The following is a 72,089-nucleotide window of genomic DNA, read 5'->3' as shown; positions in this document are numbered from 1 at the left end:
TAGTAAAACAACAGAACAGCATACGAAAACATTTGTTTCAAAATTTATTAAAGTCATTATGTAAAAAAATCCAGCAAATTTGAAGAAAAATATTTACAAAAATACACACCACATTCTACTGTATGCAAGAGAAATGTCTGAAAGCCTAGATATCTAGCAACTTTAGGCACCTCTAAAACTTACATAACATGGTCTCATATAGCACACATTCAACAAAAAGGCATTGCTAGTGTTCCATTAGTAACTGTGATAGAATGATACTCATGTGGCCCAGCTAGTTCTCAAATTAAAAGATTTTTACAGTTCCCCAAATGCAACACATATTAGGCTTGTCTCAATATTTGAAGTAATCTTACTAAACTATAGGGATGTATAAAAATGAGTCCATATGGATAATCTTCCATTTTATGCTTTTCCCATTTTCTTCCTCATGTTTCATATTACAGCAGTTACGAGTTTAATTCTCTATGGATTTCATTCATTTCCTTTACCTGAAAAATAAAAAGTTGATTTATTTTCCAATTCAATGTTCTCAGAATACTTTTGAAATCATTTAATCCCTCCAACAGAATGTAAACCAGAGCTGGTTCCATGTTTTAGAAGTTCCTTTTTAACTTTTTTATTGATGTTACAATGTAAAATATAAATAAAAGAAAAACTTACAATTAAAATATACAGCATTAAACATACAATTAATGTTAAGTCACAAAGACACTGTGCACCCCATCACCAGGGCCATGTTGGGGACTCTTTCAAAAATTCTTTCAAGAAGTTTCCCCCTTCCAAAATTCCAGTGACTCTCTTTTTCTTAATATACCCTTTTTCACTTTAAGATTACAAGTTAATTTATTGTTAATAGCTATATTCCAGACTTCCCTATACCAACCACACAATCGATAATCATATTTTACTTTCCAGTTCTAAGCTATAATTAATCACAGAGCTGTTGTTAAATTTATTATTCTAATGCCATTGCTTCTTATCAAATATTGAAAGTAATGCAATCTCAGGGTATATTTCAATATTTAAACTTAGTATTTTACTACTCTCTTTAAAACCTCTTTCCAAAATGCTATTATATATTCACATTCCTACCACTTATGAAATATGTACCCACTCCACATCACCAACATAAATTGGAATATTTACTATCTATACAATTCAGCTTCACTGGGATTAAGCACCATTTCCATACTAATTTATAAAAATGTTCCTTTATTCTTACTGACATTCATTTTAGTATCCTCTTAGCCCAGATATTTTCCCAGTCTTCATTAATATTGTGTTGTAAGCCGCCCCGAGGCTTCGGCAAGGGGTGGCATAGAAATGTTAATAATAATAATAATAATAATAATAATAATAATAATAATAATATAATTTTTCCTCAAAACTGATTCCCATGTTGCTTTAAGTGGATTATACTGATCCTGATCCTCTGACAATATCTTACAGATTTTACTTACTATCCCTTTCATCTGCATATTATCTTGTTTTTCCTTTTCCACAACAATACCTTCAAATTTAGTATAATCTCTACATCCACGTCTTTTCTTTAACCAATCTCTAGTCCAACATTCTAATTGGATCACATTAAACCAAGTTATTTTTCCTTTCCTAATATTGCTCTTATCTGTCAGTGTTTATTAATTTTCTCTAACCAATCTTTTAACAATTTGTTTATTCTTTAGTATTTTCCCCAAAGTTTGATGGAAACCCGTCTAATTCAGTAACTGAGTGTAATGGTGAGATTGATGGCATTAATTTTTCCTTATACTTATTCCAAATTTGTGATGTGTTTTTAAGGAAAGGATTTTCTACCTTTTTAATAATATTTTTGTTATCATAGTTGAAAAATCTGTCAAGTATCCTTCTAGTTGAAAAGATTATAATTTTAATCATATGGCTTATCGGGTTGTGATACAATATCTGGTAGATGTCTCACTTGAATTGCTACATACTACAACTCTATACTGGGAATAGCTAGTCCCACTATCTTTTGTGATCTAAAAAAATCTTTTTTAATTTATTTTTGCTTTTTATCCCTGTTACAAAACTTAACATATCTTGCCATTCTGTTAATCCTTTATTTGTTATTTTAATCAGTAACATCATAAACAAAAAAATCTTAGGCAAGATTTTCATTTTAAAGATCACTATTTTATCAAATGAAGATAATCCACTCTTCCTAAATGCATTCATTTTCTTTTCTTTCATATTTCAATTTATCAAAATTATTTTTAAGCATTGTAATCTTTTAGTAATGTTTATACCTATATACTTAATAACTCTACATATCTTTACTTTTACTCCTAATCTTTACCTTTTCTTGTCACAATTAAACATCATCTGATTTATCCCAATTTCTTTAAACCTGCTAGCTCTTCAAATTCTTCCAAATGATTTCTAACCTGATCCATAACTTTAAATGGATCCTTTATTGTTAACAAAGTATTATCAACAAATAAAATAATTTTAATTTCATTCTCCAAAGTTATACCTTGTATTGTGTTATCATCCCTTATTCTATCTGCTAAAAATTCTATAACTAAAGCAAACAATACTGGGAAAAGGGAGGATCCTTGTCTAGTTCCCTGGCCCTGGGATAAGTTTTGGAAGTTCCTTCACAAAATGCTCATGACAGGGTCCCTTCTCTCAGTGATTCTATCTCCTCAACTGCAATGGTTTCAGCTGCTACTGCTCTTCTTTTTCCTTAGTAATACCACCTGCTTGCTTGTCAAGCAGAGAGCCCAATGTGTCCAAAAGTCCAAAAAAATTGGGAAACCCTGGCCAAAACACTTAACCCCCCCTTTAAAAAACACCAAACACTTACCTCAGCTTTTTCATATTTACCCCTTTTGCTTCTAGTAAAAACCTGCAACAAGAAAGAATAGCCCATTAGACCAAATCTCTTCAGCATTAAGACAATTCCAAGTCCAGGACTAATATAACATCCATGAATGTACAGAGATTAATTGGCACTAGTGCCATTCACTGAGATTACTTAACATCTCCTGTTAAAAAGCTCCTCAGAGCTCATGGAAGAGCACAGATGACTAAGAGGAGCTTAGCCCCTTAATTCCTTATTTAAATCACCATGAGCTGAATCACTTTGAAAAGGGCCACAACTCAGTGGTAAAACAAATACTTGGCATGGAAAGGGTCCTCGGTCCCATTTTTGGCATTTCCAGGGAGACCTGGGAAAGATCATTGTCTGGAACCCTGAAGAGCTACTGCCAGTCAGTGTAGGCAATACTCAATTTGATCAGCTGCTTTCATATAAGGAAGTTTTCTATTATCCTATTGAATTTTAGCCAAGGTCTAAAAACTGGTCTGGAATGAGCGCATGAGTTCCTTAGCAAATATCACCCACACTGATGGTTGCCTCTAGTACAGAAAATAAAAAATTACATTTCTGTAGTGCCCAACTGCAAAGTTTCTTCAAGAAATGCAGCATCTGAGGTTGCTATGTAAACATTCATCAAGATAGCTGCCTCTTCTTATTACAGCCTATAACAAGCCTGAACATTGGATATTTGTTTCCTATATCTTTACATTATTCAAGACTGAAGAGCTCTTTCTACAGAAAATATTGTCAAATAAAGGTGCCAGACATTGCATCAGACACCCTCAAGTGTCTCAGCTTTTTCATGCAGTATTGTAATTTTAAACGCTGGCTGCCCTAGGAGGTTTGTTACTGGAAGGATTGAGATGATCTTCTATAAGTAATGGGATTAGTCTCCTATAATGTCCTCTGTAACATGAAAAACTTACCAATACAAGAATACCAGCAACTATTGCCAGTATTACAACCACAATCACAGCAATAACACCAGCAGTCAAACGTTTCATTGAGAACTCTGGTGCTTTCTCATCAACATAGTAGATTAAAGTATCTCGAAGCTGAAGAGGTTCTCCTTGAATCATAATATTCAAGCTGCTATCCAAAATCAGAGAGTCCTCTTTGACCTAAAAGAGAAGATGTGCTAGTTACTCAATTGCTCTTTGTCTTAATTCGTCCAAGTAATACATGCCTTTGGCATCTAGCTTTCAAGTTACATGAGCTGTTTCTTTATATCTCACTCTGGATGACTGACTTACATCTTTTTCTAAGTAGTAGGCCACATCAGCTATGTCTACATCCTCAGAAGATTTCTCTGAAGCATTTTGTTTCAGATCAATAAGAATTGAAGGTTTTTCATACTAGAAAAATAAAACAGATTAATACAATTATTACTTCACATTCAGTTGCCTTTATTTTTCATATTTCTAGACATGTAAAAATCATGTTCCTTTCAATAGTCTACAGTTTAGAGAAAGCAATTTATAGGCTCCAGGAACCTGCACTACAAGTAATAAATATAGGCTAAGTTTGCATGGTACAACAAGCTGCCCTGGCAATATGCCTTAGTGAACTGGTTGTTTTGTAAAGCGCCCATTATAAATCTAACAAACGACTGGTCTCAGTGTGAGCACTTTGCTGCCTGCTTCCTTCCCCCTCATTTGTTCCTTCGGCCAGGAAAACCACAAAACGAACAGCTGTTCTCTCTCCGATAGCCACGGCAAGCTAAAATCAGTTCATGATCATGGCTGTTGGGAGACTCTCCTTGTAGCAGGCAGCCCCCTGCTAGGTTACCCCAGCCAAAGCTAGACACTGACCTCCTTGTACTTCAGATCACAACTGCTGTCCATTCCTACTTGTCAAGAGAACACATAGCAAGCAAACCCCAGACGTCCCTGCTAGCAACTTGAAAAGCCTACACCTGAGCCACCGGCAAGGATGGCTGTTCTGTGGCTTCCTGGCTAGCAGGGCTCATCCACAATGCTATGTCACCTGGGTTCAAATAACATGACAATCCAACATGAGTTCTTAGGGTTGTTTTCACACAATTACCTATGTAATAACCATTGTAATGTGTTGTATTATCTGAGCCGGATCAGAGATTCAAGTATCAGAATTATTAGGCAGGATTATTAGCCACTAAATGCAGGGCATTGCAATGCAATTCAGTGGAAGAGAATACAAAAATATTGAAATAGCCAGGTATGGAATTAACATCAGATTGTATGCAGGGCTTAGGGTTAGACTAGATTAGATTGGAAAAGGGAGCATTTTCTGTTGTAATTCCAGAAAGTTGGAATGTTCTTCCCTTGGAGATTTGAATGGCTGCAACTTGAACCTTTACTTGCAAAAATATATATATTTTCTCTTCTGCCTTCAGTACTTTGTTTACTAGACTGCTGGTTTTACTTTCAGCAAGGCTTAAAAAGAATAACTTTTGTATTTCCTTAAACTGGTACCAAATATTTTAATAACTAAATCTTGATATGGTAAAATTAAATATTTATAGTAAAGTTAAATATCTAAAGTTAAAATAAGATCCATCTTGAGGTTCAAGGTGGGTCAAACCCCTGGCAAAGCTAAAGGTCACTGAACAGTCTAAAGAGTATAATTTAAATACTAGCATAACATTGCTTGTAAGAAAATTCAAAGAGACTGCGCAATCTTGCTATCAGAACTTTGAAAAACACCTGTCCATACCATAACATGTATGTGCTTTGGATTCAGGTGGTAACGTTGAGAGAGTGCCATCTTGACAGCCCTGCAAATTAAAGACCAGAATGAGAAACTGAATACTGAAACATGTTAGTATTTTAATACATGACTTTATACTGAAAACCATGCCATCTCCAGGCACTAAGTGTTATAGTTTTATATGATCCAAAGGACATGCACAGTCCTCAATTACCTTTCCTGGTTCCCTTTGATAACAGCTCCCTCCTCTATCTTCTATTTTCACCTCTAATTCTATTTCTTCTTTTTCCCCATACTTAGCACTAGCAGCAGCAACCAGGGCTAAACCAATTTAGGCCAACCCTCCCATCCAGCTATTTTCTGTCAGCAATATCAACTCAGCATGCAAATGTTTAGGCAAAGTATAAAAGTAGTCTGGAAGGAACACTGGCTTTGGAGGATGGTGGCTGCGAGTGCACGTGTAGCAGAAAGAAAAATGTTTTGTGTACATTCTGAAAAATATTCTGTCACTAGCAGGTGCATATTTTACAGTCTGAAAGATTTCCAAAATACACATGGATCGTCAAGATTACCAATACATACCCCTCAACAGAGTCTTTGATTGAAGCAGCAGTCTCAGAATGTTTTGTTTCAATAATGATCCAGCTGAAAAATAAAGTATTACCCTCAAAAACATAGTCTGATAATTCTACATTTTAATCACAAGCTTCTAAAAAGTTTTAGGCTGCCTTACAAAACAGTATCTTCTCTAGCCAATTTACAAACATAATCATAAATAGGATGGCCAATCAGTGTATTTATACAAAGTTTGTGTTTCTCTGTAAAGTTTCAGTTGAAACTCTATTTCATAATTCATTGAACTTTTACACCTGCAGATTCACAACTACTCCTCATAACAGCCTGATTCAAACAGAGATTTGGTTGTACATTCAGTTTCAAATGAGGACACTTGCCTTGTCCGTACCACTTCATTGCAAGTGATATTTTTATCACCCTTTTCAGTTCTTCGTACTCCAGCGCTGTTGACACACCAGCAAGTGCTAGTCCCATTGCACTGCTTAGCTTTGAAGTTACCTTTATCGTCACACTCTGGGTCATAAATGCCATCATTATCTAAATGTGCATTTGCTGGCTTGTCCCGTCTACCAGATCTTGTGCCAAACACTTCTGCTTTCATCAGCAAGCATTTTGATGTCACTAAAACAAAATAGTAGAAAACCATATTTAAAGTTAGTAGGCTATTTCTGTTTCAAATGTCTAACAAGTTGTGTTTGAAGACAACAATATATTTCCCTCTCATGTTTGAAATTCTGAATCAAGCTATTCAGGCTTTCTTGTGTTCTTGTACTCACATGTTTCACAGTTCACTGTAACATTGGATCCAAAAACTTTGCACGTACACAAGCTACCATCGGAAACGCAGTCAAATGTCCGTTTGTTCTTCTTACACACACATGGAACTGTAACATTTAAAACCATCAGTTAGGAAAAATCCCTTAGGATCATGCTACAGGGCAGCAAGCTTTACTTTGGAGTGAGGAATAAATTTCCCAGTAGCTCTCTGATCATTCATGATGACAGAAAAGCAGTTATTCACAAGACATTTAGTTCACTGAAAATTATTTTTTCTAGTAGGGTTAGCATAACTCAAATATAGTTTGGAATTTTGACTTCATAAAGGCCAGTTCCAAAATAGTTTTTTTATCTGTGCAATAGTTTTGAAATTATTCTTTGCGATGCAAGTATGTTATCAAAATGAGTTCATAACCCCCTTGAGCTAGATCTAAGAGGAGCAAGGATCCTACTTATATTACTATTCTTTAATAATGATTGGTTAACTGAATATTAGAAGACTATCTTGGGTTTCTTGTAAGAGGAAAAGGTGGAATAGCACTGTATCCATAAATACATTGCAAAAGGTCATACCTATTTTGACTACAATATGTGATCTGAGTGTATCAGAGGCAAGTTGCCCCTTAAGATTATTTCAAAAGATGTAATTTATGAACACAGAGAATTATTCATATCATATGCAATAACTAAACTGAAAGTATGATACAATCATCTCCTGGAACCCAGTCATATATCTAAAGGCCATTTTCATACATACACTTATTAAAACAGTAAAACATTAATACAAATATTACGTTTTTCACTTGGCGTGGTAATTCCTTTTCAAAGTCCGAAGAATCAAAATTTTCACATATTGAATGGATGGAGACACTAATCAGGACTGTTACTTACTGCCATATACTTCATCCAGATAGCTGTGTTCATATAGGGGGAGGGAAGGAAGCTGGGGTGTCATTTGGATATGACATTAAATTTTGGCTCCAGCCTTCTTTTCCCCTCCTACGCATTCTATTTTCTCCTTTCCAAGATAAATTTCCAGCTTCAGAGAGGCATCTGGCATGATTTTTTTTTCATGCTGGCTATGGACAGGGGGAGCAAGAGCTCTGTGTTTGGAGTCCCGGCTCTGAGGTTGCAGAACTTTGGAGGTGTGGCTTCAAATTCCATGGCCTATCCAGACAATGTTGAAAGACCATAGGACTGAGCCTTAAGGCAATCTTAGCCAATTGTCCATTTCCACCAGACATGCATATTGATCAGTAGAACTTTTAGCAATTTAAAAGCCTTTAATACTGAATTACATTCTCTCTCTCCAGCAAGAAAAATTCCGGTCGACCTTAGTCTGAGATGCCCCAAACACTACAGGTGATAGAAGCAGCTGAATGACTTGTAAGATGTGCCACCGCTGCTTGATTTTTAAACTAGGATTTAGACATTTGTGAGATATACCTGGAACATGCTCAAAAACACTCCTATTTTACCAAAGGCTGTAATAGTTCAGTCCTTGACCATTTTCATACATGATGTTTATGATCGGCACTTCCTTTTGTCATGGATCTGATTTGCTCCAAGGCGTGCGCACACACAGTTAAGAAGTAGCTACACCTTTCAGCTGTAGAAAGAAGCCCAACACATCGCTCCTCAAATGAACACTAGTCCTACCAGGCAATGGCATTTAGGACAATGTGGGCCTCTGGGGCAAGCTCCAGTTTCTACACAAAACATAGTTTTTACCTCCACTTTTGCAGGTAAGGCTACAAGGAGTCCAAAGATCACTAACTGCTCACTCCAAGACTCTTCACACTTGGAAAGAGACCTCAGTCTTCATGATGGGAAAGCTGCATAGCAGCAGCTGTTCTCTTAGACTAGAAGTGAGCAACCTACAGCCCTTGAACCACAGGAGTCCCTAGGATTACCTTCAAACCTCCTCTGCAAGAAAACAATTCAGACCTTTGGCAAAAGCAGTTGATCCCTTCCTTTATGCTGGGCAAGGAGAGAAAAGGGAGTGCCACTGCCCAGTTTTGACTCTGATCCTGACCTCAGCAGGCTTGGCCCTGAATTCCATTCTAAACATATTGGCATTCAGGGAAGGGGACTATCCACAGAAAAACCCCTCTACTCCTCTGTTTTGGTCCATTTCAACATTTTAGGGCTGAAGTAATTCCTTCCCCCAGAAACCCATTCCATGAGACAGCAGAGGTAGTCAACTTGAGAATTCACCTATTCACATGGGCTGGTTCAATTGTTATAATATAACTAGCAGGTAAAAGTGAATAAAAGATGGGCTGGTAATCAGGGCCATTACAGTGATAGGCAGTGCCAAAGGCAAAAGTGACGGAGCAAATATACCCGCATGGTTTAGCTTAAACCTCTTACTACCTGTAACCAAACCTTTAAAAACAACATTTTCACCATTTTGAATGAGGGTGGAAGATGGGAAATCACAGAAAGATTGTTAGTTGGAGGGAAGGCATTGAGGTCATCTGGGGAACCACAAAAAGGGGGCTGTGACCTCCAGAAAGGCTGATCTGACCCACACACCTGCAGTTCAACCCCCCCCCCCATCTAAAGCCACTTCTTTGTGATGTCACTGACTGAACTACCAACATTTTTTGAAAAAAGCTGGGAAAATATGCCCTTCTTTGAGGGGAAAGGCTCTCTGGAAATAAGAGTGTGCATGGCAATACTTGGAGAGTAAAGAAAATAATTTTTCTGAAGAAAATTCCTCTGTTGCGAAGATCAGTGGTCAGGAAAAAAGCAGACCGTCATGCTTCCCGATTCCGTATTTACATAGTTGCTAATGGTTCCAAGCCACCTCCTGAGCAAGAAGAATGTGTTCTTGCTGGGGGAGGGGGGAGAGCCTATAAACCGAGCCTGATTTTCACTGTAACTTTGTGGGATGCCCAAGTTCTTTAAACCTCATAAGAAGCGATGACTCTTGTCACACAGCATCTTAGGGCAGCTCACCTAAGGCTGAGGAACGTGTTTGTATATTGGTACAAGCAGGCGCTCTTACAATGCCATTCTAGACAGGTCTACTCAGAAATCATGCTGAGCTCAGTAGGACTTACTCCCAGGTAAGCGTGTACCTGGGAGGAAAGGGGGGAGGGTTATGCAACAGGTTTGCACCCTCAGCAAAAATAAACGTTGGGATGATCGACCTAAATGTTACGCTTTGAGGGGAAGATTGGTTCTAGTTTGGGAAGGTCTCGTTGTTCTTCAGATGAGGAGAAAGGGGCTATGTAAACCCGCTGGGCGGGTGACTGCCCGCTTCCCCTTCCGCCCTTCCTTCGAGAGGGACCCAACAGGGCGTCGCCTTCTCCGGGCTTCACGCTACGGCAAGCAGCCGGGAGCCTCGACGGGCAGCCCGTTCCCACGCTACCCCAATCCAGCTCCCTCGTCGCAGGCAAGCACACCCTGGAAACCCGCATCCTGGTTATGATCTCCGGGGAAAGCTTGGAGCCAGCCCGGTCCTCCTCCAGCGCTCAGAGCCCGCCCCGCGCCATTTTGTGACGACCAGGCATCGCTCGCCTCCTCCCAAGGGGTACTTGGCGGGCCAGGTGCCATTAAGTCCCCGCACCAGGTGAGGGAAGTTTCTCCCTCCAGGCGCGCACGTACCGTTTTGGCAGCTTACAGCCGCGACGACCACCAGCAGCAAGAGGATTCCGCGGGGCAGAGCCATCGCCAGGTGCGCGAGCGAGCAACAGGTAGACGGACAGGTAGGTGAAAAGGAAGAAGAGGTGCGTGCCGAGCGCCGCTTTCTCTCCAGCCTGCGCTGCGCCCTTTCTCCTTCTCCTCCCAGGAGCTGCTCGACAGGTTCCGCAGGTAGCTCAGCCCCTCTCGGCCGGCCGCGCCCGCCTTCTCAGGTTACACCAGGGCCCCTTCCCCCTTCCTCCCTCGCGGCGCACCTGCGTCGCTCCTGCGGCGGCGGCGGCGGCTTCCTCACGCGGAGCGCGAATGAGCGAGCCGCCCTCGCCCCCGAGCGCTTATAGCACGCAGCGCCACCTAAGCGAAACCGGGAGTGGCCGGGCGGGGCCGAGGGGGCAAGCTGGGCTCACCTGCGGGCGCCGCCGGCCGTATATGGGCATCCCGGAAGCCGCCTTTCAGGGATGGGTACTGAGGTAACGTCCGGGGACAGTGGTCAGGTTTTTGTGTCAATGCTTCGCTAACAGAGACTTGTACGTAGGCTAGGAAGAAACGCGCGCTCTACTTAGCCACAGCTGGCTGGGGAGGGAAAGCGCTGGTGTCCGTTTTTAGCACTTCAGCTTGCCATACCTGAGGCCATTTTTATTGGTTTGGAAGTTTGCACAGGTAACTCATGTATGACAAATGTCGTTATTAGCTCAACAGATGTCATCTTTATAAGCAGACGAATGCTGAGGCTTAGAATTAACTTTTTTTTCTTCTTTTTGGTGACTTGGCTTATTATTATAAAGAGACACTGCTGTATCCCACACCCTTCTTATTGGCCTTCAACAAGAAGCAGGTGGTCTACGTACCTTTAAAATAAAAAACAAAAGCTAAAACAGAAATACATATTATAAAAGAGAACTACTAAAACAACCCCAGTAATTTAGCAAGAAAGAGCATAAAAGGCTTGATAAAATGAGAATGTTTGGCTGGCCACTTTCAAGGCACTCTTCAGCCTGCACAGTTGACAATATAAAGCAGTAATTAAATCAGTACAAAATGGCCAATTGTGCTCTCCCTGCAGGATTTGGGGTTGCCAGTCCAGGATCCATTCAGTGGAAGAGCCCTCAAATGCAGCAGGATTGGCTTGCTACATTTTAGGAGAAATAATACACAATGCCATTGAAGCAGTAGCCTCCTGTAAGACAATGACATCTGTAGACTATGAATACATAACTGTGCCACAGGAAATCATGCACAAACAAGGCAACAATATACTGAAAAAGGTTAATGGGGATTGTGTATATAGTTCCTTAATAACCTTTAGGCCATTCCTGAGGTATTCAAGTCAGGAATGGATTTTTCCTTCCTTTCAGTGCATCCTCCTTTGCAAAGCAGAACTCTTATTTGAGCTATTCATATTGGTATTTTCATTCTAGTCTTCAGTATCTTACTTTATCATATGGGGACAACATGGGACATACACATTTATTTATTTATTTAGAAAATTTCTAGGCCTCCCCATTCGTCGAAGCCTCGGGGCGGCTTATAAATAAATAAAATACATAAATAACAATATAAAATACACGTAACTGTATAAAATAAGTCGCCCTGGCCAAAAAAAATTTAAAATAAAAATAACATTAACAATTAAAATGACGCTTGAATAAAAAGGTCTTCGCCTGGCGCCAAAAAGCAAATAACGACAGCGCCAGCCGGACCTCTCTGGGGAGCATATTCCATAGATTGGGCGCCACCGCAGAGAAAGCCCTCCTCTGAGTACCTATCCTCCTAATTTCCTTCACGGAAGGTTCCCAGAGAAGGGCCTCTCCCGCTGATCTCAGGGGATGGGCGGGCATATATGGATGTAAGCGCTCCTTCAGGTAGCCAGGACCAAAGCCGTTTAGGGCTTTATAAGTGATCACCAACACCTTGAATTGGGCCTGGACTTCAATGGGAAGCCAGTGAAGCCGATGGAGGACTGGAGTCATGTGAGCATAACGCCCAGTCCCCGTCAACAGCCTGGCAGCTCTATTCTGAACCAATTGAAGTAGCCGGACCATCTTCAAGGGCAGCCCCACGTAGAGCGCGTTGCAGAAGTCAAGTCGGGAAGTCTTGACTTCCCGACTTGACTCCTGTTGTGTAGGAGGATAAAAATGGTTCTTTGTTCCTTATTTGTTGGACAGTGGTGCATGTAGAAAGGGTATATTCAGGAAATATTAAGCAATGCACAATAATATTTTAAAAAGTTGAAGTTGTGAAAGTTTTTGCATACCTTGGCTCAGTCATCAATTCAAATGGAGACAGCAACTAAGAAATTAGAAGGGTGAGCCTTAGACGGGCAACAGTGAAAGAACTAGAAAGATCTTCACATATTACTGGAGACCAAGGCCAAGATCATCCACACTGTTGTATTCCTGATCACTGTGCATAGGTGGGAAAGATGCTAGTAGTTGGACAGTATATAATAGCTTTAAATAAATAAAGCTGGTGAGTGAAGAAAGCCGACTGAGAAAATTGATGCATCCAAAACATGGTGCTGAAGGAGAGCTTTGCAAATACCGCGGATTGAAAGAAGGACAAACAAATAGGTTCTAAATTAACTTAAGATATAACTTTCCCTGATAGCAAAAATGAAACTGAAGCTATCAATTTTGGGCCATCATGAGAAGGCGAGACCATTGGCAAGACTATTGGAGAAAACAACAGTAAAGCAGGAAAAGAAGGGGAAAACCAATGATGAGATGGATTGAATCCATAAAGGAAGCCACAGCCTTGAGTTTACAGGATCTGAGCAGCAAGCCTAAAAGGACAGGGCATTTTGGAGAACAATCATGCATAAGGTCACCATAAGTCAGAGGTGGCTTGAGAACACACAACCACCCCCACAATATGAAAAAGGAAAATGAACAAACACAACAGCCTCATAGCATCTTCAATGCAGACTTAGAAAGCGATCATAGTGTCCCTGGGAGGCATCCCAAGAGTCATAGATATCCATGTCATAAGGGCCATAGACACCACCTCCTCATGGCCACCACAGAAAGAACTCTTGCACCTGCTTTTCAAGGTAGCAAAAAGTGACCTTAGCATCTAGAAAGTGGGACAGGAAACTGCATGGGGAGAGGAGAGACTGGAATCCAAAGTATCCTGAGGCCTCTCTATTATGCATTACTGCCCACTACAAGTGAGTAAACTACATGAGCTCAAGGGTGCATCTTGCTGAGATTTAAAAAAAAAACATTTTTGGGTGAACAAGAGATGGAATTGCCACCATCCTCTTGGCTGCAGTCTAGCCAGACATAGGATTTTCAGACGCCTCCATGCTTTGAGTCTTCCTTCTAACAGGCTGCAATCCCATAGGACTGTGCCCTTATTGTGATTAGGGTATTTCCAATGATAAAACTTATACCACAATAAAATTGGCAGCTTTTATAATGCCATAAGATTAATGTTTGTGGGCTTTGGCTATAACAAATTCATGCAGTTACTGTATTCATTATGCAAGGACAGGAATTTCAGATTTGATCACCTTTGCATTTCAGAATAAAAGCTTTGAAGACTTTCAGATCAGTTCCATGACAGCTGGAGGCTGTTCCTTATAAATTGCTGTACACTGATGCAGGACAGAAACATGCAGAATGGCCATAGTTAAGTGAAAGAACACATGGTTTATGTGAGTAAAGCCTCAGGTACTGTCCTAGGTCTCTGCAGTTAAAAGGACCCAGGTGGGTAGCAGCATTACTAGAAAATACTCACCTGCTCTCTCTAGACTGCCAGTACCAGTTAAGAGTTGGTGGTAGTGAGGCTGTGGGATTAGTAGTCTGATTCAGAATAAGGCAGCTATGTTCATATATAATTCATTTGTGTGCAGTGGATAAATTAGAACTGTCATGAAAAGATTGATATACTCATTACCAGCTTCCAAATTATAAACAAAACAGAAATGGACACATTCTCCTAACATAAAGCAGAAAGACTGGGGAGGAACAATCAAGTCTCCCCCAGTGCACACCCCTCATACTTTATGGCAACCTTCCCCCAATCTGACTCTTTCTAGATGCTGTGGATCAGTTTCCATCAACCCTAGACAATATGGCCAATGGTCAGGAAAGCTGTCAGTTGCAAACCAAAACATCCAGCGAGCACTGGGTTGGAGAAGATTGTCTTAGGGATAAAGGCTTGGTGTATTTACTATAGGAAATACTGATGTGGCAGTGTGCATACACCCGCACCACAGAGCTAAGCACAGATCTGAAACTTATAAACACATCTTCTTGCCCAAATCTTTGCTTCCCAAGAAGTTATTATACAACTCTCTTGCTTTTCAGATAAATAATCTCTTACATTTGTTTGGTGTGTGTATTGCTCATAGCAGATACACAGTACATAAAATGAAATATAGACTGTCTTCCCTAGCTTGCAGACTAAAAAGATCAGACATATAAAGAAAATCAGAGTGGATGGAAAAGGCAGAAGACGAAGATCAGTTAGACATTGCTAGAATGAAGCAATGTGTTATAAACAGACATTTATAGTGAATTGGGACTAGGTTGAACATCTTTCATAGTTTTCTTGATCAGCTGGAACTGGTGCCCTTTGTCCCTCTGGCCAATTGGAAATTTCTAATAAAGGGAAGTACATATACTCTACCTAGTCCACAAATGAACCAAAATAATAAATAGTAGGACTAAATGCTAATAATAGTATTTCATGGAACAAAAGTATTTCTCAGGCCCATGCAACCTCATGGAAAAAGAATATATTCCCACAGAACACAATATCCCAATTCCATGTAAGAGAACACACCTTCTCATTCATATTAATTAATCCAAAATAGCTACCTCCCACAGATTCAGCACTGACAAACAGAGAATTGCTACTCCACCTGTAAGTATAAAATGAAACCATGGAAAAAAACCTCATAGTTGCCTTCAGGTAGCCACCCACATTATCCACTGACAAATTGACTGGGAGTCAAATTACCCATGGCATTAATTGTGTAGGGAGTAGGTGAGGCTGTCTTTTCCTTTGTTTTCTTATACTGGAGTGTGCATGGTTCTGATTTATAGTGGAATCACTCTATACCTGGAAGGGATGATTAAACGTCCCCTGCACAGACTTTTCCCCTCCTGAAATCCCACTCCCTGCCCACGGGGATGTTTTTAAAAAGAACAGAAATCTTCACTGGCATCAATTGGGCCATCCTTTTCTTAACCACTCGGATGAGAGGAATTTCATGGGTGGGGAAAATAAGTAATCATCCCTTCCTGGTGCATGTGGTCCCAGACCAAAACAGTGCCATATCTACTGACTCTTAAGTTTATCCTTAGCTATGTGCTATGCAGTTAAAAGTTACAATACATTTTCACACTAAGAAGGAAATAAAGATATACACAAGCAAGCAACTTGTCTCATCCTTTTTTTCCCTTCCCACTTTTTATCTGTTTGTTTCCTTACCTTTTTCCCTTATATTGTTTCTTGTGTGTGAACATGCAAGTATAAGTTTAAAGAGTTGGAGTGGGTACGAGGAGTTCTATCATGTGTATCAAAAATTAAAACAGAAATCCCAACAAACCAGTATACTTTTTAATGTACTAAGGGACAAATGTTTTACCACTCTTTAATCCAGCTGTGTCTAAATAGTAATGAATCTACATTAAATTAGCTTGTTTATATGTTCCATATCTGCAAAAGTTCATTTTTACAAATTTTCACATTAGGTTAAATCCAACCTTATATGAATGATTACCCTTCTCCAGCACACAGTATTTTGTGAAGGGTCTCCTGACCTTCTGGAGTAGAGCTGTTTGGAAATTTAATCCACTACTTGTGTCGATCATGCTAGCAGAAGACACTCCTGGATACGCTCAATCTTCTCCTCACTATTTGTACTATAAACTATAAACAAGCGAAGAAAGTAGGTAAGCAGATGCTAGAAACCAGGAAGAGCAGCAGCCTCTGAGTTCAGCAGGCTATTTTCATGCAATGCCTGAGGGCATTCTGTACAGGAAAAGAGAGGAGGAGTAAAGACAAGAAAGATCATGAGGAAGATAAAAGGGGGGGGGGGTGGTAAAGAAGTTGAAAAGAGAGGCAAAGGGCGGAGGGTGGATTCCTGAAGTTAAAGGCAATTCAGTGTCGTCACCAATAGAAAAAGCACATGATTCTCTCTTAGAGGAAACTGTTCCTCACTTCCCTGCTCGTAAAAAAACTCTTACTTTTTAATAATACATTTCTCTGGGATGTTGGTAATCCCCTTTTTTGAATATGATAAGAGTCCTGTTGTACTAGACATCTGCTAGCACAATAGGACTTCCTCTCTCTTCCCCTCTGCGGCCTACTGCATCACCTGAACATAGGCTCTGAATGAATTCCAAGCCCTCCAGAGCAGATTTTAAGGGGGGAAGGGCAGTAATGTCAACGAGCCTTATCTCAAAAACATACAAAGGCCAAAATCACATTCGTTCGTTCGTTCGTTCATTCATTTATTTATATTATTTCTTTATAACATACATATATCATTCCCTTAGCACATTGCTCTTGGAACCGTTTACAAATATGCAATTAAATGCTTTCATTAGTCAGGAATCTATTCCAGCCTTAGTTAATTCTCATTATCACCATTCACAAGTTTTATTTTTCTCACTTTAAATGTCATCACCAGGGTGGATTTGATTTAAATCATGATTTAAATCTCTAGTCAGTAAGACTAGATTTCAATGATGGTTTTCAACATAATTTGCACACATGCCTACCTTACCCATTGGTAGAGGAACTTCATGAAAATATTTCCAAACTGGGCCTCTCTTATGGCCTGCCGCCATTACAGATCTTTTCCAGTTTTGCTGTGAAGATCTCTGCAGACACAAATTCACAGTTTTGAGAACTGTAAAACCAAGTATCTGTGGGGAAAAAAAATCTTCCAGATAGAAACACTGCACAATAATCTTACAGAAACCTCTGGCAGAACATGGCATTGTGAATGGATTGATGGAATTCATTTGCCAAACAATGTAAACATTGCATGCATATACAGCCTCATGCTACATAAAAACTAATCCTTATTTCATGATGAATAACTATAATATATCTTAAACAGAAAGCTATCTTTAGATAGATTTTTCCTCAGAAAGCATTTTATTTGAAAAAAATCAATTTAGATAAAAATAAAATTTAAAGAACCTGATTTTTGAAATACTTTAAAATCATGGATTTTTATCCACCCTAGTCATCACATCCTTCCTTCCCATATGAAAGATCCCACTCCCCCTGTTGGTGCAGGGTCATAATGTCCCCTAACTAAACCTGGATGCCTTCTGCTGTCGGCATCAGCTGTTACCTGTGATAAACTATTAACCAGTGCTTTTTTTGTCATAGAACGCACTGGAACAGAGTTCCAGCACCTTTTTTTGACAGATTTTCCAAGTTTTAAAAGTAACTTTTGAAAAGTTGATGTTTGGTCTACATGGATTTGAATCACCCTGTCAAGCGTAGCAGGTCGGCGGCAAAATCATTAAAACGGTGCATGTGGGCTGCTTGTGTGTCAAGTCCGATGCATGCGTACTTCGTCCGCGCTGGGTGTGATGGCACTGCTCGGCTTGTGATTGGTCGTGTGGTAGCGCGCTGAGAGCTTACTGCAGGCGGCGACCATTATGTTTCATTACACAACTGACGTGTGTGGGTGTGTGTACAGTGATTGACTACGTGCGAAAGGCAAATAATTTCATCAGTTCCGGCACCTTTTTTCTCACAAAAAAAGCACTGATTAAGACTATAGGTTAGAGGGGTCTCAGAGATGTTTCTACGTGCTTTCCTATAGATTCCTGCCTAAAAGCCAGTTCTGACACACTCTGTTTCTTAATTGTTCTTTCCTCTCCAATATACTAGCCAGCTTTGTGGAAAACCTTATCATTTTCACTGGCCATGCCAGATTTTTGTTCTGTTCAGGGATCTCCAATGTTTGTGGACCAGGGAGCATATTTGGAAGGTTGAGAGAATGCCATAAGTGCTCTTACAAGATGTCTACCCCCAAAATGCCCATTTCCCAGAATGGTAAACATAGCACATTCCAAAACCTACATTTAAGGTAGAAATAACATCTGAACCCCAAACACAAAATAACCCCTTTGAACCCACAATTTCCTGCTCCAACAGCCATTTCATTGAAGGCATAACACCAGAATCTGGGGTCAGCCCATGAAGCTGACTGACAGAGCTCCATGACAGACAAAAGGAGATATTTCTTCACACAGTGCATAGTTAACCTATGGAATGCACTGCCACAAGTAGCAGCGATGACCACCAATTTAAATGGCTTAAAAAGAGGACGGACAAATTCATGGAGGTGGAGGCTATCAGAGGCTGCTTGTATCAGAGGCAGATGTCTGTGTACACTAGTTGCTAGAGAATATGAGCAGGAAGGTGTTGCATTTGCTTCCCAATTGTGGGTTTCTCACAGGCACCTGGTTAGCCACAGAATGTACAGCATGTTGTGCTAGACGGACTTTCGTCAGCTCTAGCTTGACTGTTCTTATGTTGCAATGCAGACGGGGTGCAGATGCAAAGTCAAATAATGATCTGGACAAGAGTGAACAAGGTGACATTAAACTCAAACAAGACAGAGGTATGACTGGTCAGTAGAAAGCCTGTCTTAGGGATTGGGATCCCATTTGTTTTGGTAAAGATGAGCTTCCCCTGAAAGATCCGATCCATAACCTGGGAGTGCTCCTTGACCCTTCAGTCCCTGTATCTTCAGGTGGAGACAGAGGCATGGAGGGTTTGCATAGTCACACTTGAGGAACTACCCTTCCTGAGTCAATCTGACATTGCAAAATTATGCATGGTTTCATTACATTACACTTGACTACTGCAGAACTATCCCTGAAAAGTGTCTGGTAAGTTCAGTTGGTGCAAAATGTGCCAGCTAAACTACTAACAGGTAAATGATATTAGAACATATTATACCTGACATGAAAGACCCACACTGATTGCCAGTTGCTTTCTGTGCTTAATTAAAGATGCCAGTATTAACTTGTAAAGCCTTAGGTAATGTAGAACCTGGCAATTTTGTGTACTGCGTATCTATTTATAAAACTGCCTGAATATTAAGATCTGTAGGAGAGGTCATTTTAGCTGTAGTGGCCTGTTTGCTGGGCACATGTGAAACAGCTTTCTCTTGGGATGTTCCCAAACTGGAATGTTCTTTCTCGAGAACTACAATTGTCCTTCCTCTTGGCTTTTAGAAAGGGTGCAAAGAACTATGATGGGTATATATTGTTTTCCGTATCAGAGGCAGCATGTTCTTGAATAACAGTTGCTTTGAAATATGAGCAGGAGAGTGAAATTGTATTCCTATAATGTTGTGAACTTTTTATAGGCATCTAATTAGCTACTTTAGGTACAGAAAGTAAATAGCCCTTTGGCCTGATCCAGCAGATACAATTAACCAGGAAGTTCTGCTGAAATGAGAAGATAAGAGAACATTTGTGCTCTCATTCTTCCCAATGGAATCGCTGCAGAACTTTCCACTGCAATGGATTATGGCATAAATGTACCACGGACTCTGAAAGGCACTCATTCCTATGCTTTGATGATTTAGACCAGGAAATCCAATCTGTCTGGCTCTCTTTTATATTAATAAGCTGTCCAAAATAACACATTTCAACACATTAGCTCAACAGGTTGAAACACAATGACCAACTGCGTTCTTGTTCTTGAGTGTACATGACTTGTGGTACTAATCTTCTGTTTCCTTTCACAGTGTTGTATGACTCAATGATGTCCCTTTGTGACTTGTTAAGACATGAATGCGGACTACCTCCTCTGTCTGTTTGAAAAATTCACAGGGAAGACTTTAGCAGCAACAGAGACCATGAGGAAGAAATAAGAGTCTTCATTAGGGTAAACACTGCGCATTTGCATGACTACACATTTACCAACTTGACAACAGAGGCAATTTGAGTGGCCCTTACCCTCACCCACACTCCCATGGCAGCTGGCACACTTGAAAAGGCTCTTGGACTCTTGCCCAACATTGGAGGAGTGAAGAACCACCTACCAACGAACTGATTTTAAAAAAGATCTTGGACTGTGCCAAAATGGACAGATTGACTTTGTCTCTGAAGGAGAAAGAGGATCCATACTTCTATCAAACCTGAAACTCTTTATTATTGGCTAGAGAAATGGGACTATGCATAGATTTAAATATGTTTACAGATTACTATTAAAAAAGTATGGGGGGCTGACCCAGTAGGTTTGATGTTTCTGATGATTGATGGTTTTTAGTTTCTTTTGTTAGTTGGTAGAAAAATAATAATAAAACTTACTTTAAATAAAAAAGGCAGCTCTGAGGTGCAGCCAGTTACCATTTGGGCCCAGAGGCATTCTGGGAAATAAAAATTGTATTGGAAGGCAGTCCACAGCTTTGCAGCATTCCAGCCTCCAAGTCCTTTGTGTATGTGTATGAAATTTCAATAAAACAAACAAGAGGTAAAGAAAAAAATAGTAGCATAAATTTGAATATATCAGTTTCAATGTCTGTGCGCTTTCTGAGAATTATACATAAACTTCAACTAAAGCTGATCTTAGTTGCAAGTATCTTTTTGCAAGCTGTGCCTGTATATCCCTGTTCAAACAGGAAAGCATTGTTAGACCCTCAGTACATTGCATTATAGGAGCTGGGTGTTTTTCGCGACAAAGTTGTAAAACTTTGGGCCAGTCACAGACTCTCAGCCCAACCTACCTCACAGGGTTGTTGTTGTGGGGATGAGATGGAGGAGGAGAGATGATGTAAGCTGCCTTGAGCCCTTTGTAGGAAAAAGGCAGGATATAAATCACAATATAAATAAATAAATAAATAGTTAGTTAGTTAGTTAGTTAGTTGTTGAAAGGGCACAGAGAATCCATTTACACTGACTGTGCCTTAGCTTCCGGATAGCAGGTAAATAATGTAAAAGGGTATGTACATCAGTAAGTGTTAAAATGTGTTCCAATACAAGGTTTTTCTGTGTAATAACTTCCTCCCAAAAAGATGCAACTGTTGGGCATTGCCAAACATATGCTTCAAAGAAACATTCGCTGAGTTAAATTTCCAGCAATTAGTGGAAAAAGCCTTTATTAAAGAGACTCTTTGGCATCCAGTATGCTTGGAACAAGAGTTTGTGCTGAATAAGGTATAATTTGGGATCTGTAGATGCTTCAGACCCTTGTATCCTAGTTATTTATGTATAATAATTATAAAAAAGGAGAGTGGTCAGTATGACTGAGCAGCCTCAGGAAGTGTTTCTAATAGCAAAGGAGATTCTGAAGCTCTAAAACTGTTAATTTATATTATTTTAACGAAATTTATTTGTGTTTGTGAGCCGACCCGAGGCTTCGGCGAATGGGTCGGCATAGAAATTTCCTAAATAAATAAATAAAATAAATAAAACTGGCATGGCTAAACCTTTTAACAAATGTTGCAATTGCAAGTATTGCCATTCAGGTAAGTAACCTATCTTTCTTCTTTATGACAGCCTCTAGTTTAAAAAAATCTTAAAAATAGAATTCATGGGCTAACAGTCTGATGGTATATGAGAGTTTGCTATGTTCCTTTCACTGCAGAGGAGTATGTTCTTCCTTCCGTTCTATTCTTCAGCAAAGGACAAATTCAATATTCCTGCTTTTAAAATACTACTTGATGCCCTGTTACAGCAAAATTCTTTTTACCATCCATATCTCAACTCTTTTTGCCCTTGTTGTCGTCCAAGCTATGGAATGCCTCACATAGAAAAAGAATTCGCCATCCAGATAGTTCCTGACAGATAATGCACTTGATGTTTCCCAGGAAGCTCCAGGCTACAATCAGCTGCAGAGAGCCAGGCTGCTGAACTGGTTCTGTTGGCAGTAGAGAAAACTCCACAGGCCATGATATGTGTTTGCCAAGAGTCAGTTTAACCTGGTCTGTGACTGGGCATAAGATAAAAGAGTGGCTTTCCACATGTAATTCTATGGCAGTGCTAATTTATTGATATTAGATCACTGATATACTCAGCATATAAAAGATTAGGCTAAGCAAATACCAGTCAAAAGCTTACAAAAGCAAAGGTGGAGCAAGGAAAAAAGGAGCAGGTGTTGTTACTGAAAAGCTCATTTCCCTTATGTGTTAAGAAACTGTCAACATGAATTCCCCTAAGAGAAGGAAGGTAGAAGAAAAAATACAGGAACATAATTCAGAGAAGAAAGCATTGAAACATATATTGTCTTTAAGACTCACCAGATTAATCTTATCCAAGTCAAGAAATCAAGTAAGTGTTTATTAACTGGGAGAACATGCCTTTACATACCTACTCAAAAGTCAGTCCAAGGAATCAGTGGAGCTCATTGCCAGGTAAATAAATATATATGACCATGACCCAAACTTCTATAAATTCCTTAAAAGAAAAAAAGGAGGCTATAAATATATGTAAATGATATTTCTAAAGAAAATACTATATTTTGTTTGTTTCTATGATGGTTGCATGTATTGTAGCTAAAACTTTTTGGAAGCAGCATTTCCTGGAGTGTGAAAGAAGACTGGCTTCTCCAAGGTGCTTTATTCCTTCATCATTTTTAAGTACTTGTATTTAAAATAATTAACCATTCTAAACAAGTCTGCTGCCCAGTTAATAAAGAGCATCCTTTAATCAATCAAAAGATTAGTTGATAATTTCAACCAGTTCAGTGGCTAAATATTGAAGCCCTGGTTGTTTCAAGAAAGAACTAACCACAGTGTTGCTAGCATCCATGAGGAAGCTGCAAAATGCTCTGTTGTGTGTACACAAACTGGCTGAGTTCACATGACATAACACGTCACAGTGTATTTTCACCATGGCTGGTCTGCCATGTTGTCAGAAACCAGAGTAGCATTTCAGCATTGTTTCTTTGGTCCTTAAAAATCACAGAGGAAAAAAATGGCTTGTTCTATGGCTTCTCTGTACCTCAATAGCTTGTTGTGTCATCTGAACCTGAAAAACATGATCCATCATCATAGGAAACCAGCCAGAGCTGCCTTGTTCCACTTCCGAAACAGCTAGCCAAAGAATGCTGCTGGTAGCGCATCCACGATCCTGCTGCTTCCTGCCCCAGAGACCTTTGGAGCAGGTGCCAGGCAATCAACCTAATGGGGCAGATCTGCTCAGCTGAGCAGCTTTCTTCATGCATGCCTGAGAAAACGCCCCATGCACAAGCAGGAGGGGAGAGAATCGGCTGGGTACAGAGCCTCCATTGGGCATCGCCACTCAGCTGATCACCCCTCTCATGCAGCAGTGGAAAGAGTCAGTGCCACTTGGCTGATCCTTGCTCCTGACCGAGAGGCGTTTTCAAGAGCAGGGAAGGGAGAAAATGGACTAAGGAAGGATAACAAACGTCTTGGCAAGTCTTCGCCTAGCCTAAGGCCCTGCTGCTGCTGGAGAGGAAGCTGCTCAAGTAGGAATGGGCAAGGGGAAGCTCAGTTAGGCAGGGATGTGCCAAGCATAGAACATCCTTGCCTAACTTAGGTTCTTCTTTCTCTACTCTTTCATGCGCACCTTTCTCCCAAGTGGTAGAGGCAAAGAAAACGGGTTGGGGAAGCCTGTCTCCCAAGTGGGAGTGAGAAAGGGGGGCAAGCACCATCCCCCATAGCTGTTGCTTGGGAGAAAGGTGCTCATGCACGCATTTTTGGTGTGTTTCTTCCTATCCCAATAATAGCCTGATAATAATTAGGCCAATAACAGTCTTAATATTTGTCCAGGTTCCCCCTTGCCGATTCCAACTTGAGCAGCTTTCTCTTTAGTTGAAGCAGGGAGGCAGGGCTTGGGCTAGGCAAGAATCTTCCAGTTAGAAGGTGGTTCTGCCAGCAACAGAAGCAGAGGAATCAGCTCAGTGGGGCTGCTCCTTCTGCAATGCCAACAAGATGACCCCCCCACTTTATTTTTATCTAGAAGTCTCCTCTGGAACAGGACGCAAGGGTACCAGATTGGTTTTCCCATCCGTTTTCAAGCACTTCAAGGTATGAGACCTGTTTATGTCCAGGGACTGCTTGACAGCTGCAGCCAGTTGAACCTGGCTAGCAATTGTGACTGTCGAAAAGAGGAGCCTCATTCCTTCCCACAACGTTTCCTGGGATACTGAAAGAGGGAGAATAAGCACAATGAGTCTGATCATCTGTCAGGTAGATCATAGTAAAGCAAGGAGTTATTTTCTGGTAAGATGGTATAGCAGCCACCTTCTCCCCAGCCCTGCAACCTTCTTCCTTGAGGAAGATGGGAATTTTATCCAACTGATTTGGAAGGCAGTAGGTTAGGGGAAACTGGAATATAGAATTGCAGCCTTAAATAATGGTTACTGAACACTCCATGCCTGGCTGCTTGATGTTTGGATTGACTCAACTGAATAGTGTTGTGGGTGTTTTGGTGACATTAAATTGCATAATTACACCTTACTTGTAGTGGAAGTTTTGTAATGGATCATTCACACATTGAACTCACCACTTACTGCTACAGTCAGTACATAATGAAAGCTCTCACTTGCTGCTGTATTTCTTCTTCAAGCCCGGTAAGTGGCTATTTTAACCTGAAGCAGCATATAAAAGAAAAGTACAGTGGCATTTTAACTTCATCTTGCTGTTATGCAGTTGTTAAATGGACTTTGCCTGCATCTGTTGCATTTTCTCGTTTATGTACATAGCACTGTACATTTTATTGCACAGGCTTGGGTGAGAGGGACTTTTTATGGCTACTGAACATTCATACATCATAACAGCCTCACCCACTTAAAGAACTCAACGGTCAATTCCAAGAAAGGAAGGGGGTGGGGAAATTAGCACTGAAAAATAAGCAAGTGTTGGCTGAGCTCACTTGCTTAAAGAGAGAGCCGGACTATTATCATAATCGGATATATGCTGCGCAGCATATGATGATGTAAAATTCTTCAAGTAACTCCCAACTGTGGATGAAGAAAACAAGACACCAGTGTTCACAAAATCTAATTTAAATGGCATTTTGTATGGACATGCAGTTTAATGTGAATTCCATAGTTGCAGGATCAGGAATTTTTAAACACAAACTAATTTGGAATGCAAGGCCAAGATACTGAAGGTGCCCTTTGGCAGTGAGGGGAGGGTGGCCTGTGCCTTTTACTACAGGATAAGCACAAAATCAGCAGACAAGCTTTTCTAATATGGAGATGCAGTCGTTGGCAAAACTTTGCTGCACTAAATTTCTGCCAGTTGCACATCCATTAAAAACATTTAAGCTTTCCCAGAAAAAGATTGAAATTCACAGGAAGGGTATTTTTGCCTTTTTTATTTCTCCTTTCACTGTTTTTCTTAAGCTTTTGTGTTCTTTTATAAGCTTTCAATAGGGATCTGCTTTGCCTAATAATCCATTTACTGGTGAATTCTACACCAGGACAGATCTCTGTCACTTGCTTAAAGTACCACTGGCTTTCACCTGTAAAAGCTAAAGCCCAAGTTGATTAAACTCTTAGTAAATGCATATCATAGTTTGTGGAGTGTGTTTATGTAATGCACAATAGCCCTACCCAAAAAGATAGTCTGCCTATCCTGCAGCTATTAAAGATACAGCAGTCCAAACAAGAAGAAAAAGGATAATCCTGCCCCTGACTAGGGGAACAGGAGCCTGCTGTGTGTAAAAGCTCCTCCTCCTCAAATAGTCAAGCTTGGTTTCTGGGTGGAGACCCATCATGAGTCACCAAGGCCAGCCGGGTTTCCCAGGGACAGTGGACCATAGGAAGAAGTACACTCATTTCTGACTGACTCATTAGCACCACACTGAATATTCAAGAGTGCCATTTAAACCTTGCTCAAAATGCTGCTCTCGCCTTCCCCTCGATCAGAAGTGGCAGTCCTCAGATTTCGTGGCTTTTCCCCCTTTGTCCATCCTAAGCCAGTAGCATTCCACAAACCCTACCAAAACAAGCTGTTCCTGCACAACAAGTGCCACACTCATTGCCCTTCATGGCATTCACCGCGGGTTGTGATCTCCCCTCATCTGATCATTTGTTTGGAGCAAAACTACTGAGGAAAGGGCAGTATCCACTGCGACACTTATGCGGCACTGATTTTTTTCTGCCCTGCCAACTCTGCTGTCGGAGCAGTGGGTTTCACCAAGCGCATTGTGCAAGCAGGACCCATGGCTTACCGAAGAGAGATCCTATGGGGAAGACCCAAAATGATCAAAAACACTTAGTTTCTGGGAGGAGGCAAGTTGGCAGAACTCCTGTATGTGGTCCTCACCAACCTGTCTCCATCCAGAAATTAGTGTTCCCACTCAGTTTTGGTAGTCCTGGAAGACTAAAGTGCCATTATGCAAGTCGTCAATGGACCATGCTTAACCTTCACTTAACCCAGTGTCCAGATTCAGATATAAGCAATTCTTTACTTCAGTACAATAAAGTACAGTACAGTACAGAATTCTTTACTTCTCAGTTAATCTGTTGTGAGCAAAGAGGCCACCTTGCTCTAGAGAAGGCCCTGCCTCCAGAGCAGGGAAGGCAGACTTGGCTGAATTTCCTGAGGAGGCAGAGCCTTCCCAAACGTCTCCAGTTGAGACTTCCAATGCATCAGACTGTGAAGGTGGTCCTCTTGCTGCTGTTGCCCTGGCAGGGAAACTTGCAAGACAGGCAGCCTGTGGGGTAGGGAAGAGCCCTACCTGCCCTACCACTTGCCTTGAAGGAGGCCAGACTGCAAGGGCAGGCTTACCTGCCCTACCTCACTCATGCAGACTTTCACTGGTGAATAAAGAATTTCTATTTCACAAGTGAAGGAGGCCAGCTAGCTCTGGGGATATGGAAAACCAGCACATCCTTGGATGGACCAACAGAACCCTCTATCAGACCTTCTGCTAAGGCAAAAGAACATTCTGCACAAGGCACCTGCCTCAGGCACCCTCAGCAGAGGACAAGCTATCTATGATGACTAATAAATAGAGGAACATGTGGCCACCCTAAACAATCTCATCTAAGGGGGCCTTCCCCAAAAGGTCACTGAAACAGCCATGCCACTTATGGATTGCACCAAGATACCCCTCAGTACTCTTAGGCCAATGGAAATATAGGCCAGGGTGATGCAGTCGCACATAACCAGAGAAGCCGTGTAGATGCTCTTTCCTGAGAAGGAAGATCTGAAAAAATTGAATAGAGCACTATGTTGCCTAATGGGCCTAGTCCCACCTAGATAGCACCAATTGCATTACTCTCTTTCCTGAGGGGAAGATGGCTGTGAGCAGGACAGGCAGCTGGGAGTTGCAGTTGATGTGGTGGTGTTTACTTCTTGTCTGGAGAGTTGGATGGCCTCCATTTTGAATACCCTAGCCAGATCCCCATGTTATTTGAATAGGAACTTGGCTAGGGCACCCATTTTCTCCCACAAAAAGAGGCGGCATCTCCCCATAGTGGCCTTGTAATTGGATATACAAAGTCTGTGTCCCATCACTGCACAGACCCTCTTTGCAACTGCAGCAGGGCATTGTCGTTCACAGTCTGCCAGGATGGTGTGCTCCTGCTGCGATCACCCCAAGTCAACTCTACAGTGATAGAGTTGGGTCTCAGGTGGTGTAACAGGAATGGGATTTCTCTCTCCTAGACCCAGTACAGGCTCTCCAAATATCAAGATGTTGGCTGCAGCTGTGTTGGGTCCCTCCAAGTTTCCCTCATTTATTGAAGGAGTGTGGTGAGAAACGGGGTGGCAACTGGCACTGAGTCCTCCATGTGTACAACGTCATAGACCAGATCTATCAGAGATTCAGTTAGGTGTTGGGTCTCCAGGTCAAGCAATGTTGCCACCTGGAGGATCTATTCAGAGAACCTCCCCAGGTCTTTGGAGGGGGAATCCCAGACCCTGCGGCATGATAATATCTTCCAGAGATATTGACACCAGCTCATTGTAGACCAGAGGCAGGTCAGATTCCGAGGCATAATCCGTGGGACCGGAAGATGAAGAACAGTTTGAATGAGAAGGTCTCTGTGGCAATGCGGTCTGCCAGGCCAGTGGAAGAGATGAGGCAAGAGGATAGCTGGCTGGAACCATTTCTAGGTGAGCGGGTGATGGATGATAGGAACCAGTGGCAAGGTGGCAGAGGCCAGGCCCCGCAGTTCCTCTGACAGTATGTGGCTGACTCCCACTAGTACTACTGTTTGGAAGATCTTTGTTCCCAACTTTAGCCAGGATGATACAGTCCTGCTGATGGCTGAGGAGTCCAGTAAGTGTCCCAGTCCCACATTTTTGGTGGGAAAAGCAGGTTGCTTACCTGTAACTGATGTTCTTTGAGTAACCATCTGTGCAGTCACACATATGGGTGCTGCACCTGCACAGTGCCTTTGGTCGGAAGATTGATAGCTAACGGTTTTTGGCGGGAAAAAGCTCCGCTCCCCCTCCCCCTCTAGCCTATAAAGAGCGGAGCGTCTGCCATTTTGTTCAGTCTTTAAAGACCGAATGTTCGCCCCCATGTGGAAAAAATATCCCTACTATAAACGATATTGGTACCATGAAAAACGGGAAACGTTCGGTACGGTGGGTGGGTTGTGTGACTGCATAGATGGCCACTCGAAGAACATCAGTTACAGGTAAGCAACCTGTTTTTCTTCGTCGTGGCCTCTGTGCATCACACATATGGGTAGATTAACAAGCTTACCATTATTGGAGGAGGGGAGGTGTCCTCAACGAAGAACAGATGAAAGAACAGCCCTGCCAAAGGAGCAGTCTTGCCTAGCACGAACATCTAGGCGATAATGCTTAGCGAAAGTGCAAGGAGTTGCCCAAGTAGCTGCTCTGCATACGTCATCAACTGGGACTCCCGACGCAAAAGCAGAGGATGTAGCGTCAGCCCTAGTCGAGTGGCCTCGAGGAACTGTAGGTAAGTCAATACTAGCCAGCTGATAAGACAGGGTAATTGTATGGACTATCCACTTGGAAAGCCTCTGAGGAGTGACCGGATCGCCTTGATCTCGGGTGCAGTATTTGACGAAGAGTTTGAGCGTCGAATAGACTCAGTCCTTGATCTAGGCTAGGCAGCGCCGAACGTCAAGTGAGTGCAACGATCTTTCTAACGGAGTCGTCAGGGACAGAAAAAAGGCAGGTAAGACAATGTCTTGTCCCATATGAAAAGAGGTGGCTACCTTAGGAAGAAAAGATGGATCTAATCGCAAAACAATTTTTTCTCTGTGAAAATTCAGGTAACGAGGATCTATGCGGAGAGCGCATAGTTCAATAGCCCTTTGAGCTGAAGTAACCGCCACAAGAAATGCTTCCAGGAAATAAGGCGTAAATCGACTGTTGCTAAGGATTCGAAGGGAGCTCTCGTAAGGGCTTGTAAGACTACAGAGAGACTCCAGGTAGGCATCAGTGGTCTGACTGAAGGGTTAAGATTATGAATGATGGACAATACCCACCGATCAGATGTGATGGACTCCCAAATGGGGAGTCGGCCTTTCACCTGGTCCCCAGATGAGGGGGGGTGGGTATAAAAGGAATTACAGGAGCGGCTCGCCCGTCCCGTCAGCGCTGTCTCCCATCTCCGTCGAAACGACGACGGCCCTGCTGGTACCGTTGTGGAGGCTGTTGATGGCGGCATTGCTGTTGCTGCTGCCGGTGTTGAGGCTGCTGTCAAGGCTGGTATGATTGCCTATAAGATGGACGGGTCCATGACCACTTACGCCTGGTCTGGGTCTGTAACTCCATCCTCTGTGCCGACATGCAAGACTCATGGAGTTTCTTTAGCTTGTGGTTGGTCCTTGAGTGGAAAAATCCGGACCTGTTGAAGGGCATTTCCTCTATTCGCCTCTTCATCTCCTCCGGGAAGTTACAGCTCCGTAACCAGACATGCCTCCGGAGGGAGACGGCACCGACCAAGGCCCTCGAGTCTGTGTCCACATGATGTCAGGCAGTGGATAACTGCTGGACGGCAACTTGCAGCGCCTCCTTGACGAAAACCTTAGCCAGTCACCCTGGTGGTCCAGGAGGGCTGAGATGATGTTATGGAGGTGCTGCATAATGAAGTATTGATGCCTCGCAAGTGTCGCCTCGTAATTGGAAATTCTCAGCCCTAGGCCAGAGGCAGCATACACTCGTCTGGCCAGGGAGTCGATCTTCTGTCCCTCCTTGTCCCTAGGTGCGGTGTGACCTCTTGCCTCTCTGCCCTGGGAGGACTCCACCACCACCGAGTTCGGTTTGGGGTAGCGGAGGAGGAAGGGTATGTCCTCCTCCTGAACTCGGTATATGGATTCGTACCTCCACGAAGTCGGTTGAGGGTAAGCGGGCAAGTCCCAGGGTTGCATCATCGCCTGTTGCAAGGTGGTGATCGGCGGCAGGACGATCAATGTAGATTGTTCCCCGCGGACATCATAAAACTTATCCATACTCGGTCCCAGACGCTGGACGGTGTCGATCTCAAGCAACTGGACAAGGCGGGACATCAACTCCACGAAGGAGACGTGCAATTCATCCAGTGACGCAGGGCCCCGGGAGGTCACAGCGACGTCTGGGGAGGTAGAATCGACCTCCGAGTCGTCGGAAGCAGCACCATAGTACAAGGGAGCCGATGAAGAGGACTCAGCCGGAGAGAAGGACCGGCTACTCTCATCCCAAGGAGGTATCGGGGACACATGCCTCGGGCCCGAGGACAGCGGACAGTCGTGAGGAGGTGAAGATCGACCCCTGCGACCAGGGTAGTATCCAACGGAATGCGGATCGCCCCAGGCCTGGTAGTAGGGTCGGTACCATCCTTCGGAACGGTGTTCCACGGAGCGACTCCTCCAGCTCCTAGGCGGGGACATTTCAACATCCGCCTCCAATGTGGCTGCGGGCATAGGTGTGGGAGACCTAGCCCTAGGGGGAGAATCTTGAATCTCCCCCTCAGAAATTGAGTTGGGAGAGGCTCCGCTGGAAGGTCAGCCACACGGCAAGAGGACCCTGGAGGGGTAACCCTCATAGCCGCCTGAAGGATCGGGTCAGTGACTACCATCGGTACCGAGGGGGCTGTCAAACCCGAGTCATGATGCCTGGGACGCTCCAGATCCTTAGATTTCTTCGACGGCTTCAGAGCCTTCTCCTTCCTGGCCTTCTTGTGGCCTGCCAATTTGTCGGTATCGGCATGCTTGCATTTCTCATGCTTCTTCTTCAGAGAAGCAGGCCGAGCGCCCATGGTAGACGTGCCTTCGTCCAAAGGGTGTGAAGGTGGAGGAACAGTGGAAGAGCCAAGCTTCGGAGCGGTGACTAGTGGGTCAGACTGCAGAAGAGCTCGATCCCACAAAAGCCTTCGTAGGTGGTTCTCACGATTTTTCCTGGCCTGCTTAGAGAAGGCCGGGCAGTGAGAACACTTATCGGTCCCTATGCCCTTCCCCCAGGCAGAGGAGGCATAGGTCATGCGGGTCTGCAGGAGACATCTTAGACCCGCATTCCGCACACTTGCGGAAAGCCGCTCGCTGCGCCATCGTAAGAAAAGGAAAAAAGGAGAAGACTGTGCAGAGGGTAAGAATATATTTTTGTTTTTTGTTTTTTATAGAAGATTGAAAGAGAGTTAGAACGATAGAAAAAACAGAACTATCAAGAGGAACAAGAATTTCTACAAGAACTACTAACTGGGCTATAACTGGGAGAGAAGAACAAACAAGACGAGCAACAGTCACGAGTGATAGCGAAAGCGGCACAAGGCACAGCGAACGGTGGTCGCAAAGACTGAATAAAATGGCAAATGCGCCGCTCTTTATAGGCTAGAGGGGGGAGGGGGAGCAGAGCTTTTTCCCGCCAAAAACCGTTAGCTATCAATCTTCCAGCCAAAGGCACTGCGCATGTGCAGCACCCATGTAAGTGATGCACAGAGGCCACGACGAAGAACCTGGGCTGTTCCATCTGTTGACAGGTAGAATCTCAGGACAGAGCTGGAGAAAAGGTACCATATGGTGGTGTGAAGAGCCAACAGTGTCTTGAGGGGAGAGAGGTAGTGAAATAGGCTGGGGGTGAGGCAGCATATCCCATATCGCCCCTGCAGAGGAGGAGTGGGAAGTACTCAGTTCCACATGCACCTTTGGGTCTGGTGCAGGAGCTGGAGTCTGGATCAGTGGTGGTGTGGCTGGGGCCTCTGGAGGAACGGGAGACCAAGCATACACTGAAGATGCAGTTGGTGAGTGGTGTCATTGAACACATAGAAAGGTATTTTCCTTTGCCCTTCTTGGGCACTATTTTAGGGGCGGCCACCATCATGTGGGTCTTTTGGACCAGTTTTTAAAACCTTTCCTCCTCACGAGGGTGCTTAGTTTTAGCAGGGTGCAAAGTGACTGATGGAGCTCCAGCAGCTGCTGACAGAGCACAAGAGGTGGAAGCCTGGGAGGTCAATGGAAAATCCTGCAGCTTCATGGTCACCAATTCCACCACCATTAGGGCATGACTCCACATTTCTGTGTTCGGACACCCAGCTTGATTCTTTCAGGCTTTCAGGCCTGGCAGGGTGGACAAGAATCTGTTCGGTGGTCCCCACTGAGGCAGAACAAGCAAAGAGAATCCCTTTCTGTCGATGGCATTTTTGTGCCACAATGGATGAATTTTCGAAAGGCTGCCCTGAGAGTCATCAGGGAAGGAATAGAAGTAGTGGAAAAGAGAGGGGACAACAGCATTTATTTCATTATATTTTACATTATTTATTTTTACAAAAGGTAAGTAAGGAGAAATGAGAACAAAAATTAGATTAGGGAATAAGTTAAAACTAAATTATTAAGATATGGAAGGTGCTAGAAAGTTGAGAAGGTATCAAAAAGTTAGGAACCTGAGGTACTCAAAATGGCAGCCAAAAATAAACTGGGGGAAATGGTGGGAGCCCCTCTTAGTTACACTAGAGGGTATGGGGCTCCTGCCAAAACTTTAGCTGAGCTAGGAAAAACTTCCTGACAACTGACACCACATAGGCGCAGTGCCCATTTGTGTGATGCAGAGACCAGAAATAAGAGTCAGGAGAGCTGATGATTCCCACTTGAAAAGAGTTTCCTCACACATTTCTAACTTGGGGTGGGCTGCCCTCCAGAACCTTTTGACATGTAGATGAGAGCCCAAAGGGGTCCTGACCGAATCTCCCCAATTGGAGCGTTCAGCTGGTTCAAAGCTTGCTTTGTTTTGGCAAGCCTCCTGCCAAGGGAAGATAACATGCGTATTTTGTTGTAAGGACTCACCTTCCTTTCCCATGTTATGCTCAAAACTGTTTTTCTGACCAACAGGGACTTGTTCATGCCTTGAAATACTCTGGTGAGGCCCTACTGCAGGCTCTTTTGCCTGTGGAAGTGAGGCAGGTGTTGTCACCAGAGAACAGTCCTTTTCTGCAGATGGCACCTTGTTAATGGAATGCCTTCCCTGGATCTGTATGCCTGGAGTCCACTTCCATGAATTTTCAGCAGCAGCTGAAAAGTTTTATTTATCTAGATACTTCACTTTATTGTACTGATCTATTTTTGCTGCTTTTAGATTGTGAGTTTTAGCTGGACTTCACCAGCTACTTAATTTGTTTAGTTTTATGATCATAAATGTTCTATAAGCTGTCAACATTAAAGGTAGGATTAAATATATTAAATAAAAGACCACATTACAGGTTGTGGATGATGTAATCATTTAATTGTCTTGTTTAGTTGAGAAATTATAACAAATTATAACATTTGTTTCTGTCCATATTCAACCTAGCTGTAACTCAACATGCCTACCAAGACTTTAATTTACTCACTTTTTAAAACTTCATATATTTGGACTAAACCTTTTAGTCTTTTAAAAACAATGAACTATCCATATATTAATATTAGGCCTTAATTTTATATGCCATAACCATAAAATTTATTTAAGAAACCATTATTTCCCCATTTGCTTGGAAAAAATCATATAGTTAATGCACATTTTAGCCAACTTTGTATTTAATACTTGTAAGTGCAGTTTTTGGTCAATCCATTAGAGAAATAAGCATCTCCAATTCACAGGTACCATTTGTACCTGTAAGGTATAGTCTCTGACATTTTAAGAGCAATTTTCCATACTCCAATTGAAGAATATATGAGGGTATTCCTAAACCTCAAAATACTGTGTCAACAACATACTCACAGACAAAACTGTTGAGCCAGGTCTTTTCAAAGTTAGTTGCCTCATCTGAAGGGACATTTTCAGGTTTAGGAAGTTATGCACAGAAGTGAGCTCAGATCTTTAAAATTAATCATGCAGAAAAACAGCATTGGTAGGAAGATGAATTAAACCTATAGTCAAGTTCAATTTATTAATATGTCTAAGGTATTACAGCATGCATGCTTGAAAATGTCTACAAAGACAGACCCAAGTTGACAATAAATGCATGCAAGATATCTCAAACTAACAACTAGAGCTGAACAATGTATTTCCAGTACAATGGGCAGCTGGCTATTCATGTTTATGCACAACATCTTTCAGTAGTGAAAGCACCTTGCAAAAAAAAAAGTTATTGAAAGTAATACATTTTATTTCATGAGGTAATTTCGTGTTTACCTTAAAGGTAAGTAAGGATGCCACAGATTGGGCAAAATGCACCAGAAATCTTCCATACAAGGCTTAACAATTTGAATGACTATTGTAAAGGACAATGGTGCTGTTTCCATTGGTGGTTTTACAGCATGGCATGCTTAAAATAAGAAGCGGTCCAAGTCTGAATCCTGCTAAGTTACATATGCTACAGTGTTCACCGCTGTGCTTCCAGCTCTTGTTCCTTGGCCAAAATTTGTGATTAATCCTCTTTTGTTCTTCTAGAATAATTCAAGACAACAGCAGTATTGCTTTTGCATCAATGAATTAAACATCCTTCAAGTTCAATCTACAAATAAAGGGAGACCGGAAGGAACCCAAGTAGAGATGTCCATTATGTTCATGTGCTTCACTTATGTATGTTGCTACCATTCCATTTGGGTCATGGAAGCTTCTTCTGTAGGAACCAGTGTCACTTAGTTCTACAACAAGGCTGTACTTAGGCACAAATTTTATCACTGTTTCTTGACTGAGCAGCTGAAACACAAGAAATAATTTTATAGACTATTGTATTTTTATCTTATCCACAACATGCACTGAAGTTTATTAAGCTAATACTGATCTCTATAAAGAAGGTTTAACTAACAGAAATTTAAAAACCTGAATATACAAACAAAGAACATGATCCAGGCAAAGGTAAGCAGTTGGAATAAGTGTGTGCTTAACTTTGTCACTAAAATACATTTAAGTCTCTTCTACTGAATCAACAACCTAAATGTTTAACTTTCATACCAGAATTAGCAAAATGTTTACTTAGACTCACTGTGGACATTTTAGACTTTTTTAGTACGTATGCGCCGTCATCAAATAGACACTCCCAGAATATGGCTGTCAGTTTACATAACATTTGGGAAGCAAAGTGCATTTTGCAGCATTTATACAGCAAAAAGTGAGGGGTGAGTAGTACAGCCTTCTCCAATCCCTGGCCATCCAGTCTGGGAATTATGGTAGCACCTGGAGAACACATCTGGAGTTTGTGGAAGGCTATACCAGAATTTTTTGTACTTTGCTCAAAAACAACCGTATCTAAAATGTACTGAATTTTTCCACAGCCTTCACACAAGTTAAAAAGGCATATAAGATGTACATATATAAGATATCCATCAGCCTAGAACAGCAGTAGCAGGAACACCTGATGACATAGAAAGAATGAACAACAACTGTCTTTAGCACCTCTCTTGGCTACCACCAGCAGGACTTTTAAGGAGAAAAGTTCCACTTACAATTCAGAGAACTGGAAACAGTTGATACCATTTATTCTAAACAGCAGTGGTTACAGAACAAACATCTGTTTGACCAGAAAGTAGATCCTGAAAAGAATCTGTCTCCAGGGCTCCCCCTTACTTTCATACTATTTAAGAGTAGTAAAACAAGAAACCACAAAATTCCATTATCTGATGTCACTGAGAATACTAGCATTGTTTTGTCACTTTTAGGGGCAATATGATCCACTGTAGGTCTGATTTTATTATTATTATTATTATTATTATTATTATTATTATTATTATTACATTGCTGTGAACCACTCTGAAAATTATTACACTTGAAAGAAGTATGTAAATATTGTAACTTTAAAAATAACATTAAGCTTTCTGTTTCCAAGTACAAATTATCAAAATTACATTGGCTGAGGCCAAGGCTAGACTGCTCTACACAAAAGCTTAGATATAAAAAGCAGAGTTTTCTTAGGGTATTTTAAACTCATTCTACCATGAAGAATATAGAGAATGGACATAGATTTTTTTAAAAAGTTGGCTGGTTTTTACCTTAAATATTATTCTTTTAATCCACGGCTTTTCAGATAAGAAATCCATCAGAGAAAATCCAGGATTGGCACGAATAGCGGACATAGCCACCCAATAACCTCCCGAGCTGCTTAAACGTATATTGTCTGGAAAACCAGGCAAATTTTCTACAAACATGTCTTCTCCACCTTTCATTAAGCCAGAGACATAATACCTGAAATGTTAAAATGCGTAACAACTTACAGATTACAGCACAAGTTAAGGAAGAGCTGCGGGAAACAAAGACATTACTGCATCCTAAGAAAAAGTTATAAGGAAAGGTCAATTACATCAGAAGCAGACAGAACACTTCAGAGAAAAGTCAGTTGCAAGTCACTTGCAACAAAGCCACTTGTTGTACAAGCTAAAACAAGCCACCATGATTTATTTAAATCATGGCGTGTTTAAAGAGGGAAATACCTTCAAAGAAACCAACAGCAGGACATGAGTTATTTGAGGGCTGTTTCCTCTCAAGCCATGCTGCCCTGGTCCAGACAATATGACAAGCTGAGCCCAGACTGGCAGATGGCACCTGACATATGCCATCAATTTAAACAAACAATTGTGGTTTATTTAAATTGCTGGTGTAGTGTATGCTAGGTGACACTGGCTGAATTTAAGCCATGGTGGCTTATTTCATTGTACAAACAGGTCCACTGAATGACTAATAAATACTTATTTGGCATATATGGTTAACAAGATAAATGTAAAAAGAAGGACACATGGATCTTGAGGCATATTTTTAAAAAGGCAACTCAGAACATTTGGCTAATACCAGTAGTGCACAACCAACTAATCTGCAAGAACCTCAGAAAATGTGACTGACCTTCGTATTCTTGCCATAGTTGTTTCAGCCACCAAAACAAAGTCTTCAGCAGGTGAAAGCTGGATTCCATTTGGAAATCTAAGCCCTCCCATTAATACTTTCACTTCTTTTGTCACTGTGTCATATTCAAGCAAGCTAAGGACAAAGAAATTATGGAGGCATTAAGGATGAAGATGGTAGCATTTTACACTGCACATCTGATTTAAAATACTAGATTGAGAGTGGTAGCTATTGGGCGTGACTTTTTGTCTATTTGTTTACAAACAACAGAAGTGCACAACTTACAGTCCCTTGCAGAAGTACCCCTTTGACTTTCCACATTTTGTTATGTTACAACCTGGAACTGAAATGGATGTTGCTGGCGTCGCTACTACTTGATGTACACAAGATACTCAAAATTATGAAGGTGAAAAATATTTTTATTATGGCACAAAGATAAACAAAAACTAACAGGCACTTGCTGGTTGCATAAGTTTTCATACCCCCCACCCCCACCAAGGCTATGCTTTGGAAGCAATCACAGCTACAGGTCTCTTTGGGTATGTCTCTATCAGCTTTGTGCATCTGGATCCTGCAATGTTTGCCCATTCTTCCTGGCAAAACTGGCCCAGCTCAGATTGGATGGGGACTTTCTTATTATTACATTTATAAACCACCCCTTAGCCCAAAGGACTCTCTGGACAGTGTACGATATAAAACAAAATAGAAACAAAGAAACAAAGAGCAAAGTGAGTCAGAAGAGGTCTCCTGGGCTATGTAGTCTAACACAACTCCACTCAAGACATGCCTACCATGTGCATGCCCAAACATTAACATAGTTAACATTTTCCTACAAAGTTAACATTTAAATGCATTTTCAAAATACATCTTTCTAAAATACTTATAATACATTAAATCATAATAAATACAAGTGGCTGAAGACATAAATTATGGTTCTTACACCAAAAAATATACACATGAAACATCCACACAGATAGGAACATTTGTCTTATCATACGTTCCTTTTTGTTTGAGAAGCTCTTCCTGAAGTGTCTGCCTTCTCATTTAAACCCATTTAACTCTTTCCTTTTCAGCTGGCTTAAATTAGTCCTAGAAATTTGCCACTTTGCTTGCTAACCTGGAGTATTGCTCCTGCTGCGACATGTAGCATTGTATCTCATAGCAACTGCAGTAAATTAGAGAAGTTGCACAGCCCCTGGCTAAGACTACAATTCAATACTGCTAAGAGGCAAAGTCAAGCAGTAATACAGAGATATAGCTCATATGGACACTTCGTCTAGCTCAAATCCTAACAAGGAACAAAGTAAGAACCCTACTCCTTGTAAGTAGTCATATCAGGGTTCTCTATGTCTATGGCCTGATTATGCTGTGTTATTCACTGTTCCCAGCATTTGCTGGCACTCTAACCCTGGATGGTGTATTTCCTTCCAACATTCACATATTTATAATTTTGTAGAGAAACACAGCAGCTGGAATTACATTTGCAGCACCTTCTGAAACAAGTGTACAGATTACATATTAGCTCCAAAACTTCAATTTATACATGGAGTTCTACATTTAATCAAAGTACTAAAACGTATGTGACTTCAATTAAGAATGAGGGCTAAGAATTAATAAATGCCTCCAGAAATTCCACACCAAGCAGCCCCAACTATGCCAAAGACCAAAAATCATTCACCTAGCAACACTGCTGCACTGCCTAGTCAATGTTCTGCTTAAGCAATTGACACTCAAAACCAAGGCAAGGGTTTTCATAACCCTGTGACCAGCACACATACCGTCCATCATCTGAAGCCTCCATGATTAATAAAGAGTAGTCTTTTCTGTGCCATTTACTGCTGGAGTCTGTAAAGTAGATTTTCCTTCCATCCCGAGTCAGTGTAAGATCATTCACAAAAGACATGTTCTTTCCCTCAATGGGAGTCTTGGATGAAACAAGGAGCTTCACTTCACCTAGTCACACAAGAAGTACTCATTTTAACCTCTTGCTTTCCTGTACTTAAATGACTACATGCTTAAACTAAGGATATCTGTATCTTTCCACTCATGAGAAAAGCATATCTTTTAAGAATTGCATATTTGCATTGTACTATTCTTATAAAACAGTGACACAGGAATCACTATAACATCTGGAAAGTTTTGAATAAACTAAGTGAAAAAATTGGAGCAAGTTTAAAATCTCTATGCAGTCTTCCAAAGACAGACAAATACTTCACAAAAGCAAGGACAAGTTCAAGGAAAGGTGAAAAGATGGGGGAAAGAACTACAAACAAGCAGAACTGTAGAGCTTCTAGCAAAAGAAAACTACCTGAGACAGGATTTATTTCAAAGAGTCCATAGTAAGCATCTGCCACAAAAAGGGTGTTCTTTGGTCCAACACGAATTCCAAGAGGTCTCCCACACATGGGTTCATCTTCTCTTGCACCTTTTACAATACATTTATAACAGGTTCACAATCAGTAGCCTGTATACAAAGGTTTCTATTTTGCTTCAGAAAGATAAGGTTAACAGTCTAGAATGTAATCTACAAAAAGAGAGGATAAAATCAAAGACAGAAATTTTGAGGAATGTTCAAGCAAAAAGCTGTGGTTCTGTGACATCAGTGCCATTTCATTACAGAAATTCAAAGAGGTAGTCATATTAGTCCACCATTTTTACTGCAAAGTTGCATTTTTGATATTTTAACATTTAAGCTTGCTTGGACAAAAGATCAGTTGTATACGGAGTAACTGATCTCTTCTACTGAATCTCTTCTTGCACTTTTGGTGCTTTTTAAAAAGGTTATTCTTTTCTTCATATGGAAATGCAACCACAGTGATGTGCTGATGCTGAGAAGTCTAACTTGCTTGAGCTCAGTGAACTTCCTGTCTGCTTTGGATCAGATGTCTATAAGTGGAATGGGTCAGGTTTTTTCTGCGGACTTTTGTCTCTGGGATAGGCTATAGTTTTTTTCAATTTTAAAAAGATAAGGAAATGTTTGCAAATTGTGCAATTCCATAAATTTCTATAATTTGCACAAATTTTAAACATTGCAATATTTGTATTTTGTGCAAATTAGCACCAGAAAAGCAGGTGGATTAAGTGTGATCTGAATAAAATTGTCCAAAGAGTGCTGAATCCATATGCTTTTCAGGTATCAATTTGATTTTTATGTAAATATCCTTAGCATGTATAAAAAATCAAAAAACCACAAATCACAGCCCATAGAAGTCCATGCACTTACATCATAACAAGTCAGCACTAGTGCAGGGCTGAAAAGCCAGAATTTCCAGTCATGAAAATCTGTTGAATTTGAACCCACTATCAGATTCTCACACATCCCTTAAAAGAGAACTCTTTTTCTCAAGCAGCTTCACCCTTTTTGTCTCCTAGGAAGGATAGTTAGCCTGTGGCTTAAATACAGCCTCTGAAACAGAGGGTGAGAGAAACTCTATTAAGTACATGGCTTGTTAGATTATGCTTTGGTTTGGTTTCCTGCCTGCCTAATTGAGGCTTCCCCTTGCCCATTCCTACTTGAGCAGCTTCCTCTCCAGCAGCAGCAGGGCCTTAGGCTAGGTGATAAGCCAAAAACCAAAGCATAATCTAAACTGAGGTGGCCTTGGTAGAACCAGGCCCCTGTGGTAAAACATGAATTCAGCAGGGAAACCTATGTCCCTCACTAGATCTCCTCCCAGCAGCTGTTTGCATGTGACGTATCAGGCTTGTGGAATTTACTTTGCTTTTTTACTAGGACCGCTGAATACCAGAACTGAACTGCATCTTTCCACATAAGCATCTACTGCTGCTTCTCCTGACTGTGATCACACTTCTTTTCAGCTGTGGTTAATGGAGGGGGAAGGAAGTCATTTTGTTATTGCTTCTGTTAAACAATTAGGAGTTGAAATCTTTGCTGATCTATTTGAAATCACCCAGTGATCTACCAATGGATCTGAATCTACATTTGACCACTCCTTCTGTAGAAAAAAAATGATCAAGCATACATATTTTTCCAACTAGATGATGATTTTTGCAAGTGCCAAGCAGAAGCTGTATGTAGGAAATCCTCAACACTAATGGGCTAATCACTGCTCAAGTCAAGCCCCTTTGGAACAGCACCTACAAAATACTTACTGCAAGGACCATGGCCAAGTCGGGCTAGTATGTGTATCTCTCCATTTTCAATCTTCAAAATTTTTCCATCTGCAGTACCAGTGAACAGCACATCTAACAGAAGGAAAAACCAAGATGACTATATTACTCTTATGACATACAAGACTTTCAGAAAAATTCAAGATATTAACAACACTGACTTTTAACTAAAATCAGCCTTGGATATCCATATGATCAGATAACCACTGGTGAAAGGGGCATGGACAGTCTACAGGTGTTCCTGCCCTGTTTCCTGCGATACCTGCAGGAAGCCCAAGGAATGGGGAGAAGGTGCCTCCAGAGCCACAGTGCTGCAGATCATCTGTTGAGGACACTGTGGGCTCTGGAGCAAACAAGCCACACTATGAAGCTTCCACAAAGCATGGCCTGTTGTGGCATGCAAGTCCATCCGAAGTCCCACTCAGAATATGGCAACTTTCCATGTTCAAAGATCAATAGCAAGATCCCTACTTCTTAAACAAGAAAGGGGTAGGTTTATTTTCAGTGTAATATTTCTTTTCCCTTTGTATTTATTCCATCAGTGAAATAAGGTGCAATTCTTTTGAAATCTATTATATAATAATTTGGATTGATATTTAAAGAGCAATCTTGTTCTCAAATACTTTGGGGAAAGCAAGATACTCAGAAAATTTTACTGGAACACTGGATTAATGTGTGACCCAAGATCCATGCAGAAATTATTTCTGGGAAAATTCCTTAAGTGTGAGGAAGCTATTAAGCAGATACCTTAATTATCTGCACTTACCACCAATATTTGCAATAGATTCTGGTCCAACAAGTTGATTTTCAAATAACCTTTCTGCTTGCCGGAGCTTAAAGTTTGGCTCTAATGTACCAGTAAGGAGAGGAGGTTCTTTGAAGCTAGAAAAAGAGAGAAGTTATTTCATCAAATATACCCCAAGTGTATTCAAAGAAGATCATTCTTGAGCAGCATTCTTAAGTTTGCCAAACTTGCAAATTTCAGATAGCTTTCCACTTTGTTAGCCTCATTATTGATTCAAGAATTCCACATTCTGTGCATTGTTTTATATTAACAAGACAACTGAGCTCAAGTTATACCAGGTACACAGTCCAGCAATTCTCAAATTCACCATGACAACATGGTTGTGATGAAATTGGACTTTTACATTTTAAAATATTATGTATAAATGTATAATATGTTCAGATATTTGCAATACATGATTAGTCTTGTTTCATAGAGAAGCTGTTCTAGAAAGAGAACAGACTGAGGAACATCTTCCTTTCATAAGGAATCATTCAAAGAAAACAATCTGTAGTAAAGTCAAGATAACTTCATATAATGCATAGCTAATGTATGAAATATGTGTCTATAAAAAGTAATGATGCCCACTAGCTTGAACACCTTTAAACAGAAAGTTGACAAATTCACTGAAGATAACTCTATGTTCAACTATTTAATGCAGTTGGTAAAATCATGAGGATGCTGCTGCTTCACACATCCTGTGTCGTTAGACACAGTCCTCCTGAGTAAACTCGCTGTTCCAGAGGCTTTATTGTTATACATCTCTATCATTGCACATCTGAGTTCATACAGAATGAAGTTTTGAGCTCTCTCTAATACCTCTCAACCACCAAACCACTTATACCCTTTTTCTCTTGCACCACCATGCAGGCAGAGTGCTGTGAAATCTCACCTGATGGCACTCCTCCCATTTCTCTGTCAATTGAATCTCCCATCTGTGTTGTCTCCAAGCGACCAGCATCACCTCTTCAAGAGGAGGGACCTTGATGCCAGAAAAGCTGCTCACCTCTTGCTGTGCAGCCTGCCCAGTTCCCAAATCTTTCCCTGCTCGCTCTCATTGCTAGATCAGGGCTCTTGTCAGTTCCATATCCTCTGTGCTATCTCCCTATTCTCATGGACCAGCTGACCATCACCTCCACCCACCTGGGCCAGCAACCCCACCCCTCTTGTTCCCTAGATGTTTCCCAAACTTGATTTGATACTAGCTTTTGCTGACATTCCACAACCCCTTCACCTTCACTGTCTGAGCTCACATTCCTATTGAAGCTATACACTGATCATGCATGTTCTGGCAGCTTTTCCCTATACATGCACATGACGTCCTGCTTGTGAGCATCCCAAAATTATTTGGCTGTTGAAAACAAGATACTACATGAGATGGAGCAACTGCAAAAACCTGGAAACAGTGCCCACAGTGCTATCACATTTAATCTATAGTTGGCTGAAAGATTGCTAAAGAGGTCAAACAGTTGTGTTTGACTTTGAAAGTGGGAAATTCTCAAAAATGAGGAAACTGGTAACGTAGTTGAATTGTTACCTGGATGGTTTTGCAAACCATACAGAACATTTTACCAACATAACGATAGCAGTATTTTCAGTTATTGACATTCCAATTACCAGTAAACCATTTTATACACAAGTCAAGTTTCACTCATTTTCTTATAAAGCCAAGCAAGTAGACTGCTTTTATGAAGCTACAAAGTATGTAAAAGTTATTACTTAGGTCAATAAAATGCAATCATAAGAGAACTGATCATACCAGTAGGTGGTAAAAAAAACACTATTTAGCAGTTTAAAATGAAAAATCTCTTATCTGGATGAGGCTGAATATTTAGGGAGCTTAAGACAGCAGAATGTGTTTATGTTGCCATGGACAGTGTTAGCGGCAGACAGCTATTAACCTGTTTTAGGTGTGCTTTGGAATATTTCTTTCTATCCTTTACCACCAGGATAATGTAAGTTATGCTACATGGACCAAGGTTCTATGAACTAAAGGGATCTAAAGTCACACAAAAAACTGGTCAGGGATTACAAAAGGTTAGACACTTGTTAATTACAATTTTTCCATGTCACAAGAAAACTCCTTGTAAGTATGCTTGCATGTGAATATGTATCATTAGCATTGCCACACATGAAAATTTGTGTACCAGGAAATGCATGAGCCACAACTTTAGTAAAATCCAGTTTCAATTCATGTGATAGTTTGCACAGTATTTTGTGCAGTAGGCATAGAACGCTAGAAACTGTCTGGGGCCTGTGAATGTGACTAGTTAGGCAACTATGGTATGAACAAACTTCTGTAGGATAAAGAGCACAGAAACCGACTGAATGTTAAAACTTACACAACACACAAAGGAATGCTTGAAAAACAAATACAGAAAAGCTTGCTTATATAGATTTTTAAATGCAGAGGAAATGTTGCAAAGCCTTTTGATGTTTAAAACTAAGTCAAACATGGATGTTGTAAACTCCAAAACAAAATTTTGGGGTCTGCTTTTTAATAATCTCCATGGAACCTACCAAACACTGGCAGAGTAGGTGATTTCTGCCCTGTTCTGAACAGGGTTGCACTCCCCCTAAAGCATAGGGTGAGCAGTTTGGGAGGGCTCCTCAACCCAGAGCTGTCTCTGGAACTCCAGGAGGCTGCTACGGCGAGGAGCGCTTTCCTTCAGCTTTGGCTGATTCATCAAATGCACCCTTACCTGGATGAGCAGAGCCTAGCAATGGTAACCCATACTCTGGCAACCATCTCTTTTAACACACTTTACATGGTGCTGCCCTTGAAGGAGGTCTAGATACTTCAGTTGGTTCAGAACAGAACAGCCAGGAAGTTAACAGGAACTGGCAGATTTGCACATATAACACCAGTCCTTTACCATCTACACTGGCTACTAGTTGAATTTTGGGCGCAATTTAATGTGTTGGTGATGACCTATAAAGCCCCAAAAGGCTTAGGACCTGGATATCTGAAGGACTGTCTCCTTCCTTATGTGCCTGCCCATCCCCTAAGATCTAGGTCAGAGGTCCTTCTTTGGGAGCTCTCTGTGAAGGAAATTACGAGTGGCAACACTGAGAAGGGCCTTTTCTGCAGTGGCACCCTGGTTATGGAACGTGCTCCCCACAGAGGTTCGCCTGGAGATGACACTTTATTTTTTTCGGCGCCAGGCCAAACCCTTTTTATTTTCCCAACATTTTAAGGTTTAATTGCTATTTTAATTGGGGTTTTGTAGAGGACATGATGCTGTGCTTTTTATTTTATTGTAAGACCATCCTGAGAATTTCTGTAATAGGACAGGACAGAAAAGTTCTAAATAAATACATTCATATATTCCTTTCAGCTTTCATTTCATGAAAATGATTGTCCATCCTAATAATTCTTAGGTTTCAGTTTCTCTGATTTAAGTTACATGTGTAAAGATAATGTCTTGAAAGAATGGCTGTTACTCCACCTTTATGTGGTAGAGGAACTGAGCCATGCAAAAGCAAAGTGGTTCTTTATGGCAGGAAAACAGGTCAGCAAGACAGATTAATGAATCTGATTTGAATATTAAGCATTAATTTTAGTTATGTGCCTTCAAGTCATCTCCAACATGGTGGCCCTATGAATGAATGCCCTCCAAAATGTCCTGTCCTTAATAGCCCTGCTCAGTCTGCTTAATCATTTCATAGTTTTCCTCTTATTTTTCTGTTCTTTATAGCATTGTTGTCTTCTCCAGCGAGTCTTGCTTTCTCATGATGTACCCAAGGTACATCAGTTTCATCGCTTTTGCTTCCAAGGAAAGTTTTGGCTTGATTTGATCTAGGACCCACTTGTTCCCTTTCGTTGATCCAGGGAATTTGGAAAACTCTCCTTAAGCTCACTGTGTTTTCAAGGCATCCATTTTCTCCCCGTCCACTTCCTTCACTGATCTGGAATGCGACAGTATAGATGACCTTAACCTTGAAATGATCTTCACTTCTCCAATGAAATGTCCTTTACTTATTTTTTCTAGTTCCTTCATTACTGCCCTTTCAAACTTCAGTCTTTTTCAAATTTTTGGACTTCACTCTCAATTTTAATTGATGATTAAACCAAGATAGGCAAAATCTTTCACAATTTCAATTTCTTCATTGTTGACATTGAATAATTCTTCTGAAATCACGATTTTTGTTTTCCTAATGTTCAACAAGGCATAGCCTACCACATATGGTATGTATCCTTTGTTCTGGTGCAACCTGGAATACCCTGCCATGTATAATTCAAGTCAGTCTTGAAAAGAGTCTACATCCTTGCCATTAGTACTGATCACAACAAAGGTACATATGGGAAAATGCATACCTTCAATTATTCTGGACCCTGAATCACTGAAAATCAACATTTTGACAAGTGTACGAAGTACAGTATCAACCAATGCAATCAAGCAAATGCTTGTTACAATGCTCTTTCTACACTGAATACTTGCATTCTACTTGCAAGTAGAATACTTGCATGTAGCAATAGACTTGACACTAAAACACCCACACCCTAATAGAACTGTCAATGACATATGTGAACTTGTATACTATGTGCCATGTTCTGGTATAACATATGCTTAACTACTCACCTAATAGGCTGAGGGTCTATTGGACAATCCAGAAGAATTATTGCTCCAAATAAGGGAATAATGAGAGATACTGCCAAAGTCATGAAAGTCACACGAAACACCTTGTTGCTGTAAGTGCTGCAACCAAAGTACAATACAGAAATTAGATTCTTAATCTATAGGTAACTGTGGGATTGCCTAAATATGCTAATTAGAATACAACTGTCTAGCCCAGGGATCGGCGACCCACAGCTCCGGAGCCGCATATGGCTCTTGAAAATAGGAAAATTATTTTGAAGACTGCTGAGGCAGAAATAAAAAACTTATATATACATAATATAGTATTCTGTGTATTGGTTTTTTAAACAGAATACCAAAAAAAGAAAATATTCTAAAATAATCAGAAACTGAGTAGTAAAAAATGCTAATAAAAGAATAAAATATTGAAACTAAATGTAATCAAATAAAGCTACTGTGAAATCTGCTGTTGCTTCTTTGTAAGAATACACGATCAAAAATTTACAACAGCAAAATACAAAATCAATATAAATGCAATACCATACTTATAGCAAGTACAAATTCAAATACAATATTAGCAGCAAAGCAATACAAAATCAAAGTTACTTAATACAATAATATTCATAATGTTAAATACTGAAGAAATACAATGAATACCCTCCCCCACTCAAACCCCCATACACACCAGCACAAACTGGCTGAGAAAAAAACTCTTAGCACAAGCCCACCTCAGCATTTCCCTTCCCAGCAGAAAACACAGCAAAGAAAGGAAAAGGCCCAATCTCAGGTCCCCACCCAGAAGGCAGACCCAGTATGGCTGGGCTCCCAGCTGGCTCCCATTGAACTACCTCTCCCCTCTTCATTATCAAATTTCTTACATAAAGAAACTATCAAGTCCAGGAAAATTTTAGCCTGCCTTCCCATCAAACTTGTTAGCTTTCTATACACTTTGTTATTTTAATGAAGGAAAGTTTTTAATGATAACCAATCTTCAACATGCATTCTGTAGTGGAACATTCCTATATAGCCTGTGGTCCTGCGTAACATATAGTTTGATTCTAATTCTGTTATGTTGATTAATAAAATGCAAATTAAGTTGCTATGTTGCATAAAACTATTTCCAGTTCTTCCAGTATTAATTATAATCTCCCAATATTAATTGCTTTTAGATATTGGTAAAGGTAAAGGTTTCCCCTTAACATTAAAGTCCAGTCATGTTTGACTCTAGGGGGTGGTGCTCATCTCCATTTCCTAGCCAAGGGAGCCAGCATTTGTCCTCAGTTTCTGTGGTCATGTGGCCAGTATGACTAAACACCAAAGTGCATGGAATGCTGTTACCTTCCTACTGAAGGTAACTTTTTATCTTCTTGTATTTACATGCTTTCAAACTGCACGGTTGGCAGGACCTGGGACAGAGCAACAGGAACTCATGCCATTGTGCAGACTTGAACCAGTGACCTTTTGATCAACCAGCCCAGCAGTTTAAACCACTGTGCCACCTGCATCCCCTTAGATCTAAACCAGCTGCATTTAGATATTAATCCCCCAGTATTCCAAAAAAGAAACCACAGACTTGAGTCAATAAAATCTGAGCAGGGCTGTTACATATTTTGGAAGGCCTTCATAAGCTCACAATAACTGAGGAACAACTTTAACAAATTAAACTGAAGATGTTAATCTTTCACCTTTAAATCTTCTTATATTGTTTCTGTGTTCTTCCCAAAGTGGGTTGGGGGAGATCTACCTGGGGAGCTAGATAAGGTTGAGGTTACAGGGGTGCAGATTGGAGTCACCTCTGGGCCCTGGACCTTACAAAGGCATCAGGCCCTGGTGGGCTACATCTGAGGGTACTTTTGGAATTGGCAGGGGTACACTCGCATCTGCTGGCCTTCATCCAGCCACATAGCATGGATTCCATAAAAACAGATCCTGCCAGTCAAACTTTGTGAAATTCTATGATAAGGTCTCAAGGTGGCTAGACAGAGGGGACATGGTGGATGTGGTTTACCTGAATCTCAGGCCTTTGACAGAGTGTCTCACGATATCCTGGTCAAGAAATTGTTGTGCTTTAGGATAGATCATGGCACTGTCCGATGGATTAGGGCATGGCTGATGGACTGTAAACAGAGGATGACTATCAGTGGGGAATCATCAGGATGGCAGCCAGTGATGAGCAGAGTCCCCCAGGACTTAGTTCTGGGACTGATTCTGTTCAACCTTTTTATCAATGACCTGGCCAATCTGCTGACTAAATTCATGGATGATAACAAAGCGGGGACGGGGGCACAACTGAGGAGCAGGTGATCCAGATCCAGAAGGCTGTGGAAGTGGGCGGGGGACAATAGGATGGGGTTTAATGCAGGCAAGTGCAAGGGACTTGGGACTCAGGAATAGGTGTCAAAGGTACAGGATGTGGGACAAGTGGCTGGAGAGGGGCACTTGTGAAATAGATCGCAGCGTACTTGCTGATAGCAGTGTGATGTGGCAGTTGAGAAAGGGACACACCATTCTTGGATGGTTAGCCAGAAGCATGGCTCCCAGATTGAGAGAGGTGTTACTGCCACTCTGAAAGTCTTTGGTGTGCTCACAACTGGAGTACTGTGTCCAAATCTGAGCTCCACATTACAAGAGACACATAGCTAGCTTAGGATCAGTTCAGTGCAGGGTCCTAAGAATGGTAGCCAGATTGAGGGAGATTACATGAGAGATTAGATAGAGGAAGCTGGGTCTTTTCAGCCTGAAGAGATGACGACTCAGAAGGGATCCTATATTGACACATAGGTAAGTGAAGTGATGTCACACAGTACAGGGTTGTGACCTGCTCTCCCCTGAAGTGGTGGAAAGGATGTGGTCCAATAGGGCAATGTTCAAGGAACTGGGTTTCCTTGGTTGGATGTCAGGATGTACTTCCTGACGGTTAGGACCCCTAGGATATAGAATGGGCTTCCAAGGGAGATGGTGAGGGCCCATCAGCAAGGATATTCAAGGAAAAATTGGACAAACACATGCTGGATATTACATGAATGGAGCCTGCTGGAGCAGGGGCCAGATTAAATGCCCAGAGACCTGTTCTGACTTGCTATTTTTCTAAGAGCCACTAGAGGGCAGCCTACCATCTGGCCAAAAGGACAATGCCCAAGGCAAGAAATCATTAGGCCTAGGAGATGTACCAGGTTGGTCACATCTGCTGGCTTTTATTCTTGTAGTTTGTTCACTTGGTCTTGAAGTTTGAGTGCTCTTTCCATGGGGAGAATTAAGCAGCCCGATTGCGTCAATGAGAGACTCCTAGGTGAATGAGACTGAGTGGCTCTTTGTCTTGTTGATGACTAAGCAGTAGCTGGGAACACCAAACATGAGATAGATTGAACTCACAAAGGAATTAACAGCCTGGTTTAGCTTGTTTTTGCTTTTGTGGGAGAACAAAGGACCTGAGACTGGTAGAATGGCCGGACCATACATCTTGCTGTTTAAACAAACGGTCCTCTGGCTTTGATAAATTGGAGATGACTGATACTAGAAAAGCACTAAGAGGTAATGTCTACTCACTGAGCTTCAGTCCTGAATGCGTCGCATCTAAACTACATGAAATTGGCACCACTTATGATTTGCAGAAATTGCCAGAGAAGGGGCAATTCTCACTATGTCAGTAATTGTTGGCAGGGGATCTTTCCATTCACTTGGGCTGCTGCATTTTCTCCAAGTCCAAATGCAATCAGATGGTAGATTCCATGTTGCCCTTTGAGAGGGTGGTGAGGTCCATAGCCCCCGTCTGTGCATATACTGTGAGCTGTCCAGAGAGCTTACGCTATTTGGCAGTTCAGAAATTTAACAAAAAAGGAAATTACTGCATTCGGGCTACAATTTTACCTCTCTCCATCAGCAAGACTGAGCAGGCAGTTGAGACCTATGGCTGTATATTTGGAGAAGATAGCATAGTTTGTAGATACAATGCCCCAACTTCCTCAGCCTCAACCATATTTCATCAGCAAGCATGAGTATGCGAGAATAAAGTGCTTGTGTTTGAAAGGATTCCTGACAAAACTGATATGGCTTTACCGGTTTTGTAGATTTGCAGCCTCCTTCCCCTCACCCATCAACTGGAGGAACTATGAGGAACTGAAAGCAGTGAGGAAGGACAAAGAAATAAAGAAAAAGCAGCATCTTTTGTGGGAAGGTTTGGCAGAGAAAAGGTTTTGAAGTTAAGTAAATAAGAATTCCAGTATTTTAATATTAAAAATATAATCTTGAACAAATCTGTCCTGGCTGAAATGTAAGGATGAACTGGGGCAGGGAGAGCCTAGAATCAGTTTATCATTCAAACATTTGTCAGATGGTCTTCATGTTTTCTGAATTGAAGGAGTGATTGCTTCATAATTCTTATAAAGCTAACAAGTAATAATCCCTGGTTATTTCTCCACTCTGAGTTTATCCTGAAGACAAAATGTGGGTTTATAAACTATTTTTCAGTGTCATGGAAATCAGTTAAATCAATTTAACTCATTTAAATTTAAATCATGTAAATTATATTACAAGCTTTGTTTACCTCTCCCCCTTGGATGTATACCTTAATGCTGTAAAAGGGTTTGAGCGCATCAGTGAAGACAAGGAACTCAGGTCTCCTGGGAGGGTCATCCAAGGCTGAATGGTCAAAACTGAGACCATTCCTGAGAAGGGCAGAACATAATGGACTGGATGAGAATCAGTAAGCTGAAACTCAATCCAGACAAGACAGAAGTGTTGTTGGTAGGCGGCTGCTCTGACAGGCCGGAAGCCATTACCCTGTCCTAGATGGAGTTGCACTCCCCCTGAAGGGCAGGGTTCACAGCTTGGAGGTGCTCCTGGTCCCAGAACTATCACTTGAGACCCAGGTTGCCTCAGTGGCCAAGGGTTCCTTCCTTCCGTTGTGGCAAATATACCAACTTCACTCCTACCTGATAGAGGAGCCTGCCAACAGTCACATATGCACTGGTAACATCCAAACTAAATTACTCCAATGCATGGAGCAGCCTTTGAAGATGGTCCAGTGAATTCCAAAATGGGACTGCACATCTAGTGCCAGGAATCAGTTTGTGTGCCTGGGCCCAATATAAAGAGCTTGTCTTGACATATAAAGCCCTAAACAGCTTAGAACTGGGTTCCTAAAGGACCATCTGCTCCCATACATACCTTGTTGTTGTTAGTTACAGTCGTGTCTGACCTCTCGCATCCCCAAGGACAACATTCCTCCAGGCCCTCCTGTCCTCCACCATCCCCCGGAGTCCACTTAAGCTCATGCTGACTGCTTCAGTGACTCCATCTAGCCACCTCATTCTCTCCCTCCCCTTCTTTTGCCTTCAATTATTCCCAGCATTAGGCTCTTCTCCAGTGAGTTCTTCCTTCTCATTAGGTGGTCAAAGTATTTGAGTTTCATCTTCAGTATCTGACCTTCTAAAGAGCAGTCAGGGTTGATCTCCTCTAGGACTGACTGGTTTGATCACCTTGCAGTCCAAGGGACCCGCAGGAGTCTTCTCCAGCACATATACACCTACCCACCTATTAAGATCTGGGCAGGAGGTCCTTCTAAATGAGCGGTTCCTTAAGGAGATAAAGTAAAGGTTTCCCCATGAAAATAAGACGACCTATGGGGTGGTGCTCATCTCCGTTTCTTAGCTGAGGGAGTCAGCATTTGTCCGCAGACAGTTTCCGTGGTTCTGTGGCCAACACAGAGGTGTACAGAAAGCTTAAGGAGATATAGTAAATAGAAGGACCTTCTTGGTGGCTACCCCTCAACTATGGAACAGGCTCTCCAAAGGCATTTGCCTGCCTGGTGCCAACCTTGTTTGCATTTCAGCACCAGGAGAAGACGTTTCTTTTCTCTGAATACTTTCAAGGACAGCCCTCAATGTGGTCTTTATTTCTGACAGCGGTTGTTCTGCTTGCTTGTGATAAAATTTTGAGATTTGTTTTTAAATCTTTTTATTGTGATGTTAACTGGTTTTATTGTTGTTTTTAGTACATTACTGTAAGCTTCCTGGAGAATCCACTTGGGTTAGTGGCAGGCATGCAAATTAAAAAAAAATAGACAATAAAAATGGAGAAACAGAATAGTTTCTTACAGGTAAAGGCCTCAGGCCAGGATATATTTGAGCTTTGTATCTGCTCAGCTTTTACACAGAACATATAAGGAAAACTGAATGAGGATCAACGGAAGCAACAGTGAAAATTAGTGGAAGATTCATCAATAAGTGCGAGATACAAAGTGATATTATATTACTGGCAAAAAGCAGCAATGAATTGGGATGATCACTGATGGTGAAAGAAAAGGTGCAAATGCAGGACTGCAAGTGTTAAAATCATGATTGCAAAAGACTATACTGTCAACAATGAAGAAATCAAAATTGTGAAAGCTTTGCATAACCTTGTCTCAACAATTATAAAACCAGCAGCAAAAGCAAATAAAGTCGTAATTCTAAAAGTACTAAATTAAAAAGTCTTTGCTTGGCAGTAAAAACAGAATCATGAGGGTGCCAGTCTCACCTCTTTAGGAAGAGAGTGCCAAAGATGAGGTATGACAACAGAAGTCCCCCCCCCCTTTTTTTTGGCAAATCCTCCCTCACAAGATATTAAAACTGAGATCTGGAAAGGCAGCAATGAAAGAATTCAATCAAGTGTAAGGATGTTTCACTGGAGACCAAGCCCACTCTGAGTGGGTGTGAAAGCTAGACTGAAGAAAGCAGACAGAGAAAATGTTCAAAGCAGTGCACTGCAGGAAAGTTTTGCAAATGCCCTGGACTGAGAGAAGGGCAAGTGTGTCCTTTATGGCAATCAAGTCATCTCCTTGTAAGAAAAAAATGCAGAAAATGAGGTTGTCTTGACTTCTCACTGTAAAAGACAATAATACTAGAGAAAAACACAGGGAGATGTAATCAGAGTTGAGAATGATCAGTTCCATAAAGGGAACCACAGCCTTGAGTTTACAAGAGCTGAGCAAGGCTGTCAAAATTCAGGACATTTCAGAGGGCATTCAAAGGGTTAAGGAAGAGATGACATGACAACACACAGCTGCAACAAATGTTTACCCAAGGTATCATCCAGGAGGATGTTACCTTGCTACTCTGTTCTGTCTTTGATACGTAAAACAGGCCTGTTTATTTGAGGGTAACACAAATGCAAAAATACAGGACAATACATCTCAAGAACAGCATAAATATAATTTCTCAAGTAGTCATATATGCAATAGTGAGTTGCTGTTTGCTGATTACAAACTCCGCATCATCTTCGAAACTCTAGTTCTAGAGTGCTCTTACTCATCTTCCTGATCCAGGAAGAAAGGAGAACAAGGAATAGATATGCATTCATGTGCAGCACTCTTCTGCTAATACATATTTAGGATTGAAAAAATGTTTCTATTTCAGCCTGTCTACTGCACTTTTTATTGCTTTTATATTAGTTGCTGTTTTCCAGCATGTTGGCTACATTACAGACCCAGTAATGTAAATTAAAAGCCAGTCTTGCTCTCAAGAATCAAGCAGGCTAAATGATGAACATGAATAAGTTAACCCCACCACACACACCTAGGTTATAAACTTAACACAAAATCTGCACTAGTGGGGGGTGGGGCTCTTCTAGCACTCTACAGAATAAGCCAAACCAGCCAGGAATGATGGGAGTTGCAGTTCAACATTTCTGGAGGGCACCAGTTTGAGGACGGTTTGCAAAAGCTCCTATTAAGGAGAGGCCATTACAAAACATTCTCAAAAGTGTCACGTTTAAATGGCAGATGCCCACACACCTATGTATACAGATGATAGATTTAAATCCCCTTTTTTCCTTAAAAGGAACTCAAAGCAATTTACATTATTCTCCTCCTCCTCCATCTTATCCCCACAACAACCCTTTGAGGTAGGTTGAGCTGAGAGTCTGCGATTGGCCCCAAGCCACCCAATGGGGTCCATGGCTGAGCAGGAACTGGAACCCAGGTCGTCTGAGTCCCAGTCCTATGGTCTTAAGCAAACCACCACGCTGGCTCTCCCCACGAATCCAAGCATATTGGGAGGAATTGTAAACTGTGGGGTCAAATGAAATGGCGCAGGCACAATATAGCACATTTATTTTATCATCGGGATTGGAACTCCCGATAAAACAAGAAGTTTAGTTCGTTATTTAACACGAATAGTTCTTACGCATAAGAGCCTTCCAAACAAGCTCGAGCTCAGGAACGTCCCATTCGAGAGGCGGAGCGTGGGTGCCCCTCCCTTCACGTCGCCCTAGCAGCCGCCAGCGGCCCTCTTCAGGCACCATCTCACCCCTCAAGAAAAAGCCTCCCACAACACGGGCTAGAGAAATGGGGTCCCGCGCCTCACGTTCGTTTATTTCCCCCGCGGGTTACAAAGCTCCGCTTCCCCTCACACGGCGGGCAGAGCGAGGCGGCAGCAGGGGACGACCCTCCAAGCTCTCCGAAAGACGAGCGGGCGACCTTTTTCCTCAGGGAGCGGCGGGCGCCAGCGCCTCAGAGACCCCACCCCAGGCCACGCCACGCACCTGCCGCCCTTGGTCTCCTGAGCCGTGTTGTCCTCGGTAATCACCTGCGGCCGGATAGGTCGGCGCTGCCTCAGGCCCTCGGCCTCATTCATGTCGCCCGGTCCGCTCTTCGGCGTGACAGACCAGAACCGTGCTCGCCCGCCTCCGCAGCGCAGGCTCGCCGCACGACGCCACAACGCACCGCCTCCCGCAGCCCGCCCCCGGCACGGCGTCCGCAGAGCGCCGCCCACTCCCCCTCCCCCGCTCAACGGCCGCCCCAGAGCCGCGGCCCCGCCCCACCCGCCCAACGGCTGCCCCAAGGCCACGCCCCCGCCTGGCTTGCCCAACCGTCCCCGCAGTACAAGCGCGCCGCATTCTCTGCGCCCGCCCAACGGCTGACCCAGCGGAGGCACTCCCCCTCCCCTGTGCCCGCCCAACGGCAGCCCAACCGCCGCGCCAAGGGCACACCCCCACCCCGACCGGAGCCGTAGCCCAACCGGCACCACCCGGCACCTAGTCCGCGTCCGCGAAAGCCCATCCGCTGCCCAGAGCTTCAGAAACCCCACTCGGGCGACGGCCCAACCGCAGCCGCCAAGGAGCCACGCCCCCATCGCTCTTCAGGCGACGACGGGCAGGGCCACTCAGGGCTGCCGCCCTGGGTTCGTCTTTTACTGAACTCCCTACATCGTGACAGATTACTCTTCCCACCCGTCGTCTAACTCCCCCTCCGTCTTTCCTTCCCGCAAAACATCTCTGAACCGAGCCTTCACCCAACAGGCGTATTTAAAGGCCACGCCCGCGCTGTTGCGTCACTCCTTTGTTCCTCGTTGCCCAATTAGAATTTAGCTTTGCTTAAGGGGCGGAGCCAAGAGAAGGTTCCTTTCGCAAAAGAGCGTTTCGACTTTTTTCCTATTAAAGGAATTACTCTAGAGGAAAGAGGCATCGGGTGGAGGTTACAGCAAGACGCTGATGAGCTCGAATTCATCTACAGGCTTGACTTGAAAGAGAGGGTTTTTTGTCGATCACACTGCCTGCATAAATTGGCCTACCTTGGTGTCAGTACTCGCATTATAAATGGCTGCTGCTAATAATGTGACTGCCAATTACTGCATAGAACTGCCTCTGTGTTTACATTTCCCTCTCCTCTTAGGTAGGATATATAAAATCAAACTCTATAATGCTTCATGAATCTGATAAAGTGGGCTGAAATCTACAAATGTGTGTATTAGGAAAAACCTCTTTAGAGTGCAGTGCTCTGCATGTTTAGACAAAAAAACAAGTTTCACAATTGCTAAGGTGTCCCTGCCAGTCTGGTGTTGTAGCACTCTTTTCTGTCTAAGCATACATAGAATTATACCCTTTGTCAGAATTGCCAGAAAACTTATTTTTAAGTTGCCAAGTGGTGCCAGGTATTGCAATGGTCTGGGACTTGCATCCACAGAATGAACAGCACCCCAGACGCAAATGTGCATATGCTACTTTATTTTCATTTTTGTACTGTCCCGCACTCAAAGCTCTCTGGGGGGGTTACAAACAGTCAATAGAAATAAAATACAATAAAGTTTTCATTCAAAAAGCATTAAAAGTTTAAAACAAAAAATGGACAGTACAAAAATGGACTGCAAAACACCACCTCAAGCCCTGGGAGGCAAAGTAGATCTTTAAAGGCCTCAGAAAGGAGAGCCAGCCTAACCTGGCAGCAAAAAGTTGGCAAATTTGGACTCAGCCCGTCTGCAGTGCAGAGGTTGTTCCATAGACGGAGAGCCACCAGAAGGAAAGCCCTCCCCTTTGATGCCACCCCCATGCTTCCCACAGAGTCCGTGCTCTGGAGAAGGTCCCAGAGGCTGAGCATAGTGTCCGAGTAGATCCCAGTTGGGAGAAGCACTCCTAAGTCCTAAGTATTGCAGTCCTAAGCCGTTGTAAGGCTCTAGGTTAAAGCCAGCACCTTGAATTTGGGACCAGAAGCACTGTAGACTTTTATCAGTTCCAGACTCATAGACCTTTCACCTACATGTCATAGCTTAAAATCCACAGCACACTTATGATTGTTCATAACTTCCACCGGATCTAGTGGTGCTTACTTCTAAGAAAGTCTACATAAGATTGCCACCCATGGCAATTTGTTGGGACTGGGGGTTTCCAAGCTACAGACAAAATGTAGTTGCAGTAAGAGAGATTTCAGCTTTCAAGATGTACTTCATGCTAACCACTAGATGGCACTAGTTCTCTCTATTGGTAAGCTAAGCCCCTAGCCAAAAGCCATTCAGCAGTTCCTTTGACTATATTGGGCAAGAATGCAGGAATTTCTAGCGGAGGCCTTCCCTTTCTTTAGGAACCGGGTCTTCCGCAAGGCAGTTGTAATTTTCTGTAGAGGCTTTCTCCTTACCTGGGAACTCCTTGTTCTGTCAGGGGTAGCTCTTTTAGTCTCCCTTTTCTCTCAATCACCTTTCCTCAAGCCCTACTCACAGCTGGCGGAGGTTCCCAGGCAATTTACCTCAGCACAAAGACCAAGGGAGAGCTCTCTATTACCGGTTGTCCACCTGTCTGAAAAGAGGTTCTTTGTGGGAGAAGGCTGAAGAATTTTTGAGGCAAAATTTGGCTTTAGTCCACTCAGGTGCCTCATGTTGGGCACCAGAAGCTGCTACCGGCCTCAGCCAGTCAGTGGCCAGGGCAAACCTCAGGTGGACCCCAGTCCCCAAGCCAAATGGAGCCTGAGATGAGACTTAGAGCCAAAAACAGATTCTTTCTAGTGCACTTTAGAATAAACAGAGACATAGGGGGAGATGCTTTCTCAAATCAGAGTCTCAAAAGAAGCACAGGGAACATACATTATATACCAGTGATGGCGAACCTTTTAACCCCAAAACCCACTTATTTATTGCAAAGTGCCAACACTACAATGAAACCTGAATATTGAGGTTTTAGTTTTCATAAATTCTTCACAAACAACTAAATATGATGCTGCAGATTCAAATATGCCAGGGGGATACCACAACATTAAAAGAATCTTGGTCTCTTAATTAGAACATCTCTTTGCTAAACATCTCTTAGATATTAAGGGAACATCTCTTAGATGTTAAATTTCAATTTTTCATAAGAAAACTCAGAGCTAAAATGTTGTGTTAATAAAAATGAATGTATTAAAATTCACAGCCAGGCCAAGTAAATATATATATATCCTTGGCAGCGCACTGACCAACCATGCGAAAGCTCGGATGAGTCACTGCTAATGAGTCGCAGCTCATGACATCATCGCCTGGCGCTGCTACTCCTTTCTGAGCATGCGCATGGCCCCTATGTGCACTGTTATCCAATGCTCGGCTGCTGGGGCGATGGAGGGGTGACTTGGCTCATGTGCCGACAGAGAGGGCTCTGCGTGCCTGCTGGTTCGTCACTACTGTTATATACCCTATATCACAAGCATGATGTCCAGATACAAAGTTGATACATTCACATATTGTTGACTGTTCCTTCTGTTAGTTTACAGAAAAACTCTTTATTCTTCCAAGAACGTCCCTTCCCATATATCCACTAATAATCTCCAAACCACTCACACCTGCCTCGTCTTTCTGCACCTACTGTAATTCATAATGTATTTTGCTACTTTTATTGAGATTCAAGGCAGTTTCAGGCGCTGTGGGTTCTTCCCGTGTGCCTCCTTTGAGATTCAGCCGGCTTGCCAGAGGAGTTCACACAGAGTCCATCACTCTCCTGTCTCCCCGCCTCCCTCCTGGCAGGAAATGTAACATGGCTGCGGCTCTCCAGCGATTTGGTCTTCCTCAGGCTAACCTGTGTCGGGGTGAAAAGGAAGCATCATTGGTAACAGTGGCCTATTCTGCTTCCAAGCAAATGTACAGGAGCCCTTTCCTGTGTTTTCATGCTCTTTGTGGATTTTGCCAGAATTTACACATTTCAAAAAGAATATAAGTTCGTTCTCCAAACTTACCACATACCCCACCAAAATAATTCTACTCCCATCACACATCTCTAGCTTCTGAAAAATGTGCAAAGTCTAGCCAATATGCTAAGTATGGTATTTTAATATTTCTGCTTAGTCAGGTGCAACAACTTGAGTCAGAATAGGTTTCTAGTGTAAAATATTTTACAGGAGCCCCCCCCCGTATCAAATTGTTTGATTTATGTATAATGAATCAGTCAAAGGTATTACAGATTTTTGTACACACCATGTGAAAAATATGAGACACTTGAATGAAAATTTTCATGACCATATTCCCAATTCCAGTATTTTTAAGGCAATTTGGTAAATGATCAGAAGTTTGCCACTATGATCATAAAAGTATCAAATGAGTGCAAGGACATGCATTAATGATCATGATATCCTAGGATACTACATTCAAGATCTGGGGCCTGCCTGATTCCTACCTCCCAGAAAGGCTTGGTTGTGATGTTATGTTTTATACATTATATTATGGAGAGCCTCACCTGTCCTCTCCCCCCGCCCCACATCTGCAGGGTTTTTCCTTTCTAGTTCCTTCTCCAGGAAAAGGAGTTATATGATTGGTTCACCACAATGCTATAAGCTTTCTTTGCAATGTAAAAATACTTGATCAGCTCATGCTTTGTCTTAAGAAATTTTATATCTCTGATTGAAACCTGAATCATTGAAACCTGTTAGCAAATAAAAAAAATCAGGAGTTAAAAAATTCTATCTGTTACTCATCGTCAATGTGTCATGATGTTTTGCCTGAAGTTTATAATGATTTCTCAATGTTTCTGTATTATGATTATGTGGTTCCCCATTATTCTTGCCTTCTCACCCATTCAGAATCTCATTCTCCACCCTGCCCTGTGTATGTGACCTATTCCTTATAAAAACCTTGTGTATGCTCTGGAGTATTGGTAGTCAGTTCTGCATACTGATTACACGTCAGTGCTGTTGTTTTTTCCCCCTCTCTTCCAGAGAAGGGTCTCCTGGCAATTCCCAATAAACTGATGAGACTGAGTGTAATGCTTCTGTGCAAATCCAAACATTCATTCTCTCCAGTCCTGAAGAGAGATTTCCTGACAGTGATAACCAGGGCCTTCCTTCTCAGTGGCAGCCCCTCAATTATGAAATACATTCGTGACTGAGGCCTGCCTGGTTAAGTCTGACTTCTAAGACAAACCTAAATACTATATTGAGACATTATGTCCACAGTCTAACAGGTCTTATGTACTTAATGTATGTTTGTTATAGTTATTACTCTCTAGTAATAACTATATTAAATCCAGTTCTTGAATTTTGTTGCACAATTTTATATGTTATTATTTGCATTTTTATATTGTATTTTTACTGTATTTCACATGATGCGGTAAACAACCCAGAGAGCTTTGGCTATTGAACAGTACAGAATTGCAATAAACAAACAAATACATCTGTGCAGGTACTACAGATCATTTTAAAAAGTATCTGTAAACTGTCTGATACAGATACTTTACATCTACAAAAAACAACACAGCCTTTAAAACAATATTTGGGTTCAATTGAACTGGGATGACCAGAAGCCTCTAAACTTGAAGGATTCATTTTCATCCAGTGCAGAGTGGAAGGAGGAGAAGAGGTTATCTTTACCCCTCCCAGTAGGCATTTCTACTAGGCAGTTATTCCCATTTCAGACAGGGAGAGGAGGAGGCTAGAGTGGCTTCAGATACCTCGTATTGGAGATATGATGCCTTGCAGCCTGAACTTTCCAGTCCCTCCTCTTCCGGACTCCCTGAAACACTCTCTTTACCCCCTCTTCGAGGTCACTTTTCCAGCCCTGGGGAACAGACAGCATGGTTCTTGTGCCAGTTGCAAGAGAGCTGCTCCAAAGGCCAGCTCGCCTGAAAAAGAATCAGCATGGCTTCCACAAGGGGAAGTCCTGTCTCACTAACTTGTTGGAGTTCTGTGAGAGTAAGTGTGTAGATAGGACCAATTCAGCAGTTATTGTTTACTTGGATTTCCAAAAGGCTTTTGACAAAGTCTCTCACCAAAGCTCCTGAGCAAACTGAACAGACATGGAATAAAAGGGGAAGACCTCTTATGGTTTGCTAATTGTTAAGAAGGGGATTGTAGGGTAGGATGGGCAGCTTGATGGAAATGTTCGCCAGTGCACAGCTGCTGTGAAAAACGCAAACCCCACATTAGTCATAATTAGTAATAGAACAGAAAATAGAACTGCCAAGATCTTATTCCTCTTATACACATATTTTGTGCAACTGTACTTAGAATACTGTGTTCAGTTCTGATTGACTCCCCTGGAAAAATGACATTATTGAGTTGGAGAAACTACAGAGAAGGGCAACAAAAATTATCAGAGGGCTGGAGCAAATTTCCTATGATGAGCAGCTACAATTGGAACTGTTGCTTAGAACAAAGGCTAGTCAGGGAAGACAAGATAAAGGTGTTTAAAATAATACAAGTTGTGGATAAAAGAGAGGACATTTTTCTCCCTCTTCCATAACACTCAAACCCAGGCCATCCCATTAAGCTTATTAGTGGAAGGTTTAGGACAGATAAAAGGAAGTACTTCTTCACACAATGTATAGTAAAACCATGGAATTTAGTGTCACAGGAAGTGGTAATGGATGGCTTTAAGAGGGGAAGGGACAGATTAATGGAGGAGGAGGCTGTCAGTAGCTACTAGCCTTGCTGACTCTGTGTTACCTCCTGTGCTGGAGGTAGCATGCCTGCATTCACCAATTGTTGAGGAGCTTGGGCAATTGGAGGCCTTGCACTTATCCTACTAGAGGGATCCTGTGGGCAGCTGGTTTTCTACTGTGTGTACGAAATGCTGGACTAGATAGAACTTTGTTCTTCGCTAATATGGCATTTCTTTCTGTGTACCTCACACCTGGGAATCCAAACTATCGTATTTCTCCTCCCAACATGATGTCCAGGCCATATGAACACTCAATACAATTATCATTCAGGTGAGCATCAAATCACTACTAGCTTGCATGTACTAAAGAAGTTTAGTACAAAAGAGCAGTCTGATGTCAAAGACCAATGCAGGTTTAGTAAGATATATTTATCCTATAGTTTTTAACATTTAGCATGTTTGGGGAACAAAATTATTGAATGCTTTAGAAAAGTTTTCATTCTACACTTAACTTGATACTTTTAGCATATTCATATTTCCACATTCTTTTGTAGCCAAGGCAGGCAGCGGAAGTAGCAAGAGACTGGTTTCCCACATCACAAAATTAAGAAGGGAAAGAATGAATCAGCTGCATTGCTCCATACTTTGTTCGGTGTCCCCCCCACCCCCATTTAGGGAATTTATTTGAGATAAAATATTTTGCAATGAGTATAACAAAATACTTAAAACAGCAGATGGAAATAATTAAAAGGCCTTGGAAGGGAGTTTTGGCCGATGCCTAAAAGGGTAATAGAGTAGCAGGTTTCTTCAAGCAAGTTCCACAAGTTGGGTGCTACAGGCAAATATACCCCTTCAATGGCCATCACCCACCTCGCCTTTAACAGCAAGGGACCCTAAGGCAAGCATAGATAGATTCTACAGAGATGAGTATTCTTCTAGGTACCTGGGACTTAAGATGCAACCCTATGCATGTTTAAATAAACAAAAACAATGTACAAGTCCCATGCTGTAAGCTGTAAGACTTTGTCGCTCTAAACATGCAGAGGACTGAACCCTTAGGGCCTTAAAGTTCAACACTAACACCTTGAAGCATCCCAGAAAGAAACTGCAGTCCATGAAGTTCTTTTAACACCAGTAAAAGATGCTCCAAGAGCACTGCTGTAGATATGAGAAGGGCTGCAGGCATCTGGACAAGTTGAGAGCAGAGATTCTCAGCGCCACGCCTCAGGATGCATGCTTGTACTCCAATTTCAATACTCACCAAATAAGCGCATCAATTTTATAGGATACACATATATAAATTGTAGCTTTTTCCCTCAATATACATGAAAGTGCTGACTGGGAATTAAATTCTTATTCCTATGTACTTTGAAGAGGGAAAATCTAGTTTATTCATTTGTGCAGTTCTCAAAATTGACACAAAATCCATTTTATGCAGCTAAGTTCATATCTGGAAGGTCTGGTCAAATCTCTGATGTGTATCTCAGCAGCAGATACACATGAGCCTCCGAGTCTTCTGTACATCCTGTGCCTATTGCACACCTCCTGCTAGGTATCTTCTCTAGACAGTCTTTTTCAACTTATATTCAGTGCCAGTGTGGGAAGGAGGCTGGAATGACAACTGCAATTGGGGAATGGCCTTGGTTCCAGTATCCTACCCTCCCTCCCCCCGCATTTCTCCTTTTCCCCTGACCTTGGAAGGAATTGACAGACATGGTTCCTGCAATAGGGTCCCATGAGGCTCATCTGTCCAAGTCCCAGTCTCAAGGTCACAGGACGTCCAAGCTGGAACTCTGAAGAATCCTATGTACAATTGTGCTGTAAATAGTGACACCTGAGTGCTTGCTCAAAGAATTTTTAAAGTATACTTTGTGGCCTATTTTGCATTCCTATTTTTAATATAGTATCACAAGACACCATTATTGCAGGATCATGACTGACGAGCTCATCTTTACAAAATGGACTAGCCAACCAGCCTCCCACTGAGCATACAGCAGTTGGCCTACTACACTGCTATTCTGAAGATTTTTATAAGCAACAAAGTGCTTTGGGGAGATGCAGCTGTGTCAGTCTGCTTAGGGAATGCAATCCATTTGCAAAATGTTTCCCCTCCCAGCTGCCTCCTCCTAAATCTGCTCCAGAACATGGCGAAAGGAGCCATTCTGTAGCAGATCTGGGGGTGCAAGAAGAGTCCTATGGTAGGAGGGGTAGTCTGCTCACATTACATCAGAAGACACCCACATGTCTCATTATCTAACAGAAGTAACTAGTGTATCTTCTAGCATTAGGTCTTTCCATGGAGTTATGAGTTATTGAACTTGAGTTAGAATTGGTATTATTATATTTGTCAATATCTACTTATCTTTTCTGTGTGTGCACTGTTCATTTATTTAGTGTTTGCCTTTCTGCCAAGAAAATGGTACTCAGGGCAGCTTGCAATCATAAAACCTGATTAAAGCAGTCATTTGAAAAATTGCATTAAGGCACAATAAATGTACAGCAATGGAAGAATAAAATAACACCAAATCTGACAGTTTTACTGTAGATTTTACTAGCAACAGAAGATCTATTGTCCAGTAGGGGATGCTCTTGTTGTGTTTACACATGCTTAGGAACATTCCATTCCTGTTCAGTGAATGCATCCCCACAAATGCATTGAATTTTGGAGTATATACGCACTGAACACATAAAATGTGGACCAGGTCTACGTTCCTGCTCTTATCCACCCATTTCTAGCAATGAGAAATGTGTTCTTGATTCACAGGGTTACAAATCAATCTTGACATTATTTCCTACAACACTGAAAGTATATTATGAAATCAGCCAGATGATCTGTATCACTCCAGCACTGCATTTAACCAGGCAATGTTAAACAACCGGCAAGATCATCACTTGGTGTTCAGGAATCTCAGAGGATGAGGACCTACATCCTGTATAGGTAAAAAAAAGGCAGGATCCAGAACCAAAATAGATCATTAACACATGGGTGGTACAGGAACTCAATTTAACCATATTTGTGAAGCTCTCATGTGCTGAAGAATCAGTCTCCCTTCTCCCTTCAGTTCCATCATGTGTTGAGTATGAAAGGAATTTATTTGCCTTAAAAACTAAGTGATTGTGTTGGCTTGATTTCAAGATACTGAAATGGCACAGTGTTTTAGTCTGAGTGGGTAGGGACTGAAATCAGTATATCTTTTCTGAGTAACTACACATGTTCAGACTTGCTTCATATTTCAGACAGGCAAAATATGTGCACGCACACACACACATAAAAGGTACACACATGTAGTCATCTTTACTAAAGAATATATTTATTTCCATTATTCCTAACTTAAATTCACTTTCATGAAAAAGGATATGAGCAAGAACTGATTCTATTTCAAATGTCCTGAGCACTTCTATCTATCTGTCTATCTATCTATTTTATATCCTATCTTTTTTCCTGACAAGGAACTGAAGGAAGCTTACAATATTCCTCCTCCTCAATTTTATCCTCACAACAACCCTGTGAGGTAGGTTAGACTGAGAGCCTGGGATTAGTCACCCAGTGAACTCCATGACTGAATGTGGACATCCCAGATCCTAAGTCCAACATTCTAACCACTATACCACACTATCTCTCCATTGCCAAAGAATGCAGTATTCAGAGAAATCAGTTCCTCATTAAGGTGCCAGCACATCCTGGTTGTGTGACTTCTCTTATATTTTTCTTTTCACACTGCAACATGCTTTATCTTCAATCCCAAAATAATATTGGTTTTTCACTTATCATAAAGCAACCCACACAGGAAAGAAGTACAACTGAATTATGAGTTGGACAAAAATGATAACCCAAATAAGCTGATCAAGGCACTTCTATTTGTTTAGAGAGTAATAAAAACTCATCCTGCTGGTCCATTGGGCCAATTCAGGCACATTTCTAGCCTGAAGTAAGAAGTATTTACAGTATCTTAAAGGAGAGGACAGAACTCTCTTATATAAAAATAAGCTATTTTTGCCAAGTGAAAAAATGAATAGTCAATGCAACTTTACAGCAATCTTCCTGCCTTCTCCTACTTGATGTATTAAAAACTTCATGTTCATACTTACTATAATATGATATGTTACTAAAAAGGAATCATACATGTTCAAAAGCATTGGCTAAGCAAAAGCTTAAAATTTAGAAGAATGCTTTTTCTTACTGTTCCTTCAAAACTGAGGAAGTTTTGAAGTATCTGTATTTGTGCAATTACATATGCAAAGGAATTCAAGCACTCAGTGAGCATGGACATTTGGAATGATTTTCCCAAGACAAAGCCCAAAATGGTGCTTCTTATTTTGTGAGGCACAGATATGAGACATAGTTTCCATACTCTGTGCCTTTTAAGGTCTTTAAGGCAGAAAGTCTCTAAAACAGTAGAATCAAAGCTATGTGTTCGATAGTTTCAGAAAAAAAGAAAAACATAGTGAAGGACAGAGAAACAGACAAAACAATATTAATAGACAGAAATTTTTGGAGTAGAATCTTCTGCTCCTCACATGACTAAGTTAAGCAGAATTATCTGACAGAGCATGAGTAGACTTGATGATCCCATTTGATCCTTGAGGTTTCTTCTGAAGTTCTGGAACCTCCAGAGCTTCCAATTACAAGGTAGGGTGCTTAATTTTGTACTGCTTGTAAGCATCCAGGATTTCTGTGATGACGCTGGGATCATCCAGTGTTGTGATGTCTCCCATGTCACTAACACTGCCTGTCACTATTGTCCGCAGCAACCTCCTCATGATTTTTCCTGAACGGGTTTTGGGAAGTCGCTTCACGATCTGTTTGTAAAGAAAAAAAAATGGAAATCTATTTTTACTACTAATCACAACCACCTTAAATCAAGCCAGAATTCTACAATTGTGAGACAGTGGCTGGGTTCAGTTAACAGGAAATTATGTTTTATCATTGCAAAAATCTCAAGGGAGACAAGTTTACAGCTTCCTTTCATAGTTTGGAACAAACTACAGTTTCCTTATGTTCAAGCACCAGAAACTGTACTTTGGTTAAATCACAGGTAAAGTGGGGGACATGCAACAAAACGCTGCAGTATGCAGTGCTTCTGTTCAGCACTCCAGCCGTGCTATTTCCTGTCCCTCCCCGCTGGTCTACCTCACCCCTCCACACTCCCACAACCGTCAGCATTCCACACCCACTGAATGATTCAGGAGATTCTATTTCTGAAGGTTTCTGCAATGAGCATACTATTGCACAACCCCACATACATTAGCATCTTGAATAGCTCTCAGGATCTCTGGGGACATTCAAAAACAGCTTCTTACAGCTTTCCCCTCTCATGTCTTTCAGAATAAATGAAGGAAATAGCTATGCTCCACCATGTCCAAGCATTCAGAACACGTCAGAAGAGCCTCTATATAGATGTAAAGAGCATCTTTGCATGGGGAGGGCAACAGATTTGGTCAAGGTATCCCACATGGAGGTCTGCATACATGTAACTGAGAAGCAGACAAAACCTCTTCTAGTGTGCTGCAAAGGCAGCAGGACCACCACCACCACCACCCCACACAACATACGTTTTCAACATGTACAGAGAGAACATCACTAGAGTGAACCATGAAACTACTTTTCTAGAAATTGGAAGTGTTATCTCAACCCCTTTTATTGCTTTTCTTTTATAGTTGGCACAGTGCTTTATAACCTTCAACACAGGGATAATTAATTTCACTTGCTTTCCAGTTGCATTAGTTGTATGGTGTTGCTTTTTAATAAATCGTTTCACTCTAAATAAAACAGGAAACAGCAACGCTCTCTCTTGCTTTTTGCTATCACTCTTTGAGGATTAGGGAAATGTGAGGTTGACACACTAGTGTCCAATTCCAGCAACATTCAAATCTTGGGTTTCTTCTTGGGTTTTTATGGCAACCTGTCCCTTCTATCCCTGGAAATGTTTTAAAAATAGCTTTTCACAGTAAGCGCTGGGGATTAACCTATCCAAGTCATACAATGAATAATAATATCCTTATCACTCAAAATAAAACTCAAATAAAGATCAGTACAAAATCTACAAAAATGTTCAAGAATAGAATCATTTATAAAAAGAATACAACTGAATATATAAAAATTCAGGTACATATTTAAGACAAACAAATCCAATTAACTTACATTTTTTAGAGAGCTACTTAATAAAAAATGAATTTTAGGTGAGCCACCTTGTGTAGCACTGCAGAAATTTTCCCAGTATAGGTCCAAAAGAATATTAGTAAATGCAGGTAGTACAAGCTTCTCTACAGATGACCAGATACTAATCTGGTGAGTCTTAGACCTGAGGGCACTTAAGTAAAGCAAAGGATTCCATGACCAACAAACATGCAAATTACTATTTTTCCCAAAGTTTTTTGTATTTCTGTAAACGTCCTACCCCCACCACAAGTCTGCTGACACCTTCCTATTGTACGTGGCTCTTGCTCTGTAAATGTGGGTTCTCCTCCTGAAAACTGTATATAAAGAACTAGGATTAAACTGTACTGTAGTTTCTGACCTTGGTCTGAATGTTCCAGGAATATTTTTTGATAAGATACTTCTTCAGCATATCATGTCGAAAGCTCTACATGCCCATTAGCATTCATGAATCATAATGGCTTGGTTTGTTTACTTTGCTGTTTCAGGAAACTTAAGGTTATCATTCCCCTGAACAGCATCTTCTTTGGCAAGTAGTTTTATCAAAGCACTTTTGTATCTTGGAATGAGTGCAAAGCTCTCTCCCATTTTTGTTCTCCAGCATTAAATACTGAGAGGCACACTGCCTCCAATACCAGGGGCAGCACATAGCTATCAAGATGAATGGCTGTTCATGAGAGGTGGCACAGGTCTAATAAAGGGCAGCCATGCCCAAGTATCCAGGCGCCCATTGTACTGTAAGGGGAACTCTGACCGAGTTGGTAATGAGAGAGTGCAGTGGTGTTGCGACAGAGGAGGGCAGTTCGAAGGTTATCAGCCTTATCTGGATCGTGAACATTCTCTGTGACTCCCTCAAATTAAGGCAACTGCAGTCTAAGGAACATGGCTTGAGTTATTGACTTCATGATACTGGCTGCAAAGAAACAAGTTTTACAACATTGCCAAACCCATTTTAGTCAATAACAGTTCTCACCACTCTACAAGACATGTCCCCATTTCACTGATGATGAAGACAGTGAAAAACAGTATGAAGTCCCTTGACCAATTCAAGTGACAGGTAAAGCCAGACTGAGAGAAGTACAATTAATGTCTGTGCTTCTCTGTATAATTAATTGTCCCCAGTGCCCTTTACACAGTAAACTGACTGTGTAGCTTGAAGAGACCACAATGTTATTAAAGGTAAATGGTTTTATAACTGTATAAATTTTGCCTTATTTCTGAAGAACTTACCAGGATGTGATCAGGCACAGCATACTTGGCTATCTTGGAGGCAACTATTGCTCTGAGCTCTTTGGTAACTATTTCTGGATTTACCATGTCATCTTTTAGCACAATGAAAGCAAATGCAACTGTAATAAAAGACCAGAATTCATCTACTAGCCATTAAAAAACTTTTCAACATGCATGGAGAACTTTTCCTCTTAATATTAGACCAGGTTGAATAATCTATTATTCAATGCAATAAGGGTAACTATATGGCCTGAAAGTTTTTAGTTCTAAAGTATTTTCACAAAAATGCTAAAAATTTTTGTTTTGATTAATGTTGCTTTTTCATTGTTCTTAAAATTATACAACAGCCAAAGAACCTTAGCTTGATTCAATGTTATGTATTCCAAGGTAAACGTGTATAGCTTTGAGGCCAAGCAACACTGGCACACTTCCACACAATGAAATAAATTAAGTAGGAACCCCCCCCCCTTTATTCCTTATTTTACAGAACTGATCAGACAGTTGTCTTAGACAGCTAAGATAACACCTGGAATGAAATTTATTCATTTCTTCCTCCTTTAACTACATTTCCAAGCCTGGACCTTAAAAAGACAATTATGTTTAATTTTAAACATACAATTAAGTATTTGAATAAATACTGTAACATATTTCATTCACTTACCCTCCCCTTTGATATCATGGGGAAAACTAATCACAGCTGTTTCAGGTACTGCAGGATGTTCATCCTTAAAAAAAAAAGATATGAATTAGGGAGCAGAGCAAGCTATTCATTTACACTAGCTTAACTTTATGCCTTCTTTTAAAATTTGTATAAATAAGTACAAATTTTAATCATGTTTTTCATACATATATGACTATATGCCACATGAACCTAGTTCATGTAAATTACAGGCGTGATAAGCCGGAATCACGATGGAATCACTTCAAGGAGCAAGTGAAGGGTCATGTGAAAGACCGTTTTTTGCCTTCACATGCAGTCTGATATAGTATGGAGAGGGGCAGGATTGCCACTTCCTCCTTTTAGAAAACTAGTTCTTGATCTTATATCACTTAATGTCCATGGACCAAATATGTGCACTGTCTCAATTGTAAGCATTGTGTCTGAGTTGACAAAGAATGACAGAAGTTCCACCTGCAGCGACAATCCATGAGGGCTCATTCATACATACAAGTCATCACTCAAAGGCACAATGAAAGCATAAATGAATATCCCTCTGCAGACCAGCCCTAAAACCAAAACTTTACATATCATGTTGCTTTTTGACAATTATAAACAAATCCGCTTACATGTGAGTGAATTATTGGCACCCACACTTTTCCTTCCCCCAGTAAATACCATGGCATTTTCAATCTCTGCAGTTCCAAGTCTGTGCCCACTGATGTTTAGGACGTCGTCCATTCGCCCTGTTATCTGGTAATAGCCTTCTTTAGTTCTATAAGCACCATCTCCTGTGAAATAATATCCTGCAGCAACAAACAGACTTAGTGCTAGTGAGTATTGATGAAAACATCTGTTAAGATCTCTCCATTCTTGACACACTTGATGCTCTTAATTTCAGAACTGCACATTACTCCTGTGAGGAAATTATTAACTCTGTGTACGCTGCACATAAGTTAGAACTCATCGGTAATTATAACTCTGTTAGTAATAACAGTGGGTGAAAATGACCATGAGGTTACAGCACCCACGACATTGTAAAAATATATGCATCCAATAGTATGAGGATAGTAAACTAACGTATTTAGTATTTGAGTACATGGAATTGGAAGGAGTCAGGATCTGAAAACACCAACTCTGAATAGTCTCTGTGCCACCACAGCTGCTTGCCAGTTGGGGGAGCTCCTGGACTGTACTCCCTGTTGCAGTTCAGTGCCATCTCTGCAGATAGCCATAGGATGCTACTTGACAGGGGTCAGATCAGATGGCAGAAGTGTCAAGAGTCTTTGGGAAAGGCCTGCATACTGTTTTGTAGGAAGACATGAAATAATCTGATTTCCTCATAGCCAGTAAAAGTCCAATAAAATGGTGATGCCTGTGATAATAGTGAGGGAGAAAGACATGGTGGGAAAGTAATGCAAATAAATTAACAGAAGTATGGGTTGTAAATCAAGGGACAGTCTTGGCCAAAAGCATCCGCACTTGACCTTAGCCTGGTCTTCACATAGTGAACAATAGTTTTTAGCAGTTTTTCTAATGCTGCTTCCATGCCAGACTGTGCTATGAGATCAGCAGCAGCTTTGGTGGTGTCTCTTTCAGGTCTCTTCTCATTATGTTTATAGATCAGCCTTCCCAAACTAAGTGCCCTTGTATTGGACTACAATCCCTGTGCTGGCTGAAGAGGACACGAATTGTAGCCCAACACATATGAAAGGCAATGGGTTAGAAAAGGATGATACAGATCGTTACTATATTCATCAATCTACTGCAATGGGGTATTAGCTCCAGTGCTAGCAGATTTCTTTAATTATGTTTTGCAG

The 72,089-nt window shown here is 41.5% G+C and overlaps 3 protein-coding genes across 4 annotated transcripts in view; all 3 read right to left on the bottom strand.

The window, feature by feature from the left end:
• Positions 1-57: 57 nt before the first annotated feature.
• EPCAM (epithelial cell adhesion molecule) lies at positions 58-10,565 on the bottom strand. The gene is made up of 9 exons (XM_044428975.1): positions 10,502-10,565; positions 6,886-6,993; positions 6,487-6,730; positions 6,116-6,178; positions 5,540-5,600; positions 4,099-4,200; positions 3,772-3,966; positions 2,831-2,872; positions 58-491 (listed from the first exon to the last, which is right to left on the bottom strand). Exons 1-9 carry the CDS (start codon positions 10,563-10,565, stop codon positions 450-452), a joined length of 921 nt encoding a protein of 306 aa, XP_044284910.1. The 3' UTR covers positions 58-449.
• Positions 10,566-34,099: 23,534 nt separating this feature from the next.
• On the bottom strand, positions 34,100-55,844 carry LOC123022848 (adipocyte plasma membrane associated protein). 2 transcript variants are annotated; one of them, XM_044428939.1, is made up of 9 exons: positions 55,709-55,844; positions 47,148-47,264; positions 42,547-42,662; positions 41,763-41,855; positions 39,961-40,077; positions 39,431-39,605; positions 37,653-37,787; positions 36,809-37,001; positions 34,100-35,519 (listed from the first exon to the last, which is right to left on the bottom strand). In XM_044428939.1, exons 2-9 carry the CDS (start codon positions 47,228-47,230, stop codon positions 35,310-35,312), a joined length of 1,122 nt encoding a protein of 373 aa, XP_044284874.1. In that variant the 5' UTR covers positions 47,231-47,264; positions 55,709-55,844; the 3' UTR covers positions 34,100-35,309. The 2 variants fall into 2 exon arrangements, with proteins under 2 accessions (XP_044284874.1, XP_044284873.1); XM_044428938.1 differs by having other exon boundaries at positions 55,665-55,836.
• Positions 55,845-65,513: 9,669 nt separating this feature from the next.
• The window catches only part of ACSS1 (acyl-CoA synthetase short chain family member 1), a 38,744-nt gene continuing 32,168 nt past the window's right edge, over positions 65,514-72,089 (bottom strand). Inside the window, exons 11-14 of the mRNA XM_044428882.1 lie at positions 70,948-71,075; positions 70,273-70,336; positions 69,612-69,730; positions 65,514-67,024 (exon numbers count right to left, since the gene is read on the bottom strand). Coding sequence (XP_044284817.1) covers positions 66,848-67,024; positions 69,612-69,730; positions 70,273-70,336; positions 70,948-71,075 — 488 coding nt within the window. The 3' untranslated portion in view covers positions 65,514-66,847. The remainder of the gene's footprint in view (positions 67,025-69,611; positions 69,731-70,272; positions 70,337-70,947; positions 71,076-72,089) is intronic.

This window comes from Varanus komodoensis, unplaced genomic scaffold (assembly GCF_004798865.1).
Source record: "Varanus komodoensis strain SLA01 unplaced genomic scaffold, ASM479886v1 scaffold2, whole genome shotgun sequence".
In the NCBI taxonomy this organism is placed as follows: domain Eukaryota; kingdom Metazoa; phylum Chordata; class Lepidosauria; order Squamata; family Varanidae; genus Varanus; species Varanus komodoensis.
The sequence above is the reverse complement of the archived record's forward strand: the minus strand, read 5'-3'. Positions and strand labels throughout refer to the sequence as shown.

Coding starts and splice junctions, on each gene's coding strand:
- EPCAM (XM_044428975.1), bottom strand. CDS start 10,565: ATGGCTCTGCCCCGCGGAATCCTCTTGCTGCTGGTGGTCGTCGCGGCT. Junction 6,731..6,885: donor TACAGTGAACTGTGAAACAT/GTGAGTACAAGA, acceptor ATTTTGTTTTAG/TGACATCAAAATGCTTGCTG. Junction 3,967..4,098: donor CCTACTACTTAGAAAAAGAT/GTAAGTCAGTCA, acceptor CTTCTCTTTTAG/GTCAAAGAGGACTCTCTGAT.
- LOC123022848 (XM_044428938.1), bottom strand. CDS start 55,756: ATGAATGAGGCCGAGGGCCTGAGGCAGCGCCGACCTATCCGGCCGCAG. Junction 40,078..41,762: donor ACTTGGCCATGGTCCTTGCA/GTAAGTATTTTG, acceptor GTATTGTAAAAG/GTGCAAGAGAAGATGAACCC. Junction 37,788..39,430: donor GAGGCTTCAGATGATGGACG/GTATGTGTGCTG, acceptor CTTTGTCCTTAG/CTTGCTTGAATATGACACAG.